Raw genomic sequence first — 72,089 nt, forward strand, 5'->3', positions numbered from 1 at the left:
TCTGTTTTAATGACTTATATCTGCTCATGCAGCAAATCGGCTTGAATTTCCTATCCCGATTCAAATCCAAGTTTAATCGTAATGATGTAATAATTGCTATGTGATCACTGCAATCACACTTTCCATTCTAAAACACTCCACCCTTTCTGCTTAAACTGCAGGTTTCAATGCAAAAAAGTGCAAACAAAAACACCTCCTTTCTTTTTCTTTTCTCTTTTCCGCTATTCTGATGTGCGCACAAAGTGTGTAGCTTCATTGATGCCACACTGCTGCACAAAAATGCTCTTGCTCACAAGCCAGCGCTCAGCGTAGAATCACATCATGCTTTTAGAATCAATTGTTGCTTGACTGTGTTTTCAGTGTGGGAAAGGAACATTTTCAAAGTTATCTTTTATTTAGAACAAATGACATCTTAGAAATGCTTTTAGAGTCCCGAAAATAAAAACAAAGCACTTTTTTCAAGCGACATTTCACTGTGGCTGCAGTTATTTTTCAAATCCAATTTCATTTGTCTACACATTTCAGTGCGGATGACATGCCGCTCACATCAACATGAGCATATCCTGCTATGAAATCTTCTTTTATTTATTGTGGTGTAACACTTATCCAAGTAATACAATGATTTCCATTCATAGGGGAGTTGTGTGCAGATCACTCCCGTCATAAAATTGAGAATGTGGGAAGAATTTATGCCTATCTTCCACTTCCAAGCCAGACATGGATATTGCAAGCCACTCCCAGTTTTGGCATTCCTGTCTATGGTGGCCCCAGCCAACATTATCTTTAATCACATGGGAGCTTTTTCTGGGATGAGTCCAGAGAACACCACTCAGTAATGGCAGAAGTTTGAAATAACGTGGAACAAACTCACAGGAAAGCGTCTTTCTCTGCTATTGCAATGTGCCTCAAATCACACTTCTCTCCCACACTTCCAGGGGAAGGGATTTTCTGCTCAAGTCTTCAGGCTATATTCAGCCCACCCTTTAGGAAAGCAGTATCGGCATGCCTATTAAAGGCAGATGTGCCTTCCTTTAGTGGATTACTGTAGCAACCCACCCTCCCATCTATATTTTAAGCAGCATAAGATTAGCCAGTGGCCCTAGGGATCCACTAGCAATGGTTGGGCTCGTATTCCTATCAGAATGGATGGGCTTAGATGTCAGGTTTGTTGTTGTTTAGTCGTTTAGTCGTGTCCGACTCTTCGTGACCCCATGGACCAGAGCACGCCAGGCACTGTTTTCCACTGCCTCCCACAGTTTGGTCAAACTCATGTTGGTAGCTTCGTGAACACTATCCAACCATCTCGTCCTCTGTCGTCCCCTTCTCCTTGTGCCCTCCATCTTTCCCAACATCAGGGTCTTTTCCAGGGAGTCTTCTCTTCTCATGAGGTGGCCAAAGTATTGGAGCCTCAGCTTCAGGATCTGTCCTTCCAGTGAGCACTCAGGGCTGATTTCCTTCAGAATGGATAGGTTTGATCTTCTTGCAGTCCATGGGACTCTCAAGAGTCTCCTCCAGCACCATAATTCAAAAGCATCAATTCTTCGGTGATCAGCCTTCTTTATGGTCCAGCTCTCAAGTTTAATTGGTCAAGGCTGGAGGGGACATGAGAGGCAGTGGCTGCCCTTCCAGGGTTCCCTACCCTTGCATTAGAACAACCAGAGCTGTTTCAGTCCCAAATATAGGCTGGGAACCAGCATGGAATGTAGGAGTAGCCAACGAGAACCATGTACACCACCTTGAACTCAGTGGAAGATAAAGGTGGTATATAAATAAAATGAAATAAATAAATAAATAAACAACCTGCCCTCAAAATGTTCTGAACTACAGTTCCCATCATCCCCAGACTGCAGGACCAAGAAGAAGGGAGTTATAGTCCATAACAACTGGAGGACACCATGTTGTTCACCCCTGGACTAGATAATCGATGCCATACAAAAGTGATAGCACAGACTGAACTACCAAATACCAAATTCAGAGTGAAAAGCAGCCCATGTCTTCAGCGGTACAAAACAGCAAACAGGGTTCTGGCTGCTCAGGCAGCAATTCCTCCCATGCACATGCCATGGCCGTCATCATTAAAAGCCTGGCTAATAGCTTCATTTCCTCACCCTTACTATGCCAGTGCTACTGAAGAGGCCAGAGGCCATCTTGGCTGTGAGTCTTAGAAGACCTGCTCCCTGCCTTGCAGGTCTTTCCCACCTGGCCTGGGAGGGCAGGTCCCTGGCAGGCTCCAGCTAGAAAAGCTAAGGCTGCTGAGCAAACTCTTGGGCGGAGCTCCTGTTTAGATGGGGTTGTTTGTCAGGGAGCATTGTTGCTGTTATTGATTTTACATTTTTTGTATCTTTATTTTAGATGCCATTATGATTTATGTGGAAATTGTTTCAATTCAGTTGTACACTTTTGGCTGTTTTATTTATTGTTCATGACTGCTTTGGTTGTGTATGTAATTTTTGTATTTTTTCATGTTGTAAGCTGCCTTGAGCCCAGAAAGGCAGCATTCAATAAAATTATGTCTGTCTGTCTGGACTCACTGGTCTCCGGATATAGTCTGAAGGCATATGAGGGAACTGCCTTGCTTAAGCTAAAGTAGCTCTGGGTCTGGGAATCACATGTACATTGCTTGGGATCCATGATGGAAGAAAGGTGTAGAAAATAAATAAGAAAATAAAGAAATAAATCTGTGAAATGTCTCTCATATGATTTCCCTGTGTTACATAACGGAGGCAGTAAAACCTTGTGAATCAGGCTCTTTCTGATTTGGAGTTAAAATGATTCTGTTGCCATTGTTCATTGGCATTCAAGCAAATGCCACAACATGATATTCAAATCTCCATGTGTTTATTTCACTCAGCACTAATTGCCTTGCTGACAGCCACAACACTACCTCTGCAAAGAGCAGTGTGCATTGTTGCGGACACCCTGCATACTCAGCGCTCCTGCCTGCTCTGGGTGCTCTAACCTTCCCAGCAGAACAACAAATCTTTTGATTTTCTTTTTTTCCTTTTTAACCAGCTTTGCTTGAATATAAAAAAACAATTCACTCAACACTTTCCTACATGATTAAAAGAACACAATTTAGTCCTTTCAACAGAATGTGGTGTGTGGAGTCCCCCGAATGCTTCAAAGTCCCTTGACGCATGACTCACCACATCCTGATTCAGCCCAAGATACACGTCAAACCATTCACAATATCATTTAAAAGCACACCAGCATAATAAAGAAGGCAGTTTGTGTTTGTTTCACTGCATGGCTCTTTGAATTGGCACCAACGTTGCCCCTTCAACGTTGGTGTTATGTACTGAAGTTCTCACCCTAGGCCAGCATGGGGGATACTGTAGATAGTTTTCACTCAGGTCCACATATGCAAATAAGGGAATGAAAGTGACATTCAGTGATTGGATAGTTACAGAAAATGGTTACTGTTGCGTTCTAGTGGAGCTCTATATAAGCAGGCTGGCTGAACCCTTCAGTTCAGTTCAGTTCTGGCCTGTGAATAAACAAGCGCTGTTTGAAGAATCGCTGTGTCGTCTGATATGTTCACCCACAACCTAACAGTTGGTGCCCCAACTGCACCCATTTGGAGGAAGATCAGAACTTGCCGTGGTGACACAAGTCTTGAGTGCATTAAGATGGGCTAATGCAATGCACTCTACATGGCGCTGCCTTTGAAGAGTCTCCAGAAAATCCACTTGGTTCAGAATCTAGCAATGGTGCTCTCAGGAACATGGATACATAGCATATTATGCCAGGTTTAGAACAGCTGCATTGTTTACCAATATGTTTCCAGGCCCAATACAAGGTACTGGTTATAAAGCCCTAAGAGGCTTGACTTCTGGGTTCCTAAAGAGCTGTGTCCTCTCATACCATCCTGCCCACAACCTAATATCTGGTGGAGAGACGCATCTCTACTTCCTAACACAGGCTATGGCAATTCTGGTCAGGCGGCATGAGGGGTTCATTGGCTGCACCACAGGTGTGGAATTCTCTCTCTCTTTTTTTTTTAAATAATCTTTATTAGATTTTCAAAAAATTACAAATAACAAAGCAAATAAGAAAAAATAGAAAAGAAAAAAGTAAGAAAACCAAAAGAAAACATAAAAAAAAAACAACATAGGAAATTTCCACCTTTTACCACTCATTTTCAGTAACTTCTTTTCAGGACTTCCCCACGTCTCCCCTTATTGTATTCCAACTCCAATTGTTTATTCAAGCAAGTTCTTCCCTTAATGTCCTAAACATAGTTTATTAAAATCACTTAACCTTAGTTTAATTAAAATAATTTTTGTAGTAGTTTTTAACTTTAATTCGTTGTTGTTCCTTGGCAATTTTTAAAATATATACCTTAATCCTATATAAAAAGAAGAAACAGAAATGTAAAAATAAAATTAAAAAAGGTACCTTTCCTAAGGTTGCCACTATTTCCCCTCCACAGATTCCCCATTCTTATAATAATAAAAAACCTATAGTTACACTGCAAAAACGAAAAACAAACCCCCTTTGGACTTCTAGATCCCACCCTTCTCTCCCCGGTTTCAATCCCTAACCAAAGTCCAATTAGTCCATCTTTCTAGCCTGGTGATCTTATGTCCGAGGCTCGCAAATCTCTCTCAGTCCCTTTCAGCCGGTTTTTTCGAAAGTCTCTCATGCTCAACACCCAGAATCGATAAAGTAGTTTCCCAATGCTGGCCCTGGTTCTTCCAACGAGGCCTACTTGTTTAAAGGTAGTGCTCCAGCTCTGTTTCTTAAATCTGTATATCCCAAATAATCCAACTTTCGCCTTGGTCAGTTTAAGCTTCTTCTTGGTAGGTCTCCAGCTCTCTTTTTTCTTCTGTGACGTTTCAGCCATCCCTTCTTTCAGCTCCTCCTGTTTGGCAAATGTCTTTTCCTCCTCAATCTTTGGTTCTTTTTCTTGTCCAGCTGCCTGTGTTTTGATCATCGAGCCCCTTTCCAACTCAATGGGTATATTTTCAGTTAACTTCGGGTTTGAAGAGCTCGTAGACAAAACATGGCCTTTTTCATTCCTCTCACGCAACTTTCCCACGAGAAAGATCAGATTTTTCAAGCCATCGCGTATTTCCTGTATTCCCTGTTTTAGCTCCATTCTTGTAATGTCCAAGAATCCCCTCTAGAGGGATTCTGATTACTTAGTGTTCTTTCCCCTTCCAATCCAAAAGTCAAATTTATTTGTATCAATTTGTATCAATTTTTCTTAGCTTTCAATATTTTGTAGCAATATAACCGGTTAGAGTTTCAGCTTTCAGTTTTTCCAACTTTGACAGCTAGTTTGACAGCTGTCAAAAGTTCCTGTAGATCCTCAGCAGGCTCTTTACACGGGTTACTCCCGGGCTTGAGAAAGGTCGTGCTTAATCCAAACAAAGTAAACTCTAGTCCTCCAGCACATTAACTTAGTCCTTTGAATCTGTGAAATTTATATCCTTATCCAATCACGACAATTCTTCCCGCAACCTTAGTTGACAGGTCCTTGCTTTGAACTGTTTACAATAGGGGGGAGACGGACTTCCTCTTTTTTTTTTTCAACTCCCCCGCTCGTGCCAAATCCAAATTTATAATCCAATTTTCAAGTTACTCACGGGCTGTTGTTCTTGCTTTTAAGTCCCGATTTGATAGGAAGAAGTCAGCGCTGTCCGGCAAATGGCTTGCGGCTTCGCTCGGCAGGGGAAGCGAAGGACTCACAGCACCACGCCTCTCCCCGGCACCCGTTCCGTAGCCTTTAAAAAGGCTCCTTCACGGGTCGGGAGGGCGCTTACGGTGCCCGCCGAGTCACCATGTCCACGGGCTCTTATGCCCGTGGTTTTTGAGGGTCCCCGTGTCGCCGGCACGGCAAGACCCAACCCCCTGCTAAGCCGATTCCCTCCGGAGCTCGGAGGGAATCCGCCATTAGCTGGTCGCGCCAACCCGGAAGTCCACAGGTGTGGAATTCTCTTCCATGCCTCATTTCCTTTGTGATTACTACCGCCTGGTTCTGATGGGTTTGCTTAGCTTAATGTGGCTGGTCTTTCATACTTTCTACATTCTCTGTTAGCTTATATAGAGACTCTGGTTTTCAACATGCTGCACTGTCTCTTTTATAGCTTTCCTGATTTTATGTTGCTCTTTGTATTTTTAATTGTTTTTTTTATAGGAATGGAACTGTTGGCCATCTTTGTATCTCTATCTCTCCATATTAAAATGTGGTGTGTACTGTATCTTAAATGACCGGATTGTATCTGAGCATTTCTGGTGAAAGCACTTTGCCTTTGGCTCTTTGCCCTCTTGTGTGTATTTATGAGTCTGCACCCTGATGACTTGTGTGTGCCCCACAGGTACCCCATAGCAGGCAGTATACTGCCACTGGCAAAAGCAGAGAAAGCACACAGCACCATAACTTCACAATTCAACCGTGCTTTCCCCCCTAAAATAAATATGTTTAGGGGTACTATCATCCTCAGTGTTGTTTTCATGGGATTGTTTCATTCTGTGTTTTAATTATGGGTGTTTTTAGTTAAATGTTTGTGTAACTGGTTTCTAAGGGATGCGGGTGGCGCTGTGGGTTAAACCACAGAGTCTAGGACTTGCCGATCAGAAGGTCAGCAGTTCAAATCCCCGCGACGGGGTGAGCGCCCGTTGCTCGGTCCCTGCTCCTGCCAACCTAGCAGTTCGAAAGCACATCAAAGTGCAAGTAGATAAATAGGTACTGCTCCAGCGGGAAGGTAAACGGCGTTTCCGTGCGCTGCTCTGGTTCTCCAGAAGCGGCTTAGTCATGCTGGCCACATGACCCGGAAGCTGTATGCCGGCTCCCTCGTCCAATAAAGAGAGATGAGCGCCGCAACCCCAGAGTCGGTCACGACTGGACCTAATGGTCAGGGGTCCCTTTACCTTTTACTTAACTGGTTTCTACACCTTGTAAACCTATTTTGGCAATAAGTAGAATATAAAGTCAACTAAAGACAACTTAACATGCCCTGCCCCCCAACCTCTCTCACTGCCAAGGAAAAGCAATAAATGAATAGAAAGAGAACCTACCCAAGTGATGCTGACACAAAACCTCCAGACATACACTATGTAGAATAATTTTATCACCCCCACCCCTCACCCTTCCCTTCCCTTCCAACCTTATACTGTATACAATATAAATGTCTCCCACTAAACGTAACAGATCAGTAGAAATGATTCTATGACCTGAAAAAGAGACAAGGCATGTACTTTTGTAACCCCCCCAAAATCCTTAATAAATATTATTTTTAAAAGATTCTCCCATGTGATTATTTGTCAAAAAAGGAAAGGAAGGAAGAAGTTTGTTCCATTTTCCAAGAACAGCTATCAGAGCTGTACCCAGTGGCGTAGCGTGGGTTGTCAGCACCCGGGGCAAGGCAAGTAATTTGCGCCCCCTAACCCGTGGATTTGCGCCCCCTAACCCTAACCCCCAGATGTTGCGCCCGGTGCGGCCGGCCCCCCCTGCACCCCCACGCTACGCCACTGGCTGTACCCCACTCCCCATATTAGTCCTGAATGATATTACATTTTATATCCCGACCTTCTTCTACAAAGGATTTCAAGACACTATACCCACAGGGCTATACCCAGTAATCTCCCCTTCCAAGCACTGACAAACTACAGACCAGTACAGCTTGAGCACAGTTGTGGCATCAAGTTCTTCTAGACAATGCATGCACAAACGCTTCTGCTGGTAAGATTGAGATCAAGGGAAGAAAATCACTCCAATTGGTCAAAAGGGCAGTGACTGTACAAGACAAGACTGTACAAGGCAAGTTGTACACCTGTACAACTCCTCCTACCAATAGTGCCTTGAATGTATTTCAGCAGAACCTGATGCTACACTGGTAGTGGTTCACAGGGCAGTAGCTTCAAATGTAAATGACAGCCTGAGACTATGGATGTCCCATTTCCTGCTTTGTATCTCATAAACCTGCCTGGGTGATTTAGTGAAGCTTTGCTGGTATAAATGGTTATTAATAACCCATGCACAACAGTGACAGCTGGTTGTAGTTGCCAAACCAGACAAAAGCAAGCAAGATTTGTGGTCAGCATTCCTCAAACATTTAATGAGAGACAGCTTCCATCCCATAGAGTTTGGCTGCAAGCTGACTCACCCAAAGCTGACTCTCGAGTTTCATCTCTTTCCAAGGGACTCCAATCCCAGTCCCTTAATTTATGATGGGCTTCAGTCTAAGAGCAAAAGTGGTGGCAATATGTAAAAGGAGACAGGAAAGGGGGGAGTATTTTTACTCTTCATACTCCATGGTTGTTGTTTTTTGTTTTTTTAAAGGAATTTCCTGTTGCTCCATGTGGGTCCATTAACATTTCAGTTAGGAAGCAATGGAATGGCTTATTTGAAAAAGATGTATTTATTTTCCTTCACCACCTGGGGATTTCCAACGTGGAAATGCAGTGCAATTCATGACAGCTGTCATTCCGTTTCACTTCCACTTTTCCTTTTGCTCATTTTGCTTATGTGAGCTACAAATAAAAGGTTTTAGAAACAAAACAACTAGTTGCCTGTAAATGTCTGGTGTGTGTGTGTGTGTGTGTGTGTGTGTGTGTGTGTCTGAGTGGAGGAAATTCCAGACTTGCTTGGACATAGTTTCTCACAGAAATTTCCTTGAAATGCAAAATTTCCTAATACTGAGGCCCATCAGCAAGACTCAGTCCCAGAGCCAACCCTACAAGAAGGAAGAGCAACCACAACACTGTGACATTTTAAAAGCTTAAGGTTGTTGGCTGTGACATTTCAGAGATTGTCACAAATGGTTACTAAGGATCTATTTTACTCTAAAAGTGTCACGTCTGAATATTGTGAATGAAACGTCTGAATGGAGAGGTGGGGTATCTATTTTGAAATCGAATGTACATTTTTATAAATGTGGCTTTTGCATTTGAACCCAACCTCACTCGTGTCACTGGTGTTAGCATCTCGCTTGTGATAAACAGCCTTCAATGCTTAAGGGTGGCTGATTGAAATGTGTCAGTGAAAACGCAAGAAGAGCCCTGCTGGATCAGGCCAATGGCTCATCTACTGTAGCATCCTGTTCTCACAGTGGCCAACCAGATGCCTATGTGATACCTGCAAGCAGGACCCAAGCCCAAGGGAAAACCATCCAGAACAATGTGCGCTGGAGAGACATAAGCATGGCCAAAGGGAACTGCTGAGTATCAAGTTAAGCCGTAGCCATAAAGTGTTTTATACAAAGTCAGAGAGTTAATCCATCTAGATCAGTATTGGCTACACTGCCAGGCAGCAGTTCTTCAGACAGAAGACTTTTCCAGGTCTTCACGGTAAGGGGCGGAGCAGTAAAATTCTGAACTGTACCATTCAGATTGCAGGTGAGCTGGAGGCTGTATTTCTGAATTCTCTCCATGCAAGAAGCTCCTTTCATATGGTTAACTAGCTGTGTGTGTGTGTGGTTAGCTATATGGTTAACTATCACATCATAGAAAAAGGCTTAGCCTTCTCCATAATATGTTTGTGTAACTGCATGAAATGTGCATTTTAGGTAGATAAATATTACAAAACATGAGGCCCTTAGCCTCAGAGTCTGATGTGGCACAGTCAAGAATTCAGTTGCTTCAGTCCAACCTATTTTGTATAAAATATAGATCAACTCTGAGTGTTATGGTCCCCATAGGGTGGGCTCTGCAGCTGATTGCAACCCCCACCCCCCACCTTTCCTCTTGCCCAAACGCCATTCATATTCATATAGATCATTTCAAAGTATGGCCATTTCAAGTCCTATAAAAACTCAGTGTGAATGCGAATGCACCGTTTGACAGCAAATTGAGTGGTCATCAGAACTTTCCCGCAATGTCTTAAATATTCATAGAGCATGAGGAGGTGCTGTGCAGCCATAAACTCCTTTTGATGTTTACATAAGAGATTGTAAAAGAACTATATATCTCAGAGTCACATAGCAAATACCACAGTGCCCAAAGGGCTTCAGGCAAGCTGCTGTCCCTTGAATCTAAGGAAAAGTCTGCTAGGACCCAAGAGAAGCAAAAACATTCACAAATGCTCGCACAGGAAGTTCATCCTAACTTGTACAGAGAGACCCCCAGCAAACTCTTCACAAAGGAGCATGAAAACATTCTCACAGACTAAATAGCAGTGCAACTCTATACATGACTACTCAGAGGGGCGTCCCACTGAGTTCAATGGTGCATGCTTCCGGGTAAGTGTGTTTCTGGGATGTGCATATAGGATGTCAGTCTTAGTCAAAGGCTGTGCCTTTCCATATACATAGCCTGAGATTTCTATTATGAATGAACAATGAAGACAGATAACAGCATTTAGAACAGTCACAGTAGATTTATTCAGCCTCTTCTGCCTTCATGAGTTAGGAGGGCTATTTCATGGTACACATATGTTCATTTATGTAAATGTTTGTTCATCACCTTAACAATATGTGTGTGTGTCTCGCACACACACATATATAACTGTTCCAGGCATTGTTAGAAGAGGAGTTGGTAATGTCACAGACACTAGCCAGTCTGCACCTGCCACAGCTGGATTTGCTTCATTCAAACTGTATCTACATCTGTGGGAGACAGACAGAGAGAGAGGGAGAGAATGGATAATTGAGTGAGATATGTTAGGTAAATGAGGAAAGAAGAGTACTTGCATACAATCATTTTAACTCCCAATTTGCTGCAGCTCCCTCCTGTGGTTGGCTTGCTTTGGGTGTCCTGTATGGCAAGCACCCAGGAGGCAGTGGCCATCTGCCTTGCTGGCCTGGCCTCAGAAGATTCCCTGGGCATTCCCCAACTATAAAAGGTGGTCCTGGCAGCAAGGCCAAGCTTGCTTAGAACATGGCGTCCCCACCCACCCTCTCTCAAGATGAGGTATTCTGATGAGAACATGGGTTGCTGCTGCCTGACAGAGTCTGAAACAATTTTAGCTCACACCTAATTGGCCCTTGGTGGTGAGGATTTTGCCTTCCACCCAATAAAAGCTGTCCCAATAAAGGCTGCTTGCATTGTTAGGCATATTAAATACATATTTCTGTCACAGCTCCAATAGGAAAAGCCCTAGGCAAGATCTGGACCTTAAGTGAGAGCCTCACATGGGGTCTTGGTGACAATGTGTTAGTCCTTGGTCTTTGCCTTGGTTTGGGTGGGGCATCTTTTGCCGCACAGCCCACATTTCCAGCTGGAACCATGATGCATGGCCTGCACCACAGTGGGATTTGTTAGGCTGGCAACACCCAGAAAGGGGCCCCAGCAAACAGGTTGTGCGTAGGATCAGACAGTAGGCAGGCTGCACAACCATTGAACCTTGCCCCATGCTGAGCTAACCTCATGTACTTCTGAAAGCAATGGAACCATGGCCTATTTTTGTCTATATTTGGTCTGATTTACTCTCATTCTGCTCTTGGAGGCAAGGCATCAGTGCATATGGTGCACAATAGTAAGCATTCACAACATACTATTCAAGACCTCGATATCATTTCCCATCTACTATTGTTGTTGTTTAGTCATTTAGTCGTGTCTGACTCTCCGTGACCCCATGGACCAGAGTACGCCAGGCCCTCCTGTCTTCCACTGCCTCCCGCAGTTTGGTCAAACTCATGCTGGTAGCTTCGAGAACACTGTCCAACCATCTCGTCCTCTGCCGTCCCCTTCTTCTTGTGCCCTCAATCTTTCCCAACATCAGGGTCTTTTCCAGGGAGTCTTCTCTTCTCATGATGTGGCCAAAGTATTGGAGCCTCAGCTTCACGATCTGTCCTTCCAGTGAGCACTCAGGGCTGGGCACCCATTTACTATGGGTGCACTCAAAGAGCCCCTGAATATAATGGTCCTGTTCACTGGTCCTGTTCACTGGCTGCAAATTTGGGGGCCCATATCTCTGATTTGCAGGAGAGTGGAATGTGTGCCCCTTGCCTTTAGCACAAGATGGCATGTGTGGCTTCTTCTACTTTTATCTTAACTTTATTTCACTATCAGGACTTCCAGGTACCCATTGGCTCATGCCATCTTTGTGCTGCTGTGTCCTGGATGACAGGCAGGCGATGGGAGAGGAAGAAGAGCTCATTGTATAAAGTGCTTCTACCACTGCTGAAGTTTTCAAACAAGGAAATAAATTTTGTCTTCGCTTACCTGACCTGACTATTTCTCTTTTCAGCTTCGTGGCAAGCTACAGAAGAATGATGGTGGCAGGTTAAGACTGGCCCATGATCCTCACTTGCACACTTTTCTGTAATTCTCCCCTCACTATGGTGGCTAATGCTCATTGGGAGTGGTAGAATAGAAGGGAGAGGGGCCAACAATAGGTGGAGACAGAGTCAATGCCAAGTGGAGACAATTTATTTTAGTTTTGCTCCCATTGTCCTCCTTGTTGAGTCCTACCAAGGCAATGCTGAGATGGAGGAGGAATAAGCTGACATCCAGTCCCAGTGCCTGGAGTGGACTTAAGTAAGAAAACAGGTGGGTGGGGACTCTGAAGACATACTGAGGTTGGTGGAACAGTGCCCCATTTGCTGTACTGGACCAACCTCCACTATCCCCTCAGGGGTTGGATGCTGGAGGAAGAAGAAGGCCAACATTTGCCGAGTGATTCTCTGAACGCTCTGAAGAACTGGCCAAGCTGTTCCATCTTGGCTGGCTACACAAGTGTATTATTAAAGGATACTGGGATATGTTCTCTGGCACACACTTTCAATTTGCTAAGGGAGCTGGCCAAGGGAGGAGCGGATTTGCCAATCCCCTGAGCACATTGATATTGTAGCATTAACAACATCTAGTTTGAGAAAGGAGGAGTGGAAGAAGGATAGGTCCTCTCGAATCTTGTTTCACCCCAGGGGCTTTTGGTCACTGATTGTTTCATTTTATAACTAAATAAAATAAAAAGTGAAACTTCCTTCCATAGTAGAGAGAACCTGGCTTGCTTCAATCTATAACAAAAGTAAATAAAATACATTACAAGAGGTTGGTATGCTAATACTTTATTGACGGGCATGCCAGTTAGTTTGAGCTAAAAAAAAACCCCACCCCTGTTCCTAATAAGAAGTTACAGCAGTTTCCCCCACTGGGTTAAAACAGCTAAAACCTTCAGGATTTCCCTTGTGTTTTGAAGCAATTTACTTCTTGAAAACAAATCCCTCACTTCCTCTTCTAGCAAGGGAAAAATGTTTTATTGCTGCACTGCTTGGTTTTGCAATGGCATGCTGCCACACACACACACACACACACACGCAGAGAGAGTTTCAATAAACACAAAACAAACTGTCAGCATGGTCATATCTGTAAAGTTAAAATGAAAAGCAGAACTTTAGCAGTGACCATTAGCTTTCACCAAGACAGTTTTTTCAAGATCTTTGTTCATGTTGAGACCACCACTGGTTCTTCACACTAGTCTTTATGGTGAATATTCACCCATTTCTATTTTCAATTAAAAAACAAACTGTTTGGGGGCAAAATATTGCCTGGAGTATTTGTGGAATGCCTCAGTGGGTCATCTTTCCCCACTCTCTCCACTACTGTGTGTTTGCAGTGCCTCCTCCTCCTTTTTTCTGGTTAGGGCTTCTTTCTCCTTCCCTAGAGTAATCCTTGCCATTCTGAGTCCACACAGTGAAGTGGCGACATCAGGTTTGGCCATATGATGATGTCACTAAGGGGGACTGATGCAAATTTAAATGGAAAGCAATGTTTCCAGAACCGGTCACAAAGATGTTTCCAGACAACTGGATTGCAGATTTTCTTCATTTTGAATAAATGAACACATTTGTTTTCTTTCACTGTAGTCTCTGAAAAATCCCTGAAAGGTGGTTGTCTGAAAATATCCCCATTCAGCAAGCAGCAGTGATTCACCTGCCAGGCGGTCAGGTAAACACCTCTGCCCCAACATGATGTCTACAACTGTGTTTTAGTCTGTAATTCTCTGTTAAATTTTTGTTCTTATTTGTTTATTTTTATTTTTATTTATACAATTTATACACTTTCTTAGTTATATCTAAGCCATGTACAAAAAACTCAATGAAAAGAAAAACCAGTTAAAATTATAAAATTAGAATTCAGTTAAAATGCCTGCTAGAATAATAATAATAATAAAGCCTTCAGTAGATGCCTGTTGTTTAACTGAAAGGGGGGCTTTTTGACCTCAGCTGGAAGAGAGTTCCATAAAACTGGGCCACATGGCTCCTGGTGGATACAAACCATACATCTGAGCTATGGGGGACCACTGACAGTCACACTGCCCCCAGATACCTCTGTGATCAAGCAGGGGATGGATGGTATTCTGGACCCAAGTCATTATAAAGGTAAAGGGACCCCTGACCATTAGGTCCAGTCATGGCTGACTCTGGGGTTGCGGCACTCATCTCACTTTATTGGCCGAGGGAGCTGGCGTACAGCTTCTGGGTTATGTGGCCAGCATGACTAAGCCACTTCTGGCGAACCAGAGCAGTACACGGAAACGCCGTTTACCTTCCCACTGGAGCGGTACCTATTTATCTACTTGCACTTTGAGGTGCTTTCAAACTGCTAGGTTGGCAGGAGCAGGGACCGAGCAACAGGAGCTCACCCCGTCGCGGGGATTCGAACCGCCGACCTTCTGATCGGTGAGTCCTAGGCTCTGTGGTTTAACCCACAAGAACCTATGCTGTTATCCACTTCAAGAATTACTTTCCAAACTGAAAAGTGGGCTCAAATATATCTTAAGGAAATTAATAACCACATCCAGGAAGGCTTAGCTCATATAAAAGATGAAAGGGAAAATTACGTATTTCAAAAAACAAAATACAGGTCTGCTGATAAAACTTAGTCCCATTTTTTGTGGCAACCCTGTGTTTTTCGTAATATTCTATATGCATGGATTTTGCTACTTTATTTTTTCCTTTAAGAACATATTGTATGTTACCGAAGCCTCTAAACGCCAAAGCCAACTTCACCAAATTACTGTGCAAAAATATTAGAGATTAATAGAGCTGATGTCTTAAATTTCCACCAAATTGTTTTTGCTCAAATGACATAATTTAACATTATATTTTCAAAACTGCATATTACATAAAAGTCCGAGATATACCTCTGAGAGTAGTTCGGAGTTGCTCAGCACTAACTGAGGTGGAATTTAATGCATTGTGTTTTCAGTTCAGAGCGGGGCTAGTTCTTTTACCGTTCTAGTTTGTCTGCTCCTAAAAATCACCAGTGAAGAGTTTCACTAACCAAATATTTGTTTGCAGAAAAAAGCGATTTGCTGGCGTTCGCATAATTGACCACAGTAATTATAGAGAAAGCTATTTGTGTGTTATTTATAATTCTGCTGGATAGCTTGTTTTGGCAATATATAAAATCTAAGTCTTTAATCCACAAGAAACATGTTTTCCAAAGCCTATTTTGAAAATTATGGGGGTTTTTTGGGGGGAGAGGGGAGGAACTTGCAGTTCCTCATATATTCCATAAACTATACAGTTCTTACTTAGTACTTTGAATTTTAAGGAACTAGATAGCTGTGGGTGTTGAATGGCAATTTATTGAGGCAGCCTATAAACAGGTAATGTGAGCTACCATCACTGCCCAATCAATGTGTCTTAGCAATGACCTGGATGGGCTATATCCAAAGGTGAGAAGGTCATTCAAAATGTCAACAAGGCCAGCTGGAAAGCTTGGATGTAGACAACATCAACTCATTAATAGACTTAAGGCTATATTCAACAGTCATATGGTAAGAATTTTGGTTACCATACCAACCTAGACCAAATTCAAACCAGTGACCTAGGGCTGAAAGACTCCATATCATATTGCCACCCCCCTGGGCCATTCAGACTTTGCAATTGTAGCTTTTAATGCTTGGTTAGGAATTCATGCAAGAGACTAAGAAAATTAAAGCTGTCTACTTCCCTGGTAGTAAGGAAGCAGACCCCCTCCCCAAAGTAGACTCATTTAGAAAGACATATGGAACTTGTCAAGTTTTTGATATTTCTTTTGCATTTTGCTCTTGAAGATACCTTAAACTCCACTGATCGGAGAGAAGAATAGTATTCTCTCTCTACACCAGTCATTTTGGGAATGGATTTCATTCTTTCTTTCTGAATTAAAATGAATTACTAATGTTTCAGTAGCCGTGTTGGTCCCATAAATTAAGACACATAAACCAAAAAGTGCACTCTTATTGAGTAAGTTCCATTGTGTTAAAAGATGCTTACTCCAAGGGAAGGGTGCATAGTTTCAGAAGTCCAAATATGGCAGCTAAGATTCCAAAACACATGGTCCTTTCTTCATAATGTAGTTTGCAGCAGGTTTACTCAGATGTCCCATTAACTTCAATGAGCCTCACTCACTAGTAAGTGTGTATAGGAATGCAGCCATAGTCTCTCAGTGGAATCAATATCTTATTTTAATTCCTTCCTGCTCCATGTAGATGCCATTTTATAGCATTTGACAGATGTAAAAGATAGAATATATATATGCTTCCTCTCTATTTTTATTGTTGTTCTTGTCATTTCCAATTTTTACTTGGGGAAGTTGGTCTGAATGGAATTTTATTCTGTTATAATTATTGTTTATTGAATTTATATACTGCCCTATACCCCGAAGTCTCAGGGAAGTCTCACAGCATAAAATCAAAATATAAAACCACCAAATACATAATCAAATTTAAATGTAAAAACGTGAGCAAATCCTGAATTAAGCTCGGGTTGGCTGATATATCACAATCCACTAACCCACCTTTGAAAAGTGACAGTGTCCCACCATTTCTTCTGAAAGCCACCGCCACCATTGCCCTCTGTTGCAGGATGTTCCTCTTTGTTGAAGCCCCCTAAGCTTGCTGGCTACCCCCATGTGAGGTGCAGAACACCAGGTAGTTTCTAGTGTAGGACTTCTGCTTGTGCAATGGAATGTTCTCCCCTTCTCCTTCCCCTGTGCACCCCCAAAATCATCTCTAGGGGTTCCCCCAACCCTCTAGAGCAGATTTGGAGAGTGTGCAAGGTACAGAGAAGTGGAGAAAGTCTTGTTGCACAAGTGAAAATCCTTGTATGTCATGATGCATTCACTGCATATTGCCCACTGTCCCATTCCCAGTACTGAAGTATGGTCCAACTGCTAGTATGTTTGGCTTCTGAACATGGAATGAGTGGGTGTCATCTTTTCCTTCATCTCAAGCAGCAAAATGTCTTGGAACAACTCTGGGAAATTCAGGGAGAATCCTGTGTGTTGTATTTTGCCCGTTGCACCAATTCCATCCCCACAGTTCTGTAAGGCAGCGGCGTAGCGTGGGTTGTCAGCACCCGGGGCAAGGCAAGTAATTTGCGCCCCCTAACCCGGGGCAAGGCAAGTAATTTGCGCCCCCTAACCCGGGGCAAGGCAAGTAATTTGCGCCCCCTAACCCCTAACCTGCCGCCGCTGCCAGCTTCTTCTTGCTGCTGCCTGGTCTGGTCTGGTGTGGTTCTCTCCCGCGCTCAGCGCTGCGCTGGGCGGCCGCTGCACTGTCCCTCCCCCAGATAGTCCCTCGCTCTCTCTCCGCACCGCACGCCTGGCACCCACCCCCTCCACAGTGGGCGGCGACCCAGCGGCTCGGATCGGATTCGCACAGCCAGCACTGCAGTGAGAGAGAGTGAGTGAGCCAGGTAGGGGCAGAGAGCTGCGAGTGCAAGCGCGCCCCCCCAGATGTTGCGCCCGGTGCGGCCGGCACCCCCTGCACCCCCCACGCTACGCCACTGCTGCAAGGTGAAGATGGGAAATCGGCATAGCTCATGCAAGTCACCTTGTCCACAGGCCATCGTGATGCTAAGGGTTCAGAAGCATTATGTGTGTACAAGGTCACAACAAACACCTCAGTAGTTCCAATGTGAGATAAACTGCAGAACTTTCCATTTCTTTGTAGGACAGAAAGGCTTGGCTTCAGGTTGTTTGTTTTAATTTGTTTGTCAGTTAATCTAATTTGCTGATTATTTAAACAGGAATTTAATTCTTACTGATGCATGGGAGCTTGTCTGTTGCAAGAGAAAGTATTTGCAGCTGTCATGCCTGCCAGCTTCTGTTTGGACACTAAAGCAGACTTAACTAATTAGGAGAGCTTTCCATCTGGTAAACTCTGTGTGAGCACAGCTCAGAGCCAAGTTCTGAACCACGGCTGGTACTGGTCAACTGACATAGGCCAAAAAGATGCAGAATGGAAGCTCCTGTCATTTCTCTCTGATATAAGACCACATGAAGAAATGTGGGCGTTAAATATCGTAAACAGTATACATCCGCAGGATAATAAGTGCTATATCACTTTCACCATATGCAAATCATGCAAAGGATCACATCCAGGTTCATTTGATATTACATGAATCACTATTCTCTCCCTCTAATAGAAAGCTAATGTGCTGTTGACAGGATTGTAACCAAAGCAGGACCACTGAGGAACAAGAGAGAGTTAACAGTGTTCTTGGGTGAACACCATTTTGGAAGTACTTTTTTAAAAGACACTCAATAGAACAAAGAAGATAAAACAACAGCAGCCCAGTGAGGTCTGAGGATACTCAATAGTCACAGACTATCAGCTGGAAAAGAAACAGCTCCCTGTTTGTGGAATGCTCTCCTCAGGGAGGTTTGCCTGGCGCCTTCATTATACACCTTTAGGCGCCCGGCAAAAATGTTCCTCTTTCTCAAATTTCCAAATGGGGCTGAAGCTAAGTGATAATGATGTATACAAGACCACGTAGTGCTCAGAGAAAGCACAGGTAGAACTGCACTGAGCCAGGGCTACATTAGCAGTCCAGGTTAGTGCCTGCATGGTTGATTATTCCTGCATATACAAAAATAAAATAAAAATCCTTGCTGTAGAAACGTAGCATGTGGGATGCAGAGCAACCTATTCTAGATGTCTTCCTGACATACTAGATTTCCACATACAAGGAATTTCCCACAGGGGAAGCATTTCTTTAAACAAACAAACCTTCTTTGCATGCTGAAGCGGTTTAGTCTCAGGGTGGGGATTTTACTAGTAGTATAGATCAACTCAAATGCTATAATAGTGGACTTCCAGTTTGAAATCTATTTATAGAGCAAACATTAATATGCACTGCCTTCTGTGTTTAGAAAACCAGTATGTCAACGCCAAAACATTTTATTTTAGAATCAGAAGATAAAAGTGCTGATAAACAGTATGCTAATCATATTTGTGGAGAAGTAAACAAGTCAGCTAAAGGGTGACCTCACTCAAAGGGATGTGGTTTGGATACTATATGTAACACACTACATTGAGTAAATAAAAAAGCCCTAATAGCAGGAGTAAAAAATGCCTAACCGCAATTTGCATGTTACCAACAAACTTGATTACACTTGCTGCTTGATCCCGTTCGGAAGAAAGTCCTGATGTGATCAGTTGGATTTAAGGGCAAATAAGAGTAATTAGAAAATAAATAAACTAGTATATAAATAAATCAAAAGACAAGAGGCTTAAAGCTAGAGTTTATTGAAGGTCCCCAGTTCTCCAAATTCAACATCTAATTTCAAATGCATTTTGCCCTAACTGAAAAGTTTCAAGTCACAACTGAAGGTTTGTCAGGTGAATAATAAGCCATGATGTAGTCATAGAACAGTGGTATCTCTTAGGGATGGGCATTTGTGGCCTTAGTATTGAGACAAATCAAAGTCAAAGTGTGATGTCAAACTCAGGGCCCCTAAAAAGCCACAGTGTTATGTTGTTCTGTTTCTGTGACCCATATGTTAACATAGCTGTATGCCTTCCTATATCTCTTGACTTTAACCAACTAAGTTTTACTCAAAGTTGGTTCACTGAAATTAATCGACCTAAATTAGTCATCTCCATTCATTTCATTGAGGGTATTCTGAGTATGATTAACAATAGATAGAACACACACTGTTTCCCTAGATCACATCTTATTAGGCAACCAGTGGACATCTTTTAAGTGACTGTCATTAACAGCAGAACAGACTATGCTGTGTGTTGTATTATTTTCTATTCTTATCTCTCATTCATGGGATACAGTTAATCTATTTTCTGTGCAATATTTTCATCTACCTCTGGCTACCCATAAAACCATTGTTAAAAAAACCCAATAGGCTTCATTTCCTTGCAAAAATTTATTGTAGGAAGAGGAAGACTAATTTATTTTACTAGTGGAAATGGTCACCCTTGTGTCTCCAAAACAACAAAAATCTCATAGAACCATTCCCCTTAAGTAAACGAATAAGGCTGCAATCCTATCCACTCTTTCCCAGGAATAAGTCCCATTGAATTCATTGGTCTTACTTCTGAGTAGACATACATACATAGGATTGTGCTGTTAAACTATTAGTGATGATGTGCCACTTAATGGTGATATTTTATCCCACTTCAGTGTAATTCCCCAAGGCAACTTTGATATATCTCATCATTCATGGCAATTTGTAAGTGGGAGCTCATTCTCAAGATGAAGGATTTCTCCCACTAGTTTATTCATGGTTGTCTTCATTTTTCCGGTATTCTAATTTTTCCATTGATTAATTAAAATCATTCTCGCTCCACAAACTTAGCTAAAAGAGAGAAAGAGAAAGGAAAGGAAGGGTAAGCATAAATGCCAAAACATATTTTTTCCCAGGGTTTTCACACAGCTCTAATTCACACTGCAGTCACACACCAGGATGTGTCTGAAAGAAGTTTGGCGTTTCCTGCTTATGCGTGCTTGGAATGCCTAACCTCTGAGATGTCAAGAAGTCAAGTGGGTCATGGGTACAAGGCCTGATCCACAGGTTATGTTTTTGTGGTTTGCAGATATGAAGCACGTAAACAGCCCTTTGATGGTTTAGGTTTGATAGATTACACAGTTTAAGGAAACCACCAGATTAGCTTGTGGGTGTTTCTGAAAACGAATGGCGTATTTTGCGTTCCTGACTTCAAGGGAATATTGTAGTTCGTAATGAAAACAAAACAAAAGGCATAAAATAAAAAGGGAGGCATATTGGAGCAGGCATTAGATAACGGAGCAATACCTCATCACAACTACAGTTGAAGAATGGGGTTCTGTTAATCCTTTCACATTTTTATGTGTATTTGAATTCCCCTCTTGTAAAGGTGGCCATCAAAACAGATTCAACATTGCAATGAGACATGTCTCAGATATTGTTACACCCAACTGAGACCTTAGGAGCACCCCAGGTGCCTGTGTGTAACTAGCTCTCAATTCATTTCCCTGGGGAAGGAATAAAGCTTGCACATATGAAGGCGAAACAAGAAAGGAGATGCGCACAGGACTGCACCTTCCATTGAAATAAATGAAGAAGCCTCGTTTTGGGAGATTTCATATGCACATTGGAGTTTCTGCACTCTCAAGAGATTGCTGAATCTGAATAGAGATGTTTGATGCAACCATGTGGTTGCATACTGTGGTTTTGGAATTTTTTTTGCCTTAAAACGGTGCTCATACATAAAACACCGTGGGAATGAATCTTCAGGGCACTGCCTTTGCTGGATACACACCCACTTCAAGCACTTCTGTCCCATGTCAGTCAGATGATATTTTTCTCATACATCAACTACTGAGAAGTTTGCTTTTTAAAAAAATATTCCATAAAGAACACTGGGCTGCAGATTACCAGCCTCTATCAAATGCCCATTGCTATTTGTGTGCCATGCACAGTTCTTTCACATACAGACTAAGGGCACATACCATGGGTTGAAGTTGTAAGGACTTTATTGTACTCAATATAACTATCTAATCACAACAAGCAATATATTGATTTGACTGCCTCTGTATTGATCTCCTTTAGGTTATAGATGGAGGAAGGAAAGAGAGGGAGACTGCATACACACTCCCTTTTATGCTTCATCCAGCACATTCCCACCATGGTTTGGGAAATGGTGAACATACTGTTATCCACAATTAATATCTATTTTGTCATTTCTTGTGCTATATGTGTTTTGATGCATTTTTATTTTGAGGATTAACTAAGAGGGACAACCATGAGGTGTTGTTGTTGTTGTTGTTTGGGGAAAAGGTGGGATATAAATGCAATAAAAAAATGATAAATAGAGAGTAAATAAGTCCCAATGAAAATCATGCACAAGGCTGGAATGTGAAGGTCTTAGGAGGCCAATGCTTCTTCTGGTTCAGTAATCAGCACTGCTAGGAGCGAAAAGTATTCACTCCAGCCTAGAAATTGTCCATCCTTTACCTCATGCTAAATAGGCCTTATCTCATACCAAAAAACCATGGGAACAAGATGGAGCTCTGACAAAAACATCCATGATAGATGGCAAATTTATGAGCCTCTTCTAAAATTACCCCATTACCTGGCCTGTGTTCTGGCTTGCCAAGAAAGGAAAAGCAGCTCTAGCTTTGTGCTCTGAGGTAAGTTCAGCCAGACAACTCATTTCTTGCCTTTTCTGTCAGTCATTGAAGGCCATTCTATACCAGCAGATATCTAAAGCTTTCACTTTAGATAGGGGCATGTTGAGGGCTGGGTTTTTCTTATTCTGAAACACCTGCCTAACTTTATGCTATGAATTTATTTTATTGTGATTTTAATTTATGTCAGCCACACTGAGTGGGGCATAAGCCTCAGAAAAACAGGGTAGAAATCTTGGGAACAAATAAATAAAATTTACTTCAAGGCTTCAAATACACTCAAGAGCCTCCTGTTTTCTCCCCCAGAAGAGCATAATCAAGTGTCGTTCTTGTTGTTTTTCACATGACTTTTCATGACCTTCTTCACTCTTTCCTGGAACTTGAATAATACTTCTAAATGTTACTTCTCAACATGGTAATTATGATGTCTTATTTGCCTTTGCCTTCGTTTTAATAATACCAATGCTTCATCTTTGTGGGAAGTGCCTTCACATAGCAAAATCTTCACCACTCCTTCAACATACAGAAATCTAATAAGCCTATATAATTTTTTTTACCATTGAGAACCGAGCTACTCATGATACTAATCAAAGGGAGCTGGTAGAAATGTGCAGGAGGTGTATTTTGTTCCCCGGGGAGTTAAAAAAACAAACAAACCCTCCATCTTCATCCTATCACAGAGATCTTCCAGCTGAAGTCAATGGGAGTTTCATCACTTTATCACTTGACCAATAACAGGATTAGACCCCTGGGCAGTATGTGGCATAAAAAGGGTTTTGGTCATAGAACTCAAAGTTAGAATAGCATTAGAAACTGTCCTACTGTGTCCATCACATCAATACTACACACAAGTCTTTAGTTCCTAAGTAAACATTACTTTTTATCCAGTCAGGTCATATAGATAGTTCCTTTATTTATAGGAGAGCACAGAAGTGTTATTATAGGTCCTTATAAATATTTTAATTATTTATCTTTCATTTTAAAAAGACTTAGGACTTTGAAATTTCAAATACAGTGGAATCTTGGTTCTTGAACACCTTGGTACTTGAACATTTCAGCTCCTGGATGCCAAAATCCAGATGTAAGTGTTCCAGTTTTTGAACATTTTTCAGAAGCCAAATGTCTGATGTGGTTGTCGGCTATTGTTTCCAGGGCGCCTGCGCCAATCAGAATCTGCGCCTTGGTTTTCAAACATTTTGGAAGTCAAACGGACTTCCGGAACAGATTATGTTTGAGAACCAAGGTACCACTGCATACAATATACTATGGCAGTCACACTATATGCTCAGTTAGAAAGCAGTGGCTTGCTTTGTACACATTAGAAGTGGATTATGCAACATATTTTTACGGGGGGATGTCACTGCAAGGTGGAGTCCCCCCCTTTCTTTATTCATGATTATAAATGTATAAATGTCACACAGTGGGAAATGGTATATGTGCACTGAACACTGGTATATGTGCCCCTGGATGCAATAATGCTATTTTATTGCAATACACACAAAAGGGAAACAGAAAGGTCCATGGCTATTACTAGCTCAACTCTTTCCCATATCAGCATTTTATATAATAATGACTTGCAGCCTGAAAATCCCACAGAATATAAAAATAACACATGGGTTTGGATCCTAAGCCTTGATTCAATGAATGGAAGGGCTCCTTACATTCAAGGAAGGCTTTCAGTCCATGGTGGATCCAACTGGCAGAAGGATAGAGATAATTTCCACTCATTCCCCTCTTCCTCTGAAGCATCTCTCCTCCGTTGTTGGTAGAGAGATACTCCCACTGGTGGAAAGAAATCTGAACTCCAAGTGTCGTATTCAACTAAGTTGAGTAGACCCATTGAAATTACCAGACTTAACTTCATCATTTATCATTAATTAAAATGGGACTACTCTGAGTTAAACTTAGTGGAACCTTCCATGTACTTTAGGAGAAAGCTCCCAAGAGGCATCACCCTAAACATCAGTGCCTTTGTGAAATCAAATACTAATTTTCACTCTTATAATTACATGCCCAGCATTTTTCATGCCTCGTGCTACAAAAAGGGTGAACACGGCCATTCTTGACAGCCTTGGAAGCAAAGGATCAAGAAGCAAATATGGACACGAAGAGGTGAGCAACAGCCAGCACAGCCATTTCAATGTACAGGTATGTATCACTTCACACTGCCGTAAATAGCCCTGAAGCTATTTACAGGGACAACAGCACACAATAATCAATGAAAGTCCATTTACAGTGAAACAAATATACTAAAAGTATTTGTCTGCAAAAATCACCCAACAACATAAATAATCACCCCATCCACATAAGGATGAAAATAACAAAATACGTAATGAAAAGATTGATCACTGACACTGTCCAAATGATTTGGAGAATAGAAATATCTTTGCCTGGTGCTGGAAGGATGACAAAGTCAACCTTTGAAATATAATTTTCTTTCAATGGTCTTATATCCTTCTCTTCCTCCTCCTATTATTGTTAGTAATAGTATATTACTAGTGAGCCAGTGTGGTGTAGTGGTTAAGAGCGGTAGTCTCGTAATCTGGGGAACCGGGTTTGAGTCTCCGCTCCTCCACATGCAGCTGCTGGGTGACCTTGGGCGAGTCACACTTCTTTGAAGTCTCTCAGCCCCACTCACCTCACAGAGTGTTTGTTGTGGGGGAGGAAGGGAAAGGAGAATGTTAGCCGCTTTGAGACTCCTTAAAGGGAGTGAAAGGCGGGATATCAAATCCAAACTCTTCTTCTTCTTCTTCTATATTAAACAAGTTATTGGTTTATTATACAAAAAGTTCTTCAAGTGATTTACAACATATTTAAATACAAAAGCATAAGTAACAGTAAGTTATGATATGAACACATTTACACAAAAGCATGTGCAATTCAGTAAAAGCAATAATACCCCCCTCGCCCATTGCAGGAGCAGAAAGCTTTAGCAGCACACAAGCTAGGAATGTCATCATTGTCCATCAAAAACCTGAGGGGAAATGTTAAGTTTTTACCTGATGAATATCAGTGGGAGCAGTGAACGGCTAACAATATAAATGAATAAGATGATCATAAATTACAATTAAAATAAATAAAAACATCATTCACACAACCAGAGGAGCCAACTCTTAGGGGCTGTGGGGGCTTTCACCACCACAATAAAATATTTGATGGGGCTGGCCCCCCACAAAGTTGATGGGAGTCTCCATCAAATGGTGTTTGTGCACTGCATCATGTGATCGATTATGCAGGGCGGGGCTTACCTGGGCCCCCACAATATTTTATTCAAGTTGGCACCACTGCACAAAATTGCAACAAAACTGCCACAGAGGTGGAAGATTTAGGGTTCATCTATATGCCCACTTGTCTCATACCTAGAAAGCACGGTTTTATACTTGACCCCCCTGATTCTTTCCCAAGGAAAACCTGCTCTTTAGTTCTAAATCGGAGCAAACATCAATCCAGAGAAAACCCAGAGCGATTTTCCCCAGGAGAAAGCAGCTGGACAAAAGGAAGTATGGATGAGCCCTTAATAATTACATTCCAAAGGCCTGGAAAGGTTTTTTAACTATGCCTATGTATTGCTAACATGTGGGGTAGCCAAACTTGCAATTCCACACCCACAGCGCCTAGTGTAAAGGGTGCCACCGCCACGTTGACCAAAAAGGTTATTTGGGCAACTTCTATTTGTAATGGGAAATCAAATTATTTAGTTTGTTTGTGAGATAGACAACTGGCTGGATCTTGTTTTTCATTCAGGCTGATGGGAAAGTTTGTGTCACAAAATTAAATTGCAAGAGGCACATGAGGCTTTGGCCTTGAAAAATGTGCTGTCTCCCCAATTGCTTTCCTGAATGTGGCCAAGTATCAAAGAGCAACATCTGCCCTCATTTTAGCTTTAACAGCAAGATGTTGCTTTAGGGTGGTTCTTTAAGATGATCGCTGCCTTCAGGCTTAGTTAAGGCTTTGAACTATGTAGATGCTTGCTGTTCAAAGCCTTTCTTCTCTGCTTCCCCACCCCCTCAGAAAAAGCAGAAGCTAACAGTTGCCATATTTTTCACTTTTACATCCAGATGCACTGCCCCACCTTTCATATCCTCTCTCTCTTCTCTCCTCTTCTCTCTCACCTACCCACCCGGCTTCTGCAACCAGTCTCGTAAAACTATCAACCAAACACAACTGAATGTCACATACACACACACTTAAAAATAACATTGTCATCTTGGCTTCTTTCTTGTTATCTGGTTGACAGGAAGCAGTTAATAGAAACAATGTGCTCTGCCACTTAAAAAGAATTGGGAATTTTAAAAAAAGAAATCTATCAGACGCAAAAATATTTCGTGCTTAACAGAGACATGCATCACACACAGAGAAAGACACACACAGAGAGAGAGAGAGGGAGGGGGAGAGAGAGAGAGAGAGAGAGAGAGAGAGAGAGAGAGAGAGAGAGAGAGACATAAAGAGTTTAGATCTGAGTTTTAAGTAGGTGGAAAAGTATATGACATTGTTGCAATAATTTTGCTCCATGCCAGTGGCAGGGGAATGTGATCCACCACTAGGTATGTTTTCACAAAGGGCTTGGAAAATATTTGAGCAGGGCCTCTTGTACAGTATGCCATTTTTACAATCTAAGTTTTTCTTGGAGGCTACTTTCCGTGTTGGTGCTACTTAAAATTTTGAGATGTGAAGGTTGGATACAGGAAGTGGGGGTGGTGGGGGCTCTATATTTTCCAAGGCTCAAAAAAGAAAGAAAGAAAGCAAGAAAGCAAGAAAGAAAGAAAGAGAGAGAGAGAGAGAGAAAGAAAGAAAGAAAGAAAAGGAAGTGGAGACTTATTTTTTAATGGTAGAAAAATTGAAATTATTCTTTTGCAGGCAGGGAAATACAGAAGTAAAATAATTTTAAAGACTATATAAAATAATGCTCCTTCCCCTAATAATATGGTTCAGGCTCCCATTCCTGCCAGAACACAGTTGAGTGGGGCCCTGTCAGTGTGCCAGCCAACCTGCAAACTCTTCTACACTCCAAGCCTACTTCTCTCATCCCTAGGTATGGACTGGATGGATCTTGATGCCTCCCCACCCCCCAGTTACATGCCATGTTTGGACTTCCCCTGAAGACACGGGGTGTAAACACAGGGCCTAGGTACATTGTCTGCTTTTCAGATCTTTGCATGATTAGTGTCAAGGTCTGGAAAGAGTTTTTGGGAATTTGGTTGAATAAAATTAGAAACTCCATGACTGAGAATTCTGAGAGAGGTTTTCAAGTGTGTTCTCCTGAAGGTGCTTTAAAACCTTATTCAGAGCTTTTCCTAATTACACACAGGTCTCAAAAGCAGTCAATAAGCCTAGGGATGTTGTGTGGGGGACTTGCATGCTTGCTTCCACCACCTCATCTATTTCTTTTACGCGTTGTGCATTCTGCTGAATGCCTCAACATAGCTCCTTTCCATGCTGCCTTTAAGTTTTGAGATGAGGTCTTTGCAAGGTGTCCTCAGTGGGACCCAGTCCACACCACCTTTCAGGGGGAGAGGACAAAGTGGGCAAAGAGTGGTGCTCCATAAGTTTTGATTTCACTTTGGAAACCAAAGTGAGTGCTGCTGTTGAGTGCAGACCATTTTCCTTCCCCTCTGCTTTTGCCTTGTCTTACCCTCCACTGCATAGGAATCAGGTGTGATAGGTGAGGAACAGCTGGTTTGCACTGCAGACATGCCAGGGTGGCCCATTGCTTCTCATGAAAAAGAACAGATGCTCATTAAGGTGTGGAAAGGCAACCACTGCTCTGCTTTCCTATGGAAGACACCATTGCCTTCTGATTTCAGCTATAGATACACAGTTTCCCCAGTGCTTCCATTTACAGAACTATTTGAAAGCATGTTTTTTTTTAAAAAAACATGAGTGTCTCTAGATCCCCTGCACTCTTTACAAGCTGTAAGTTACATTAGCATGAGAATCGGTCATGCTGGGAATTTATGTAGAAAACACAGATCTTGGGCCATACTGACCTGCCAAGTTAAACCTTCATTTGTTTGCAATAACCATGTTGTGTAATTCCAGAAGCATGGAAGAAATATTACCCAGCCTCCAAACCATTAGCAAATGTGCTAACAGGAAGACTTTTCCACTGGGTTTAACACCTTGCTCCCAACAGTTTTAAACAAGGAAAGTGAGAAGGTGACACACAAAATGACTTACTGGACAAAGGTTAAGATTTGAATGTTCTAGGTTTTGATTACTGAAAGACTATTTCAGCACCTTATCCTTTCAACTAGCCATCTTCAAATATCTAATGGGCTGTAACATGGCAGACGGAGCAGGCTTGTTTTCTCCTGCTCCGGAGGGTAGGACCCAAACCAATGGATTCAAGTTACAAGAAAGAACATTCCAACTAACCATCAGGAAGAGCTTTCTGACAGTAAGAGCTGTTCAACAGTGGAACAGATTCCCACAAGAGGTGGTAGAATCTCCTTCCTTGGAGGTTTTCAAGCAGAGGTTGGATGGCCATCAGTCATGTGTGATCTAGTTGACATTCCTTCATTGCAGGAGGCTGGACTCGATGACCCTTGGGGTCCCTTCCAACTGTACAATTCTGTGATTCTATGATGATTGACCTATTCAAAAATCCAGTTCCCACACAGAATTAGAATATCATGGGAATGGCTGGCCCTCCCCGTCCAACATGCCCTTCCAGCCAACCTGCTTTCCTCCCCACATTAGAGAGCAAACATCTGCTCTGGACAGCCTGGTTTACTTCTGGAGGTTTCTCGTAATTTTAAACTCTGCTCATGTGGTATAGTTATGGACAATGGGGATGGGTGGTTGGAGCAAGGTGGCTGGATAAATAGACAACTACTTGATCCTCTGCTTGTCCTGTTCTAGAATATACTAGAAGAGTCTATCCATGGCTTCAGTTTGTTTTGGAGGGAATAAGGTCTACTTCCAATGTAATATATTCTTCCTCAGGTATTCTTCTGACACACAAAAAATGGCCCTCGGTTTTCTGTTTATGGTTATAGTTGCCTCACTATACCTAGTTCACTATACCTGCATAGAATTTCAGACTGACTTTTGTGAGAAAGAATGTTGAATGCCATTTTATTATTCCTCAATAATACTTATACCCTACTTAATATGCAAAACCTTAATCTGTCTTGAGGAAAACAAAATAAGATCACTTTAAAAAAATCTATAAGCAATACAAAGAAATACATCAATAAAAAGTTCAATAAACATTCAGCAAAGCATCAAAAAATAATAAAACAAAGCAGTTTGATGAACCTTTAGAAGACACATTTTATAGGTAAATCTAGAGTGGGCCACAAAGAAGCAAAAGAACAGCCAATAATTTATTGGTGGCTTTTTGAAGAAAAGAGAGCAAATATGGTATTCCCATGACTGCAACGGTCCTTGTAAACAGGAACAAGATTTTCATACACTATCTCAGGGAACATATAAATCCATTCCTTTAGAGAACATTAACACGTAAATCACAGTCACGCTCATTTGAGGGTGGAGGTTACTATTTAACCAGAACTCTGTGTGCATCATCGTGAACAAGACAGAATGCTGTTTTGGCAAGCAGAAACGCTGCACATGTTGTTTTGAGTCCACAGTGGCTTCCAAAGTGAAGCACAATTCTTTCAATTTTCTGTGGTGGCCGAGACTGTATTACTAACAGGAGGGCTCATGAAAGGGAGAGGAAACGAAAAGAACAGAAAGAGCTTAACATGACCCAGGCTGGAATTTTAACAGGATGGCCAAACGGTGGGTCTTGTTAGTCAGTGCACAATGTGTTCTATTAATAATGATACACAAACTATCATTTTGGAATGGTGTTAAGTTAGTACTAATAGAGTGAAAAGGATACCTGGCCTGGAATCATAGAATCACAGAATTGAAGAGTTGGAAGGGACCCTGAGGGTCTCTTGTGGACCTCCAAGGAAGCGGAAGATTCAGGAGCCGAAAGAAAATACTTATTCACACAGCAGATAATTAAACTTTTGAATTTGCTCCAGCAGGCAGTGATGGCCACCAACCTGGATAGCCATAAAATACATATTCACTAGCCATGATTGTTATGCTTCTCCTCCACAGACGGTGGCAATTGGCTTCTTAATACCATTGGTGGAAATCATAGGAAGCCACACTCAGGTCCTGCTTGGAGGCTTTCTATAAGCATCTGGTTGATCACCACAAGAACAAGTTGCTAGACTAAATGGGCCATTGGTCTGATCCGGCATGATCTTATTTTGAAGCCTTAGAACTTATCATCATCATCATCACCATCATCATCAATATAAGATATTTTCTTCTGATGTTTGAAATGTGAGTCCACATTTTTATAAAGCCTTCAGTGAACAGCCAGGAAAGTGGTTCTTCCCAAGAGATATATAGAAGAAAACAAGGGAAAGAAATTGATGGCAACTCACTAACACCTAACACAATGCTGTTTATTTTTATACATTGTTTTTTCATACAAAAGTCTCACAAAATGGTTCAAGTTAATCTATACCCATGCCTGTAGACTATAAGCAAACTATTTCATATGCAGGAAGCATCTGTCGATGCTGGAGGGCAGGGGGTGAAGTGAGAAACAATGGTGCAGTTTAAGGGGGAATGATTGACTGCAGGGAAATCAGGAAGTTCAGGCTGGAGGTGAGATCCACAAGTCCCACTTTAAACATTAATTGCAGGGAATCAGAAGTGTAAGGTACTAGTGCTAATGCAAACTCTACAATTCAAGTAATGTATGAAAAGGCTTTGATTATTTTTTTAAGAAAAACGAAGAAGCCATGTCTTATTCAATAGTGCTTGCCGTCAGATGGAATTAAGCTTGGTTAGAAAAGCAGGCTGAAGAGGGTATTTCAGCACTGATGAGAGCAGAGAATAAGCATCAGTCTTGGATCATTACAGCAGGCAACCCACTGGTGGTGCAACGGCCAAACTACACGTGATGCTTATCTGCACGTACTTTGAGAACAAACTTTTTCTTTCACACAATGTCAGGTCAGGATGCAGGAGTGGGGGGTGAGATCTATGTGAAGACCCTGGAATGGGGTGGGAGGGATTCACTCCTTCCTGCAATGCAAACTGCATGTGGAGGGACTGTTGCAGATTGGTACTATAGCCGGGGACAAGAGTTAAAGCCCCCCACAATCCCCCCCATACCAGTTTCCCAGTCTGGATCCGGGTCCCCATGCTGCCAATTTGTGATAAACGTGACGTGCAGTTTGGCCCTTAGCAAGAGAAGTAGCAGCAGCAGTACAATATTTGCAGAGCTAAAATATTATGTGATTTGACTGCTACTTTGAGAGCCAACAGGCATTTGCATTAATAAGCAACTATGTGCGTTCTACAGCTAAGAATTTAGCTATCATTCCTTTCTGCCTGGATTAAAAGTTATGCGAAACCTGGAGGGACTTCCGGGTTAGCGCGATCGGCTAATGGCGGATTCCCTCCGAGCTCCGGAGGGAATCGGCTTGACAGGGGCTGGGTCTTGCCGTGCCGGCGACACGGGGACCCTCAAAAACCACGGGCATAGGAGCCCGTGGACATGGTGACTCGGCGGGCATCGTTAAGCGCCCTCCCGACTCGCGAAGGAGCCTTTTTAAAGGCTACGGAACGGGTGCCGGGGAGCGGCGTGGTGCTGTGAGTCTTCTGCTTCCCCTGCCGAGCGAAGCCGCATGCCATTTGTCGGAGAGCGCTGACTTCTTCCTATTAAAATTTGGACTTAAAATCAAGAACAACAACCCGTGAGTAATTGGAAATTGGATTACAAATAATTTGATTTTGAATTTGGCACGAGCGGGGGAGGTGAAAAAAAGGGAAGTCCGCCCCCCCCTTATTGTAAACAGTCTGAAGCAAGGAGCTGTCAACTAAGGTTGCGTGAAGAATTGGGGCAATTCGATAAAAGATATAAATTCCACAGATTTAAAGGACTAAGTTAATGTGCCGGAGGACAAAAGTTTAATTATTTGGACTAAGTACCACCTTTCTCAAGCCCGGGAGTAACCCGTGAAAAGAGCCTGCAGAGGATTTATAGAAAACTTTTGACAGCTGTCAAATTAGCTGTCAAAGCCGGAAAAATCAAAGCTTAAATTCTAACCGGCTATACTGCTACAAAATATTGAAAGTAAAGAAAGACTGATACAAATAAACTTGATTTTTGGATCGGAAGGGAAAAGAAATACTAAGTAACTAGAATCCCTCTAGAGGGGATTCTTGGATATTACAAGAATGGAACTAGGTCGGGAAATACGAGCTGACTTGCAAGAGCTTATTTTTCTCATGGGAAAGCTGCAAGAGAGGATAGAGCAAGGCCATGTTTTGTCTACAAGTCCTACGAAACCGAAGTTAACAGAAAATATACCTACTGAGTTGGAAAGGGACTTGATGCTCAAAACACAGGCAGCTGGACAAGAAAAGAAACCAAAGACTAAGACATCAGCTGAACAGGAGGAGCAGAAAGAAGGGGTGGCTGAAAAGTTACAGAAGATAAAAGAGAGCCGGAGACCTGCCAAGAAGAACTCCAATTCGACTAAGATGAAAACTGGATTATTTGGGACATATAGACTTAAGAAACAGAGTTGGAGCTCTACCTCTAAACAAGTAGGCCTTGCTGGAAGAAATATGGTTAACATGGAGAAGGTACTTTCCCGACCTGGGGCGTTCAATATGAAAGATTTTCGAAGAAGCCGGCGGAAAGGGACTGAGAGAGATCCGAGAGCCTCGGACGTAAGGTCACCAGGCTAAAAAGATGGACTAATTGGACTTTGGTTTGGGATTGAAACCGGGAAGAGAAGGGTGGGGTTTAGAAGTCCAAAGGGGGTCTGATTTTTATTTTGCAGTGTAAAACTATATGCTCTTTATTATTATAAGAATGGGGAATCTGTGGATGGGAATTAGGGACAATCTTAGGGAAGGTATTTTATTATTTGTTTTTATATCTCTTTTTTTTTTATCTCTTTTTATGTATGATTAAGGTATATATTCTAAAAATTGCTAAATAATCTAAATTAATGGATAATAATGAATTAAGGTTGAAAATTATTATAAAGAATCACATTAACAATTTATGGTTAAGTAAATTAATAAATTATGATTAGGACATTAAGGATAAAAACTTGCTTGAATAAACAATCGGAGTTGGAATACAATAAGGGGAGGCGTGGGGAAGTCATGAAAAGAAGTTATTGAAAATGAGACCTAAAAGGTGGAATTTTTTTTTTTTTTTATGTCGTGTTTTTGTGTTATTTTTGTGTGTGTTTTTGTTTTTGTTTTTTTTTTGTAACCTTTTGAAACTTTAATAAAGATTATTTAAAAAAATAAAAATAAAAGTTATGCGAAACCTGACAGGCTGCAGAGGCTTTAATTTAAAATAGTTCCGTAAAGGACCATATTATTCCACAAATCTGAATTTTTGCTATACAAAAGCATCGCTAAGGGTTTTCACCAGTGAGGCCTAATGAAGTGTGATGTCACAACAGCAGCCTTACTAAAACTTAGGATGAGACATAGTCTCATGCTTTTTGTTCATGAAAACCTCCTATCTCTTCTCAAAACTATTTTAAGAGAAGAAGAAGAAGCAGAAAAAGCCAGCGAACGCAGAGCCTGTAGGGCTCCAAAGGGGGGGGGGGGCATGGCTTACTGACATGGCCCATTTCCTTGGAGATAGCTGTGAAGAGTTATTTTATTTTGGAAAGTCAGAAGGGCGAGGGCTCTCTGTCAACATGGGACAGGCAATGAGGCAATTTACCGCCTCGTGAAGCCTGTGTAGAATAATGCACTGAAGTCAGAGTCAGTTTTTTTATGGAATGTATGACTGGAACAAGAGGCCAGACTATATACGACCCATTAATTTCCCCGCCATCAGTGATATGATGCAATTAGGAATACACCCACAGCACCTGCGTGCATTGTAGCACAGCAGGGCACCTCTGTCAATGACCTTTTCATAGCTCTACACTGTATTTACACAGTCACTAACCAGATTAGGGTTGCTGTGCAGCTGTTTTCGTTCTATTGTTCATGGGTGGCTTTCAAATACTAGCCTTGCCAGGATCCTTGAAACAACAGGATGAATCTCCTTCAGGGATACTTCCAGCCACATTCTTTCAGTGAAAGGAAGCGGTGTTTTCTGTCTTGCCGTCCTTGAACTCTCAGGCTTTTTATGTCCCCGACTTACTGTAAAATGAAACAGATCAATCATATATAATAATATAATATAATATAATATAATATAATATAATATAATATATTGGTCTGCCCCCTCCCTTTAATGCACCCACCTTAAGATACAACATAGACATTTCAGATCACCAAGAAAACTGGCAAATCTAGAAACAAGCAAAGCCTCATTTACTTAAAAGCTGAAAGTTTGGGCCAGTGTAATGCCTGCACTCTCTTGGGAACAAAAAATTGTTGTGCCCCGAATGGAAAACAAAAGTTTTGCCCATGCAGTTTCCCAACAAAGAGGGGATATAGTGAGCTAAGCTGTGCAGATGTCATCAGTCATGAACCCGTCTGAGAATGACTGCTGCTGAAGCAACATCTGAGGTTGGATCTCACAAAGTATGCAATCTGGGCCCTACATGGCCCTGTCCAGGGTACCCTGGCCTTGCCTCTGCTGAAGTCAGTGATCACAAGAGAACACACAGAGAGACCTTCATCCTCCATCTAGGCAAGCAAGAGGCATGGCCTCATACAAGGACACATTCCAGCCAGGTGAAGGTACTCAAGGAGAGTGCAGAGCAGGGCCAGTGAGGAATGCCACCTGGAGGGTTGGACAAAGAGAACTGAAAGGCTACATTTGGACCCTAGAACTGAGGGTCTTTACCTCTGCTGTATATGTTTCCCACTATGTTCAATGGTGCTGACTCCAAGGTAAGCGCCATAGGATTTCGGCCTTGATAAATCAATATGACATAACAGGCATCACTGAAACCTGGTGGGATAAGTCCCACGATTGGAATGTAATAATGGAGGGATACAATCTATTTCAGAGAAACAGACCAGACAAGAAAGGAGGAGGAGTGGGGTTATATGTCAGGGATGTGTATACCTGTGAAGAGATCCAAGATTTAGAACCTCAAAGCCAAAGTGAGAGCATTTGGGTCAAAATTAAGGGAGAGAAGAATAACAGTGAGGAGAGAAGAATAACAGTGACCTCATTGTGGGAGTTTACTATAGATCCCCAAGCCAAACAGAGGACATAGATGATGCCTTCCTGGAACAGATGGCCAAGCATGCAAAAGGAAGGGAGATAGTAGTAATGGGGGACTTCAATTACCCAGATATTTGTTGGATGTCAAACTCAGCCAAGAGCATAAGGTCAAACAGATTCCTCACAGGCCTTGCAGACAACTTCATTGTCCAGAAAGTGGGAGAAGCAACAAGAGGAACAGCCATTTTAGATCTGGTCCTAACCAATGTTGATGACCTGGTTAGTGGGGTAGAAGTGGAAGGATCATTAGGCGCGAGTGATCATGCTCTTCTGAAGTTTACTATACAGCGGAAAGGAGCAGCCAAGCATACTAGGACTCAATTTCTTGACTTTAAGAAAGCCAACTTCATAAAACTTAGGGAAGTGCTGGGTGAGATTCCATGGACAGTGATACTAAAAGGAAAGGGAGTTCAAGATGGCTGGGAGTTTGTTAAGAGGGAGATAGTAAAAGCACAACTTCAGGCAATACCAATGAGATGGAAACATGGAAGGTGCCTAAAGAAGCCAGGGTGGCTATCTAAAGAACTTTTAACTGAGTTAAGATTAAAAAAGGATGTGTACAAAAAATGGAAAAGGGGGAAAACCACCAAAGAGGAATTCAAACAAATAGCCACCATGTGTAGTCAGAAAAGCTAAAGCACAGAATGAACTCAGGCTTGCTAGAGAGGTTAAAAGCAACAAAAAAGGCTTTTATGGGTATGTTCGTAGCAAAAGGAAGAACAAAGAAACAGTGGGGTCACTCAGAGGAGAAGATGGTGAAATGCAAACAGGGGACACAGAAAGGGCTGAACTCCTCAATGCCTTCTTTGCCTCAGTCTTCTCCGATAAAGAAAACAATACCCGACCTGAAGAATTTGGAGCAAATGATTCAGCAGAGGAAACACAGCCCAGAATAACTAAGGAGATAGTACAAGAATACTTGGCTAGTTTAGATGTATTCAAGTCTCCAGGGCCAGATGAACTGCATCCAAGAGTATTAAAAGAACTTGCAGATGTGATCTCAGAACCACTGGCAGTCATCTTTGAGAATTCCTGGAGAACAGGCGAAGTCCCGGCAGACTGGAGGAGGGCAAATGTTGTCCCTATTTTCAAAAAGGGGGAAAGAGAGGACCCAAATAATTACCGCCCAGTCAGTCTGACATCAATACCAGGGAAGATTCTGGAGCAGATCATTAAGCAAACAGTCTGTGAGCACCTAGAAAGGAATGCTGTGATCACCAATAGTCAGCATGGATTTCTGAAAAATAAGTCATGTCAGACTAATCTGATCTCGTTTTTTGACAGAATTACAAGCCTGGTAGATGAAGGGAACGCAGTGGATGTAGCCTACCTTGATTTCAGCAAGGCATTTGACAAGGTGCCCCATGATATTCTTGTAAAGAAGCTGGTAAAATGCGGTCTTGACTATGCTACCACACAGTGGATTTGTAACTGGCTGACTGACCGAACCCAAAGGGTGCTCATCAATGGTTCCTCTTCATCCTGGAGAAGAGTGACTAGTGGGGTGCCACAGGGTTCTGTCTTGGGCCGGGTCTTATTCAACATCTTTATCAACGACTTGGATGATGGACTCAAGGGCATCCTGATCAAATTTGCAGATGACACCAAACTGGGAGGCGTGGCTAACACCCCAGAGGACAGGATCACACTTCAAAACGACCTTGACAGATTAGAGAACTGGGCCAAAACAAACAAGATGAATTTTAACAGGGAGAAATGTAAAGTATTGCACTTGGGCAAAAAAAATGAGAGGCACAAATACAAGATGGGGGACACCTGGCTTGAGAGCAGTACATGTGAAAAGGATCTAGGAGTCTTGGTTGACCACAAACTTGACATGAGCCAACAGTGTGACACGGCAGCTAAAAAGGCCAATGCAATTCTGGGCCTCATCAATAGGAGTATAGCATCTAGATCAAGGGAAGTAATAGTGCCACTGTATTCTACTCTGGTCAGACCTCACCTGGAGTACTGTGTCCAGTTCTGGGCACCACAGTTCAAGAGGGACACTGACAAACTGGAACGTGTCCAGAGGAGGGCAACCAAAATGGTCAAAGGCCTGGAAACGATGCCTTATGAGGAACGGCTAAGGGAGCTGGGCATGTTTAGCCTGGAGAAGAGGAGGTTAGGGGGTGATATGATAGCCATGTTCAAATATATAAAAGGATGTCACATAGAGGAGGGAGAAAGGTTGTTTTCTGCTGCTCCAGAGAAGCGGACATGGAGCAATAGATCCAAACTACAAGAAAGAAGAGTCCACCTAAACATTAGGAAGAACTTCCTGACAGTAAGAGCTGTTTGACAGTGGAATTTGCTGCCAAGGAGTGTGGTGGAGTCTCCTTCTTTGGAAGTCTTTAAGCAGAGGCTTGACAACCATATGTCAGGAGTGCTCTGATGGTGTTTCCTGCTTGGCAGGGGGTTGGACTCGATGGCCCTTGTGGTCTCTTCCAACTCTATGATTCTATGAATAGGATTGATTAATTGGTTAATCCTGCCTATCAAAATGCTGCCCTCACATTTCCTGGCTGGCGTGGCTAATTTACTTCTATTCTTCCTTGCCTTCATAGTTTTTCTTACAGTATCTGACTTTTCTGACATAGGAAATAAAACTGCACAGAAGAAATATACTGTATATTATTTCAAGATGTCAGTTCTGCTCCTTGCGAATGATCCAGCATTCCAGGCCACATAATGGCTGGCATTGTTATGACTTCATATTCATATTGTTGGGGTGTTAATGCATTGTTGTACGTTTGGCCATCTTGATTACTAGGAACAAGGCCAGAGGGGGAAACATGGCAGAGCAGATCCCTGACAGCCAAAAGTTTTACATCAAATAATTTACTAAGAAGCCATGTACCTTTTACAAATTATTCTGAATAATATAAGAAAACTGTAATACTGGGTTTTAATTTTTGGGAAAAAGAAAAAGAAAAAGAAAAAGAAAAAGAAAGAAAGAAAGAAAGAAAGAAAGAAAGAAAGAAAGAAAGAAAGAAATGATTTTTACCTCTGAAATGATTAGAGGCACTCTCTAATGACTGTACTTAAAAACATGCAACACAAGACTTTTTTTTTAAAAAAAAGATTCCCCTGCAATAGGATCTCTGAGCCAGAAAATCTTGGGCTAGATTCCCATGCTGAGAGTACACATTTCCTCTTTGGCAACAGGCAGTGCATCTTAACCTGTCTTGATTGCTTTAATGTCCTGAGGGAGCGCTTCTTATTTAATTAAGAATTAATTTCCTCTATTTAGCCATTTTGGGGCCAGTTCATATGCAATCAAATAGCATAAGATCTACAGTCTGATAAATCATTGCTCTCAGGTAAGGCCCCAAGAGTTCAGATGTTTATCAATACATTGCAACCCTGTAAAATATGACTGGAAACCAGGCCAAAATCAGACTTGCTGATGAAATTTCCAGTGTTTCCTATTTTGGTTAAGAATCTTAAATGTCATTCAGACTGTTCCCTATTCTTCCAAGGACATGGCAATTTGTTTTTTCAACTGACACCCTGATTGTAACACTTGATTGAAAACAAAGACTCATTGACTTCTATGAAACATATTGCCAGTTTGCCATATAGGCAAATGGAGGACTACATATGGAGAAGTGAAAGCGGATTATCAGGTATTGATGTCTCAGGGAGATCAAATTATTCTTCAAATTTTATCTTAGTCATCAATTATTTGGTGGTAGCAGGATATGTGTACAGAAAGTTGCTGACTTTCCAACTCAGTGTGCGCAAATGAAGGGTTTTATCTAAAGTAGATCAGCAGTGAAGAGCTGGTTGAAGATAATTGGTATATCTGGTATAATAATCAGAAAAGACTTTGAAGCAATGTGCAAGGCAAAAGTAACATGCCTTAGGCATGGGGTGAATGAATCCATACTGTAGGAGTTCACAAAATGTTTATCGGGCAGCTTCAAGGCAGTGGCGGAGCTTCATCCTCTGGCACCAGTGGCAGAGAGCAGGCAGGGGAGGGACTGGTGTGTGTACCAGGGGCTGGGCGCGCTGCCCGCAGGGGTGTAGCACGCATCCTGGGGATGAGGGGAGGCGCCGCCTGCAGGGGTGGGGGGGCAGCTGCGATGGCACTCTGGGGATCACACTGCTGGGGGTGGGGCGCTCCCCCCCACTCCTCTTCCTCTGCCAGTGCTTCAAGGTAACTCCAGCTCAAAACTCAACCTCCATTTCACACACCAGTGCCTCTCCTTTCCTAAGCTTGTGGAATAGGAGCCGCTGTAATGCTTTGAACCCCTCCATTGTAGGCTGAGGTATAAATGTGTAAATAACCATATATCGTAAAGACACCACAGTCTCCACTGTGCCTCATTTCCAAGGGAAACACAAACCCTGGTTAAGTGCCTGGAACCCCTAGAATCTTGTACTGCTCAGAGATTGGGATAGCGTGCAACAATATGTTGTGCTCCAAACTCCCATGAGCCCCAGCCAGCATGGCAAATAGTCAGAAGTGATGGGAGTCAAAGTCCAACACCATCCAGAGACCTCCGTGTTGGCTATGAATGATTTTAAAAGACTCACAAAAAGAAAGGGCACTCAACTGTTAAACCACACTCAACTGATTTTGTGAAGAGACTAACTCAGAGGAGGTATTCTCAGCTGAAATAAGTGCCTGCTGTACAAAGGGGGGGGGTTTACCTTCCCATTGGCTCATCTTCTCCATTCCCAGCATTGTGCTGACCTCCGCACTGTGTCACAAATCCGTCCCACAAGGCACAACACAGCTGCAACAGCAGCAACAGCTTAAAGGTTTGCAAGGCAGGAGGCAAACATCTAATTGAGTTTTCTAAAGCTTTGGAGTGAAGCTCCCACTGTACACATCCAATGGTCATTGTTATCCAGGTGTTATTCATATAACCAAAACCATTCCAAGTATTGATTTCTAAAAGACTCACTATGCCAATGAAGGGCGGGGAGAGGAATCACATCATGATCAACCTAAATTCAATAATATTCCATATTTATGTTGAAAGTCATAATTAGGCCCCTTTTCTCCATCCTTATTTGTTCAGCTGTCACAGGGGTCAAGAGGCATTTGATGCCATCAGGAAAATAACAGAAAGAGGAATCTTGGAGTTACAGATGTAATGCAGCCCCTAGCTACTAAAGAAAATAAATGAAGGCTGGAATTTAACATCCTCTTTGTTGGCTTGAAGTAATTGTAGAAGGTTCTTGGAAAGGTCATTTCACTTAAAGGAAAAAAACCCCATTTCAGAACCATTTTTCCCTCCAGAAATTCCAGTTATCTTTGTAAACACCATCAGTCTTCTCCCACAAAGGGTTCATTCCCAGTTTTGGCTTATCTCTGCAATCCACCACTCAGGAGAAGTGTGTATACTCTACAGGCACTCAGGAGTAATTGATTCTTGCGCCTTTTCAATCCAGACATCTTAAATGGGAGTAAAACTCAACCATTACAAGAACCCATGTTTTTTGTAGTATGGCTATAAAAATGCTGCTGATTGCTTTTGCTCCCCCTGTATTTTAAAGATCAAGCTGAAAGTGTGATTTTTGTACACCTAGGCTATAAAACCTTATCACATCAGAGACAAAGGTTCAGCATAGTCCTCTCCTTGCTATTTTAGTTGCTACCTGGAGAGAATTCTCCATGCATAGGAGCATTCAAAATTGTTTTCAAAGTGGTACATTTAATTTTAGTAACTCCAAACACTTCCACCTCAATCTGATGCATGTGTAAATTCAGCTGAACTGTTGAAAAGGCTACTCTGATAAAGATCAGCAAAATGCATTGGGAAATAGTAAATAAATATGGAACCTTATTAGTTTTGCTATTGCATTTTTATTTTCTGGTTTTCTTTTGGAGGGTGGTTCATTCCCCTCTTTGTCTGGTCACCTGTATGCAATCCCAGCACATTATTGCTCGTGCTGTGATATTACACATCCTTAAATTGTCTCTTGAAACATGTCATGAAGGAGTAACTTTGATCCAATGCCGTGGCAACAACCTAAATCATTAAACTTGGCCAGATCACAAAATCTAGACCTGTTTGACTACTTGGCCTACAAAGTGGAATTTTTATTCAAAGGCCACTTTGATGAAGTGAGCTCCATCAGCAATGTTCCCATGACACGGAATGTCTGATATAATGAAATACAGTTGAATACAAAGTTCAGTTGAGCCTGCCTCTAGCATCCCATGGTTTGGCTTTGTAGAAAGCAGTAAGTAGGTGGCATTCCACTAAGCTTTACTCAGAGTAGCCTAAGGTTAATTAATTTCAGTAGGTCTACCTTAAGTCAAACTTAGCTTAGTACAACCCAGAATGTCTGGTAGCCTAGAAAGCTCAGTTCTGCTGCCTCTGGAAACCCCTCTCTTTGCCTGCTTGGCACCACGATGTTCAAAATGCAGGGAAAGGAGGATAATTCACTCACCTTCCTAGCAGTTCTGCTAGGAAGAAAGGGTAGAGTGCAAGGACACACTCTAAAACGTATATACCCAAGCACAGTGCACACATCAAAACACTTCCATTCCCAAGCTTTTTTTATGCCTGTATGGTTTGTGGTGAAGTTTTACAGCTGCAAATGCAGTACAGTGTAGATGGTCTGTTCCTCTTTGTAATGTGGGTTTTCATCTCACCTTCCAGCCCACCTGGGTCCTCCTGATGACTAACAGCATAAGAACGTAAAAGATGACAGTCACATTGAAAAAAATAACACCAAATAAAATAGTATGAAACTTTTCTTAAAGAATACTAATATACATATAAAACTCTCTGAATCCCAATGATAAAACACATTTTGAAAAATGAAGCTACAATGAGAAGTTATCTGAAGAAAACTTCAGCGCTCACTGAAACACATTGCCAGCCCAAGAGATGCAAAGCAAATCAAGTTATCAAGAGCACTAAATAAAACCTGACAATCCATCAAGGGACTGGGAAGTAAACCTTCAGCTGACATATTTCCTCTGCTTTTCTGCTTTGAGAGAGACCAAATGAAGTTCCTTCCAGTCCATTAAACTCTGCTTGCTAAGAACATTGTCTTGGTTGGTTTGTTGAATCTATTGATTGGCTTCCTACAACTCATCAGGAAAAAAACAACTCTCTGACCTAAAATAACTTTGCATTTTAGGATCTTCTTTGCTAGAGACACTGCTAGCTGTAGCTCTATCACCAGTGTCATCTTCCTTCTGGTAGCAGTGCTGGACCTCAAAGGAAAGGGTGTTGCGGAACACCAAAGACTCACATGAAAAGTAACTGAGGACAGTCAGAAAGAAAAGAAGCCTGAAAGTGGCCATAGTTGTCATACAGTAATTTTGACATAGTGTTTCTAAGGTGGTTCCACCATACTCTCAGAAGGCTTGAGGGGGATTTTGAGGCTCCATACATTGGCCTTGCTGGAATTACCTGCAGTTCAGCTCTTCCCCTTACAGACCAGACTCCACACGACTTGCTTTTCCAACTTGCAGCTGTCAGAAGATGGAGACAGACAGCAAGGCTCTCACTCCTTCTCTGACCAGCCTGCACGCCTATATGCTGACATACATTTCATGTTTCATCATCTTTATTCTAATTTATGCAATGTGATGATGGAAATGTTTCTCTCCTTCCTTTTGTTTTCACAGCTTTCGTTCAAATTGGAAGACATTCTGACAGGGATATAGTTTATCCTTTGTATGGTTTTAGGCAATTAATAGGATGGCCATATGTCCTACTTTACAGTGGATATAAGTGTAAAATAAACCATATATATTAAAACACTGCAGTCTCTGACATGCCTGAATTCTCAACAGAAACATGCCTGGAAACCCATGGAATCTTGCTACCACTCAGCAGAGATTTGGGGTGGTGCACAACCACTGTTGCAATACTTACACCAACTGCTTTTCTTCCAGGCAGCCTGAAAATGCATGCAGGGCTCTCTGGCTCAGGCCTAGATCAGTTCATAATTCAGGAAGGGGGGTGACATGGTGCCATCTAAACATTTTGGACTACAAATCCCACCAGCTCTTGTCAGCATGGACAATGGTCAGGGATGATGGGAGCTGTAGTCCAGCAACATCCAGCTGTAGGCACACTAGCTACTCTTGTACATAAGTGACCACATCAAAACATATAATCAACTTAAAATTTCTCACAGAATGTACCTTTTCTTCTTCTTAGAAACACTCTGCAAATGAGATTACGCATGGTGTGGAATGCTTTAACTTAACTCTTTCATTAACTGGCCTAAAATCTATAAGGCTTTCCTGCGCTTCTGAATATCACATGAGAAAGAGCTTTCCCTTTTTGTTTTGTTTTAGTAGGAGAATGTTATTTGCGTACCTTTCCAACAGTGTCCCTGTAGCTTATTCTTCTTGCATGCCAAGAAGCTTTTGTTTTTTTACATTTAACAACAGCCCAAGAAGCAACAGCACAAATTGCTTCTGAAACTCTCCTGAGTTTTATTTTTTAAGTTTGCCATGTAGCATGGGGAGCTGCCTTTCAACAACACAAGGGAAAACTCCTTTTGGAAGCATAGAATTACTTTCACAGTTTTTTGGTTCTGGACAATGGAGGAGGTCACTGTTCCCCACCCCTGGTGTCTTAAGAAGAATATTTTGGTAGAAAGCTATCAAAATACCATTGCATATGACCATCCACATTCAGTGCCTGCAGGCCCTGCTCCAGATGTTGGGGTGGTAGATGCTGGGGGTCCTGCCAGGGTGCATTTACCCCAGCAAATGTCCCAGGATGCCAGGGGCTTATGCTAGACTTGGGTGCCAGCTTCCCTGCAATGAATGAGAGCTATGTAAGAGCACTGCACCGATATTAATCTAACTGATTTGCAAGATTTTCTATGCTGCCAACATAAGAAAAAAAATACAATGTTGGTAAATAAGCAACAGAGCACACCGTCTCCACCAAGGAGGAGACAGGGGACTCCCCTGAGAAGGAGGCTAGTTCACCAACACAGGAGCCAGATATATGGAGAAACGTGACTCAAAGAAGTAGGAGGCCCAGGGTTCGCTCTGATTGTTTAGAAATACACAATCGCTTTGAGGTTCTCTCCCCTAGCATGGAAGATGAAGAGCAGACTCCATTTGAGGATCTCTCCCTCATTACAGTCGATCAGGTATATTAAGATGAGCAGCAAAGTCAGTCCTCAGGGAATGTGCAGGCGACCTTGGAACGGACAGCTCACGGAAGAACCCCGACCAAACCTAAGAGGAGGCGTGTAGTGGTGATAGGGGATTCCCTACTGAGGGGAACAGAAGCAGTGATCTGTGGGCCTGACAAGATGTCTCGGGAAGTGTGCTGTCTCCCCGGGGCTAAGATCCAAGATGTAACTGAACGACTGCAAGGAATCATAAAACCCACTGACAAATACCCCTTCCTCTTGGTTCATGTGGGAACCAATGACACTGCAAGCAATAGCCTCCAGAAGATCAAAAGAGACTACGAGGCTCTGGGCAGGAAATTGAAGCAATTAAATGCACAAATTGTCATCTCATCTGTCCTCCCAGTTGAACGACGTGGCCCAGGGAGAGAGGGAAAAATAGCGGAAGTGAACAGCTGGCTTCGCAAATGGTGTAAACAGGAACGGTTTGGATTCTTAGATCACGGACTGCAGTTTCTTGAAGATGGACTTCTGGCAAGCGATGGGCTGCACCTCACAACGGATGGGAGAAATGTTTTTGCCAAAAATCTCAGAAACCTCATCAGGAGGGCTTTAAACTGACTAATGTGGGGGAGGGAGACAGTGCTCCTGAAGGTAGGAGTCTATCAATTGATGAAGATGATCATCCAAATGTCATAGACCAAATGGAGCAAATAGCACACAGACCTAGTGGTGGGAGGAAAAAATCCTTAAATAAGAGACACGGGGGAATGATTAATGGACTTCAATGTCTGTACACTAATGCGCAAAGCATGGGAAATAAACAAGATGAGCTTGAGCTCTTAGTATAGCAAACTAAATATGACATAATAGGCATCACTGAAACCTGGTGGGATAAGTCCCACAACTGGAATGTAATAATGGGGGGATACAATCTATTTCAGAGAAACAGACCAGACAAGAAAGGAGGAGGAGTGGCGTTATATGTCAGGGATGTGTATACCTGTGAAGAGATCCAAGATTTAGAACCTCAAAGCCAAAGTGAGAGCATTTGGGTCAAAATTAAGGGAGAGAAGAAGAACAGTGACCTCATTGTGGGAGTTTACTATAGTTCCCCAAGCCAAACAGAGGACATAGATGATGCCTTCCTGGAACAGATGGCCAAGCATGCAAAAGGAAGGGAGATAGTAGTAATGGGGGACTTCAATTACCCGGATATTTGTTGGATGTCAAACTCAGCCAAGAGGATAAGGTCAAACAGATTCCTCACAGGCCTTGCAGACAACTTCATTGTCCAGAAAGTGGGAGAAGCAACAAGAGGAACAGCCATTTTAGATCTGGTCCTAACCAATGTTGATGACCTGGTTAGTGGGGTAGAAGTGGAAGGATCATTAGGCGCGAGTGATCATGCTCTTCTGAAGTTTACTATACAGCGGAAAGGAGCAGCCAAGCATACTAGGACTCAATTTCTTGACTTTAAGAAAGCCGACTTCATAAAACTTAGGGAAGTGCTGGGTGAGATCCCATGGACAGTAATACTAAAAGGAAAGGGAGTTCATGATGGCTGGGAGTTTGTTAAGAGGGAGATAGTAAAAGCACAAAGTCAGGCAATACCAATGAGACGGAAACATGGAAGGTGCCTAAAGAAGCCAGGGTGGCTATCTAAAGAACTTTTAACTGAGTTAAGATTAAAAAAGGATGTGTACAAAAAATGGAAAAGGGGGAAAACCACCAAAGAGGAATTCAAACAAATAGCCAGCACGTGTAGACACAAAGTCAGAAAAACTAAAGCACAGAATGAACTCAGGCTTGCTGGAGAGCTTAAAAGCAACAAAAAAGGCTTTTATGGGTATGTTTGTAGCAAAAGGAAGAACAAAGAAACAGTGGGGTCACTCAGAGGAGAAGATGGTGAAATGCAAACAGGGGACACAGAAAGGGCTGAACTCCTCAATGCCTTATTTGCCTCAGTCTTCTCCGATAAAGAAAACAATGCCCGACCTGAAGAATTTGAAGCAAATGATTCAGCAAAGGAAACACAGCCCAGAATAACTAAGGAGATAGTACAAGAATACTTGGCTAGTTTAGATGTATTCAAGTCTCCAGGGCCAGATGAACTGCATCCAAGAGTATTAAAAGAACTGGCAGATGTGATCTCAGAACCACTGGCAGTCATCTTTGAGAATTCCTGGAGAACAGGCGAAGTCCCAGCAGACTGGAGGAGGGCAAATGTTGTCCCTATTTTCAAAAAGGGGAAAAGAGAGGACCCAAATAATTACCGCCCAGTCAGTCTGACATCAATACCAGGGAAGATTCTGGAGCAGATCATTAAGCAAACAGTCTGTGAGCACCTAGAACACCTGGCTTGAGAGCAGTACATGTGAAAAGGATCTAGGATCTAGGAGTCTTGGTTGACCACAAACTTGACATGAGCCAACAGTGTGATGCGGCAGCTAAAAAAGCCAATGCAATTCTGGGCTGCATCAATAGGAGTATAGCATCTAGATCAAGGGAAGTAATGGTGCCACTGTATTCTGCTCTGGTCAGACCTCACCTGGAGTACTGTGTCCAGTTCTGGGCACCACAGTTCAAGAAGGACACTGACAAACTGGAACGTGTCCAGAGGAGGGCAACCAAAATGGTCAAAGGCCTGGAAACGATGCCTTATGAGGAACGGCTAAGGGAGCTGGGCATGTTTAGCCTGGAGAAGAGGAGGTTAAGGGGTGATATGATAGCCATGTTCAAATATATAAAAGGATGTCACATAGAGGAGGGAGAAAGGTTGTTTTCTGCTGCTCCAGAGAAGCGGACACGGAGCAATGGATCCAAACTACAAGAAAGAAGATTCCACCTAAACATTAGGAAGAACTTCCTGACAGTAAGATCTGTCCGACAGTGGAATTTGCTGCCAAGCAGTGTGGTGGAGTCTCCTTCTTTGGAAGTCTTTAAGCAGAGGCTTGACAACCATATGTCAGGAGTGCTCTGATGGTGTTTCCTGCTTGGCAGGGGGTTGGACTCAATGGCCCTTGTGGTCTCTTCCAACTCTATGATTCTATTCTATTCTATAAATATCAACCGTGAAATCACATTTATAAAACAAGTACAAATGAGTACACCATGAACCAGTGAAGACATCATCATAGCTGGATCATCCCTCAAGGAAAGCCTCGTCAGTCAGCGAAGACTTTAAAAGGAAATGAAAGAGATTTTCAATTCTGTACAAAGCTTATCTGTAGTTTTGAAGCCTCCACAAAGTTGCCTGGGCTTATGCAATGGCAAAGGGAGAGAGGGAGATGTTTGTATTGTTGCTTCTGGAAGAGGCAGGGGAGTTGTCAGTTCTGCTTTGATTAAAACTCACAGGGGGCACAGCTGAAGGCTAGGAAGAGGTTTTTAGGAGATGGGGAATTTCCTTTCCCCACTCCCTGCACTACAATGCAATAGACCAGGGGTGTTCAACTTCCAAGAGACTGCGATCTACTCCCACTATAAATAAACTGGCAGTGATCTACCCATTGGATTGACCAGAAATGTTGAGCTTTGGGGGGGGTAGGTCACTGGAGATCACACGATCAACCGGGATCGACCAGGGACAGCCCACAATTGACCGGTAGATCTCAATTGACTGGCAAATCTAAAAAAATGCAGTATAAGGATGTAAAATTGGGAAACACTGGCCTGCGAGTGCTCCAATTGGAGAACAGCCTTTGCCAAAGGTGCCCTGGACTTTGAAGAAGCACGAACTCAGAATGAAAGGCAGAAACGAGTGAAGAGGAAAGCACGTTTGGCAAATCCTCACCATGATCAACTCCTGGCCGAAAACCTATGTCCCCACTGTGGAAAGATGTGTGGATCCAGAATTGGCTTCCACAGTCACTTACGGACACACCATTAAGACTGTGTTCATGGAAGACAATCTTACTCGGCCACAAGTGATCACCAAAGAAGAAGATTATCAGCAATTGGAAGACTGAATTGTAAGTCTTGCACAGTTCTCCAGGGGTGTTTGTCTGCCTTTTTTAAATTAAAAATGTCATGTGGCTATTTAGGATTGTATCCAATGTCATCATATCATTAGCAGATTTTACTGCAGGCTTCCAACTGCACAACATGAGCTCCTAAGAAGAGCCTGCACAATCAGTGGCCCATCTCGTCTAGCACCCTATTCTCACAGTAGTCAATGAGATGCAGTAAGACTTATCCTCCCTCTCTCTCCACACACCCCTACAGTCAGTACTTTTTTTCCTGAGGGTTCGCAGGTGTACGCATACCCCTAAACATTTTGTGAATCTAAGTTTGGCCTCATTGAGGGGCAGTATTTCGATACGAGTAGGAAAATAAGAGTACCCCAAAACATTGTTTTTAGGGAAAAAAGCACTGCCTATAGCACCCACTAAAATATGCTCCAGAGAGTTGGGGAAACCTCCAGAGCAGATCTGAGTGGGACACATGCTGGGGAATGCCAGGCAGAAGTCCTGCAAAGTCATGGGCATGTTGCCTCCTTACAAAACTTTTGAAAGTGAGTTTTAAAAGATTTTGAGGTGACTGAAAAGATGTTGAGGGAAAAGAGAGGTGGTGGAGAAGTTGCTCAGAACAAAGTGTGGCTAAAGTGAGTGGGCCAAAATCATCAGTAATTTGAAAAACAGGAACATGAGGTAACAATCATGGCCGGAAAAGTGTAGAGTAAGGATGAGCAAAAGCAATGCATAGAACCTGAAGACAGAAACTATTGCGTGCTTGGCAGAAAAGGAGGCAACAGGTAAGGAAGGGTTAGAACAGAGTCTGACTGCAGAATCCTGCCAACTGCTGCACAGCAAGCCAAAAAGATTAAGCCAGAGCAATAAAGGTGACTGGACTTCACAAATTAATTTGAATTACCAACTACATAACCAATCTGGCTGCAAACTTCTAGCACTCATTGTTGTCATTAGCATATCTTTGCATGACAAATAATATTAATAACTTTAACTTTTTTGTTTATGCTTTCTTCTATAGTTTGTCTTTTCAAATGTAAAGTGTGTTGTTGTTATAACAAATGGATAATTGAGCAGTTCAATTAATAGTAAAATCCCAATTGTACAATGGATGTCTAGAGTTGTTTTGCTCTGTAAATTCACACAAGCAAATTGATATATGTTTAAGTGGCCAAGGCTACAAATATGATTTAAAATATCATTATAATTCTCCAGTTTCTGAATTTGAAGCTCCCAAAACCCAGTGAAAATGGAATATACCCAGTTTTGCACATTGGACTGTTTTCATGTTTACCAGTATAGATTCTATACATTGCTTAGGGAAACACAATGTATAGCGGTGTTTGGTCTCATTTCATGTCAGAATTGTCAACAATCTTGAAAATATGGGTAGTAAAGCTAATAAATAATTAGAATGAATTTGCTACTATGAAAGCACAAAATATGTTGTTTATATGCTTGTGAAAAACTAGAAATGTGTTTTTATTGACAGAATGAATTATATCAATATTAGAACTTCCAAAGCTTCTGCTGTACCACATGCTTGTTTGTGCTTGATAGAAAGAGAAAAATAATTTGCTAGTTATCACACTGTTAAATACATGAGCATAGTTAGCAGCTCATGATGTACATTGCAACATTTAGTAAGACAGTAGGATTGTGTTGGCATATTTTTTATATATAAATATGTGCAGCTTGAGGATACTGTATGGGCAAGATTTCTGGAGATGTGTGGCCCACCACATGCATTCTCAATCCTTGCCCTTTCTGGCTTATTTTGTCAGATCTAAACTGAGGTGCTTGGTCACTGAGGTAATAAGGAAAGGTGAAGTCTTGGCAACTTTGAAACAGGTCACAGGAAAACTTCTTCTTTAATGAACCCTAGTGTCATACTTCATTTGTGTGCTGGAGCCTACAATGTCTAGCTTTTAAAAACAGGGGATATAGAAGTGCAGCAGGTATATAGAACACAGCCAGTCTTGGCTCATTAGAGAGACTGGATATCATATTATTTGCCTTTTGGAAAATTAGCATAAATGGATGGAGTGCAGTAAAGCCACTTCAGACAGATTGTTTGGGAAAGCCACCAGAAAAGAAAGCAAACATTTTGAATTCGCACAATCTAACTTTAAAATACGGCTTTTAAGGAGATAGCAGTCTATAAATTTTCACTTGTGCTTAAATTATGATACTTTTTTACCCTGTGCAGAAGAGAAGAGACACGACAGAAACACAGCAATTCACATTACCAAAAAATATCCAATTGGCACCAACGAGAGGTTCCCCACCCCCTTATTAATTGCTATGTGTGGAAGCAGGTGATTTTACTTGAGATCACGTCTGGTGTGGGAAGGGTTAAACCTCATCTCCTCACACATCATGGTGCCAATGATAATTGCTCCCTTGCCCCGAATGCACCTAGTGTTTAAATAATAATAATAGTAGCACAACCTGGGTTGCCATATGTCCTCTTTTTCCAGGACATGTCCTCTTTTTCATGGGTATGTAAAATGAGAGTTGTCTTAGTGATCCCTAGTTAAAAGTAGAAGTCAGCAAATTGTCCTCTGTTTTGCTCTTCAAAATATGGCAATTAGACCTTCAATGGTCTTATGGGAGGCCCTCTTTAGATGGCAACAGCAATTATTGAAATTATAGTGATACCTTGGGTTACATATGCTTCAGGTTACATACGCTTCAGGTTACAGACTCCGCTAACCCAGAAATAGTACCTCGGGTTAAGAACTTTGCATCAGGATGAGAACAGAAATCGTGCAGCGGCTGTGCAGCGGCCGCGCAGTGGCAGCAGGAGGCCCCATTAGCTAAAGTGGTGCTTCAGGTTAAGAACAGTTTCAGGTTAAGAACGTACCTCCAGAACGAATTAAGTACTTAACCCGAGGTACCACTGTACTTCAAAATATGGTAGGCCATATTTTGGTGCCTGTATGATCACTACAGATGGTGACAGCAGCCACAAAATTAAAAGATGCCTGCTTCTTGGGAGAAAAGCAATGACAAACCTAGACAGCATCTTAAAAAGCAGAGACATCACCTTGCCAACAAAGGTCCGTATAGTTAAAGCTATGCTTTTACCAGTAGTGATGTATGGAAGTGAGAGCTGGACCATAAAGAAGGCTGATCACCGAAGAATTGATGCTTTTGAATTATGGTGCTGGAGGAGACTCTTGAGAGTCCCATGGACTGCAAGAAGATCAAACCTATCCATTCTTAAGGAAATCAGCCCTGAGTGCTCACTGGAAGGACAGATTGTGAAGCTGAGGCTCCAATACTTTGGCCACCTCATGAGAAGAGAAGACTCCCTGGAAAAGACCCTGATGTTGGGAAAGATTGATGCTGGGAAAGATGGAGGGCACAAGGAGAAGGGGACGACAGAGGACGAGATGGTTGGATAGTGTTCTCGAAGCTACCAGCATGAGTTTGACCAAATTGTGGGAGGCAGTGGAAAACAGGAGTGCCTGGCGTGCTCTGGTCCATGGGGTCATGAAGAGTCGGACACGACTAAACAACAAAAATGGCACCACTTGATAAAAGATGAAATTAAGGAAGTCTATGGGCCTATTCAGGCATTCAAACCTCTTGCATTGTGAATTTTGTGAGGAGAAAAGTGGGGCCATGCTGATTGCAGCCCACCTGCATCTGTGTGCCGCAGCTGAGTGGGAGATCTGAAGCAAGGTGCCTTCTCCACTTGTGTGCAGAACTCTAAACCAGGCAGTGAGCTTCAGACCTTTCCTCACCAGGCATGTGGATAGTGCAGCAGGTGCGGGGGGGGGGGGAGCAGAACCATCAGGGATATGTCTGTGGGGATGAGGGCAGTGAGCCTGGCCCCTCTGCTCCCTTCATAGGGATCGTAACTTATTGCTATAAAATATTAGCACATAATTGTGCTTTAAAAAGGCTATGTAAGCAGCTGTCTTCAGTCTATTGTTTTCAACACCTCCTGAAACAAACCAACCCAGACTTGAATGCAAGTTTGTTCATATTTTCCAAACAGTTGATTTCATCTATATTTTGATAATTTGATTGTCTGCCCTTTTATCATCATTTTGAACAACTGTTTTGCACTATTATGTAAACTCCTTAGATATTGTTTTGTTAAATGGTATATAAATCTTGCTGAATAAATCTGTATGACACATTGTGGTGGTGGTGTTCTTACCAGCAATTTAAAAATACAATATTAAATCAGTTTAAAACAAACAATTGTATTCTTTACATAACTCACCTTGATTTATGTCACCATCACTGAGTCTTGAAAGGCTTCCCTCCATAATTTTCTGTACCATGTTTGAATGCCTGATTCTAAGAAATGAGGGGTAAAATTTGGGATCAAAGTTAAATTGGTTTTGTGAATTAGTTCACTTTTACTGGTAAATAGGCATTTTACTGGTAAACAGGAGATTTTGCCCTGCAGACTTTCAGCAACTAATTTCTGTTTCATTTCTTTTTTCTTTTAGGGCAGCTGGCAAATAATATGCCAAAAAAGAGCAGTGTTCCCAAGACTTCAGAAAGGGAATTTCCATCCCGTGGTAACAAAAATGATGTAAACTGCAGTTCTTAAGAAATATATTAAGACTAATGCTTTCAAAAATGGGGACACGTCATTTTTAATCATTTGGGCATTATTGCAGTTCAGCTTTCTATCTTGACTTATGGGCAAGTTCTCAGGGTGAAAAGCCTCATAGTATGCAATTCCATTGGAATCCTGTTTAATGAAAGCTTCAGTGTTCATTCAAACAGAGGAACACTGATACAGTCATCATGACACCATTTTTAGCAGAGCCACTCATTTATTAAAAGAGGTTATTTTTAAGAAAATGTACCAAATGTACCAAAATGCTTATAGGAAGAGAGAGCAGTTTGTTGTTTGAAACTGACTTAGAAATACAATGTTAAAAAAATTAAAATTAAAATGGTGTCTAAAAGCAATAAAATCCAGTAGCAATAAAAGAAAAGAAAACAGTAAAAAAAATCAAATCAATGTGCAGTCAAGAATCTATCCCAACATCTTGCTGGAAAAAGATTACCTTGGCCAGGCACCTGAAGGTCATCAAGAAATGAACAAAGGCATCCCTTGGGAGGACGTTCCATTGCTATTGTACCATCACAGAGGAAGAAGCCTTTTCCTGCTTCACTTAACATTGTGACTTCAAATGCAGAGTGGGCACCATTTACTTCAATGAGGAAAGAACTAAGCATGAGCATAGCTCTGCCACCTAAATAAATTTGGTTGAAAATTACCGTATTTTTTGCTCTATAAGACTCACTTTTCCCCTCCTAAAAAGTAAGGGGAAATGTGTGTGCATCTTATGGAGCAAATGCAGGCTGCGCGGCTATCACAGAAGCCAGAACAACAAGAGGGATTGCTGCTTTCACTGCACAGTGATCCCTCTTGCTGTTCTGGCTTCTGAGATTCAGAATATTTTTTTTCTTGTTTTCCTCCTCCAAAAAACTAGGTGCGTCTTGTGGTCTGGTGCGTCTTATAGAGCGAAAAATACAGTGTACTTCGCTTGGGATGGATGGATCATGCATGCCTATACTTTGTATTGCCTTGAAACTGGTTATATACAAAACAAGAGAATGAGGAATTGTTACAGTATGGCCTCCTACAAAAAAAAAAGTCTAGTGGTTCTGTTCTTTAGAAGTCCGGAATTTCCCCTTCTCCCCCTCTTGTTTTCTAGGAATCATAAGACTTTGGGTTGTGGTTTTTAGGAGGAGGAAGCAATCCTAGCAAGACAGCTGCCTGTTTCATGACTCTGATGCACGCCACTAGATCATGTGCTGCTTGAACCTATTTCTACAGTGCCCCGCATTAAAATTTTAATATCCTGTGCCAAAAATTAAAAATGCTTGAAAATGAATAGTATTTAGGTCAATTAGAAACAACTTTTCCCCAAAACCAAAACAAACCACAAACAAAGAAACAGTGTATGTACACTGTACTCCAAATGCATTGATGTGAATTCATTTTCCTCGGCCAACCACATATTAAAGCCTGCTGAATAAGCAGTAGACTTTTATCATTGCCTTCTATGGATGGAACTAAGCATTACACTTAAATGCATAGAACAAAATCTGCATGGCAACGTTTGTTCAAGAAAGGGAGGCTAGGGAAGATACCTCACTTTGAGGGACTTTTCGATTAAAAGGTGGTCTGGAAGTGACCTAAGTAAAGAAATAAGATTTGGAACTGGGAATGTGTGTATATGTTTCTCCATCTGCTACTTCTGTCTTCCCCACCCCGTGCTATATCAACAAACAGGTCACAGCCAGAAGTTTGTGAACTGAAACATCTCTCTAGAATTCTATGGGAAGTTGGAGAAGACTTGATGGGTGGGGAAGGGTTAAGTACCCCCCCCACATGCACACTTATTTTCTCCAAAATTAAGAAGGAGGGAGAAAACAGCCTTTTTCTAACAAAAGCGGTGATTCAAGTTTTGATACTTACCTTTGCAAGTAATGTTTAGTTCTGACTCAAGCAAAGCTCAAAAAACTGTTACTGCTTTTTGCCTAGAACGAGCAACTGTTTACATTCTGGAGCATGCTGAAGAGAAGGAAGCATAGTCTGTCCATGTGACCAAGAGCCTTAGAGCCAAATCATATATTTCTAATTATACCCTCCGAGATGAATTTAATAATGAGGAAGGCTGGAGGTCATTTTGGCTACAAACTACTCAGAGTTAGACATACTTAAGCTCATTGAACTCAGAATAGGGCATGCTTAACTATGTGAAGGATGGTGGCCATGACATTGTTTTTCCAGCTTTGGATGATTTCCACAAATGACAAACTGCCTGCCTTCAGAGAATGTGTCTTGTGTAGCATGTACAAATACGAAGATGAAGCAGAAGCGGAAGAAGCAGTTCCTGAGACTGAAGGCCACCACCTCCCCACAGCTGCCTAAATCCTTCCTCTCCAGGGTTTCCCCCCAAAAATCCACCAATCTCTTCTCCTCCCTTTTCAAGCCTCTTATGGATCTGGGAGACAACCAGGAGGAGAGCTTGTCACAAAAGGAGGGGGAGCCACCCATGACTTCACCAGCTTCATCCCATTCTCCTGCTTCAGCTTCTGCCTCTGATTCTAGACTTCTCTCTGCCACAAACTCTCCCAGCTCACTATGCTCTGTTACCTTTTCTGCTTCCAACACCTCCGCCTCCCAGTCTGCTCCCTCCTCCCTCTTCATTGTCCCACCACCAATCTGCGGGGTCTGAGCCTTCTTCCCTTGGGGGTTCCCTACCTGGTTCTTCCCACCATTCTGCTTCCGACCATTCCATGGTGCAGTCCTATCCTTTCCCCTTTTCCACATCAAACATACAATTCCTTCCCTTTAAAACTCTCCATGGCCTTGTCCCTCTTAGCCTTTCTGCCCTTGGCTTCCAATATATTCATTTCTGTGATTCGGGTATCCTTCAGCATTAACTGTCCTCAGACCCACTGCTCTCAAAATCTCCCCTGCTGTTCTCTAGTCACAACCCAACTTCAGATTGTAAGCACATTGGGGCAGAGACCTTACAAATTGTAAGCACTTTGGAACCAGGGGTCTTTGAGACAGAAACATTTCCATAATGGACTGCTAGTGGATTGATGGTACTATTTAAATAAACAGTGCTATCGTATGCCGTAATAATTGCTCCAACAGGGCATCCTGGTGTAATCTGTCCCTATGGTGCAGGACGCATTTAAATGGATGGTACAGAAGAGCATAGCTGGGCAGATTTGAAAGCTAAAGCTGGGAACTGCATTAATTACATACTGTCTCTGCTTGAGTTAAATCAGTGCCTTTGCTAGCCTATCATCAGGCACTTTTTACATCTAGAAGGCGAGACTTGCCGTTATTCCTGCAGATGCTCTGAATGTGCACTGATCCTCTTCTGCTACAGCTTTTGTTTTCAGGACCCCCCCCCCTTTTCTTTTTCAATGGTTGCCATAGAATCTCTCAATTATCATATGAAAGGCACGCGCACGCACACACACACACACAATCCCACAAAAGCCTGTTGCCAAAGCCTCGGACAATTTTATTGTATTATTTTCATGTAGAAAGAGGAGGGGCCCCTGAAGGAAAATAATTGGTGAGGCTGCTGCTAATTCTCCACCTAACTTAGAAGATTGTGATGATGTTGATTACTATTATTTATTCTTTTAAATGTGTGAATTCAATTCTTACTTGATTCCTCCTGATCAGCTGTGTCATAGCTATTATGGGAAATTAATTCACTGAAATACATTTTAATTGCTCTGTGAGTCATGGGACAGACATGCATTTTTCTCACGTTAATGCATTATGCACACAGCTCTAGTTAGAGCTTGCCTGATTTTCACTGAATGTTTCAATTATCAGTTCCCATACCCTCTTGGCAATTGGGGAGGGGGGCACACAGCCAGGAAATGGTTAATAAAAGTCTTCTTTGGTATTATTGTTTCAGGACAACTGGCTGCTATTATTTAGGAGTAGTGGCTGTACAATATTTGGGGGGGGGGGGGGGAAGAATATTCAGAGAGTCCAAACAGCAATTGAACTTTCTTTTTCCTATATAAGTAAGAGGAGTTCCTGTGCCCAGTAAGTTGTTTTGTTTTTTTTAATGGATTGGCTCTTGATGTTTCTTTTGAAATAACACATAATCGTCAACATCATCATTGCTGGTCAAGCACTTTTAAGTTGAATCTATCCATCCATTTTAAAGGCTACCTTTCAGGCAACGTATGCAACAGGGTAATGCTGTAAGAAAATCAAACTATTGTAAAGCCACTATAAAACAGCAACCGGAACTTTTCCATCAAACTTCACATGAAACATTTTCAAACAGCTCTGAAATCTGAAAACAAAAAGTCAAGCAGAAACCTCACTAGCTGCATGGGACCAAGGAAAGGTCCAGAAAGGCGAGTTCTAAGACTCACTTAAAAGCTTGTATCATAAAGGCCATTTGTCATTGGGTTTGAAGGGTGCTTCTTAACTGGGAGGCCACCTCGTTATTTTAATAATATCCTTTTATATTGTCACTACTGAGACTTGCAATAGGAGAAGATTCTAACCATGCAAAGGTTGAAAGAGGAGCCTGTGCTTCTGGGGACATTGGATTTATAGACATGTCCTTGCCCTTATCCTCAGCTTAATTCCACATGTGCTCAGGCAAGCTCCTTAACAGGGCTATACTTGTTGCTTGTTTGTTGTGCAGAAAGCACCTCATCACATTGTGGGTCTTTCCAGCTATCCCCACCGCCAGTCCTTGCCTTTGGAAGCCTTCTAAGAAGCAGCTGCAGCAGAGAAACTGTGAGCAACATGGGACAGCTGTTTCTAGGACTAAGAGTGGCTGGGGCAACTCAGCCAGATGGGCAGGGTATGTATGTATGTATGTATGTATAAATAAATAAATAAATAAATGAGTGAAACAGTGAGGCTCCCTTGTTATTTTTGCTACATGATGCGGCATGTTGTTTAAGTACCGTATTTTTCGCTCCATAAGACACACTTTTTTCCTCTTAAAATCTAAGGGGAAATGTCTGTGCGTCTTATGGAGCGAATGTGTGGTCCCTGGGGTTGGGGGGGGGGACCCGGGCTTCCCTCGCCAGCCCCGACAAGCTCTGGGAGCAGCGGGAAGGCTGCACACAGCCTTTCCGCTGCTCCCTGACCTGGTGTTTGGGGCTGGGGGTGGCTTTCCCCAAAGAGCAGATCGGGGAGCAGCGGAAAGGCTGCTCCCCGAGCTTGTGGGGCTGGCGGTGGGGGAAAGCCACGCTTCCCCCACCACTGCTCCCCGACCTGCTCTTTGGGTTGAGCAGCTCTGGGGTAGCCTGCGAAGCCTCCGCAGGGCAGCAGGGAGCCTTCATCCAGCTGCCCTGGGGAGGCTTCACGCGGCTATCCCTGGCTTTTGCGGGAGGTGGGGGAAGGGACAGAGCAAGGCTCTCTCACTTCCCCCACCTCCTGCAAAAGCCCCCAAGAGCCGCATATTTTTTTCCCTTGAATTCCCCCCACCCACCCCAAAAAAGTAGGTGCGCTTTATGGGGTGAAAAATATGGTAATATTGTTATATTTATAGTATTGAAATGTGATGATTTGTATGTTATTATATTTTTATTTTACTACATTATTGTTGTTTTGTAGTGCTTGCTATGAATGCATCCCTATTTTTTTGTCATAAGCTGCTTACAGCATGCTTTTTTGTGCAAAAGCCGCTTACAAATTAAATGAATGAATGAATGCTAGGGGTATCTGATTTTCTCAATAACTCATTCTTCAGGTATTCCAGCTCCCATGTGAAGCACCAAGGGAGTGGCAGCACCACACCTGATATTTAATGTATTAATAAATTCCTTCCTCCAACATCCACACATCCAGCCCTGCTCCCATGTTGCTCTATATGTGAGTTAGAAGTTTTTAGTAGAATACTCATTGAGATTCAGGGTGACACGTCTACCAGTCTATTGATTGGATCTAACGGACTCTCACTCATTGTAGCGCCAAATCTGAAGCCAGTGAATTAACCTGAATATTTTCCCTCTCCTGCAAATGGTGACAGCAGCCATCGTGTATACTTGAAGCTTTCATTGTCTATCTAGCGTAGCCCTGTATGAACCTGTATCTCAGCACGTGCAAACGTAAACATCACTTGAGAACTTCTTTATGAAGATATGAACAAGAGTGAGTGACACATGGCAAATGTCCAGGGTATGGACATTTCTTTTGTTGCCCTGATTGTGTGCATCCATAGGAAATCTGACTGGGTGCTGTGGATACAAAATGCTGGACTAGATGGGCCTGGCAGCAAGACAAAAATGTATGTGTTTATGAACCAAATGAAGCCTGGAGAGGCTGAATGCTCTTAACTGCTGGAATGGCAAGCAGCCCTTAAAGCAGCTATGACTGGTGGCATTTATGACCTAGGCTACAAAAGCAGGAAAGGAGTTGCATTCTTTGATTAATGAGTGGACTGCCAAAGTTAAGCATTCATAGGTCCCATTGGTTTGAACAGTGAACTTACGCAGGCTGAATATGCTCTGCTTTGGCTGGATTGTGTTTCTGTAGTCACTATATTCCATTTTTACTGTGATGTTAGGAATTATCTATGTAGGAAAGAAAGCATGCCTTGAATTTTCCATGGAGATAGGGAGACAAAAACATGGACAGGCAGAGTGACTTCAGATAAGAAATCTTTACCAGACCAAGGCTGTTAAATGGTTTCTGTCATAAACATGGCCATCAAAGAAACGAAACCAGCTGAATTTCTCATTATTCATTCCAAGTGCCTCATCTATGGTCCACCCTTACAGAATATGTACATTTTTCCATATATTGTGAAATATCTTGGCTGCTTCTTAAGCATGACACTAATGCCAGCAATGCAGCTGGCGAATCACATCAAGTGATTGTGTTTGAGAGTTAATCCTATGCATCTCTACTCAGAGTCTTTTTTTAGTTTTAAATTGTTTCCCATTCTTCTTCGTTATGTGAAGAAACATTTGTTTTTACTGAGCCTGAAGAGTTCTACTTTCCTTCCCTCTATGTATCATCCCACCTCATCTGAACACAAATGACAAACAATGGCATGGAGGAAATATTACACTCTCCCCACCAGTGTGGACCTCAGGCCAGGTGTGCTGGAATGTACTTATCCATCCCAAGTAGGCTGAGGCGCTTCTGCACCCCACGCCTCAGGTGTGCATGCTATTCCTAGCAGAAGCAAAGGTGATGCACAAGGAGGTTCAGAGAACAATGGACTTCAGGATGAATATGAATGTGTCACTGGCATATCTAGAATGGCTAGACCAGAGGTAGCCAAAATGGGGGCCTCTAGATGTTTTGGGTTTCAACTCTTATCACCCCTGGATATTAGCAATGCTGGCCAGGTCTGATGAGAGCAGTAATCTACAGTGTCTGGAGGACACCAGGTTGGCTAAAATTAAGAAAAAATGGCCACTTGAAACATTCAAGAAGCCAGACAACTATATCAACATTCAGATTGTTTTGTCCATCTGTCAAATGCAAATGAAGGCAGGGAATACAAATCTAATCTGAGTCCTCTTTAAAGATATATCTTCCCTATCTCCCAGGACTTCTTTCAAGTCTTCTGTAGTGATAATGGAAAATTTTGGAATGGAAGGGGGAATCAGGAACAATCTCCTGCAGTTGAGAATTCCTGGGCTGCGTCTAAATTGCTTCCAAAATTCCATAATAGCCCATTAGGGATTCAACCCCAGTGCTCCTCTTTAGCAGCCCTCCCTTTTCCCAAGGAAATGTATCATTGCAAAGGGAAAACCCCCCAGCAAAAAGTGTCAACTAATGCTTTTGAATTATGGTGCTGGAGGAGACTCTTGAGAGTCCCATGGACTGCAAGAAGATCAAACCTCTCCATTCTTAAGGAAATCAGCCCTGAGTGCTCACTGGAAGGACAGATCGTGAAGCTGAGGCTCCAATACTTTGGCCACCTCATGAGAAGAAAAGACTCCCTGGAAAAGACCCTGATGCTGGGAAAGATGGAGGGCACAAGGAGAAGGGGACGACAGAGGACAAGATGGTTGGACAGTGTTCTCGAGGCTACCAGCATGAGTTTGACCAGGCTGCGGGGGGCGGTGGAGGGCAGGGGTGCCTGGCGTGCTCTGGTCCATGGGGTCACGAAGAGTCAGACACGACTAAACGACTAAACAACAACAACAACAAGGAATAAAGAAGACTTGTAGGGGCAACATCCCTAAGGCCCAGATACACCATAGCCTGTTCATCAGTGTTTCTTGCTATGTGGATGCATGAGAATTGTAGTTTCCAATGTTAACAGGGGTGGGAGAGAAATCCACTCAGTTCACATTTTAATGTCTACCTAGTTAGCAATTCCAGAACCAGTATGTGAACTGAAACACAGCTACCAGCTGAAATTTGCACTTCTCTGAATTTGGTGATACATTTCTCCAACCGAAAAGCATAATTGTGGGAAAGTGTGCACAAAAATCCATATACCGGTATTAAAATGCAGTACTTTAGGGGACGTTGTTTGCAAAAAGGTGTATATTAGGAGAAACTCACATGAAATGCTGAATTTTCATGTTCATTTGATATTTTTTTTTGCAAACTGATGTGCAAGTAGGGTTAATTGAATTTAAGACTGGGGGGAAATCAGAAATGAATTAAACTGAGATTGACATATTGATCCATCCCTACCTCCAACTTTAATAAATTGAGCTAGGAGGCATTTAAAATTATAGTTCCTATGCATCACAGCAGCAAAGGATGCTCCTGAGAATTGCAGGCCTTAAAGATGACGTTCATGAAACCTCTGCTGCCTCCGTCCAGCACTCCTTAGTCACCATTGCCCCCCCCCATACAAACTTTGTGAGCATAAGGACATAGGCAGAGCCTTTTGGATCAGACCAAAGGCCAACCAGATGTCTATGTGATGCCCTCAAGCAGACCTGAGCACAACAGTGCTTTCCCCAGCAACTGGCATTCAGAGGCATACTGCCTCCAAAACAGCATAGGTAGAACATACGGTAGTCATAGCGGTTATTATGAGCTTGCTTGGCTAACAAAAATAAACTTTGTGGTTAGTGAGAATAAGCTTGCTTGGAATGGGGATGGGGGTAGTCACTTGGAGACTTGATCTTTCAAAGCTTTTCAGAGAACCCTCAGAAAGACCCTGAGTATTTTCCAGGAATTTTTTGTGACATCTCAGAAATACCAAGCTAATTATGAGGAGAGCTAGAGGGAGCTTTCCTATCCACTGTGTGAGGTTTTAACCCCAGCCAAACCAATGAAAATTTCCCCTTCCTTTGCAGAAGCTGGTCTGCAAACTGCTTTGTTCCCGGAGCAACTGAACATTCCAAGCCATTACACTAGTTCAGCCAGTCAACCAATACAATACAGATGTCATCTTTTGGGTACATCAGTCAGCAGTATTTTTGTAAAGCCTGGAGTTTCTGTGATTGGGGAAGACAAGCATTTCATTGTGTCTTTGTGAGACATTTTTATTTTAAAAAAGGTCTTATCCATTGCCTGCCATTTAAGCATAACAGAAAGATGCTTGAAATTAAGCATGTTTGCCAAAATTGTTTTTAACCACACAGAAACATTTTGCAGCCTCCAAGAGTTTGGGGTTGTTCTTCCTGTGATGTGCAGCTGGAAATCAGAGTTTGCACGAAGGTGGCAAATCACATTGGAAATTCAACGCTGCAGAGAGGAATGCTTAAAGAGCAGGGAAATGGACTTGAAAACTGGTGATCTGTATGCCATGATCTTAGAACCGGCACTTCTGTGAGGTGAATGTGATAAAATGCAATAATGTTAGTCGCTTGCCTCACCTGTCACAGAATACCAAGCAACATCCCTCTTAAAGAGCACTGTCCAAGTGACAGGGCCAACCCAAGACATTTTGGCAACTGAGGCGAACCACAGAATGGTGCCCCCTTCCCTGCTAGGGAAGAAGGGGTGAGTGAAGATCTACATCAGGAACAAGTGGGACATCAGGAACTAGTACGCATGCATAAGATTGCACCGTTACTTTCAAGTAAGTATTTGTAGAATTTCAGACTAAGACTTGGCTAACTGAACTTCCATAGGGCACACCCATTGCTTGCATATGGCCACCAGAGAGTGAATGCATCCCTTGGGCCAAAATAAGTTACCCGCACCATCCCCAGTCTAAAAAGGTCAAGCACTGAACAGAGCACATAGTTCTAGGAGGAAAGGTGGGATAAGAATGTAACAGAACAAAAAGCCCTGAGTAACTAGACCTTCACTATGTTGTCTAAAATATTTTAGTTGACTTCTGGTCAGAGTGAAACAATACAAACTGAAAGCTTTTGCAGATGACTTGGTTTTAACATTACAGGAGCCAGAATCTAGTACAAAGAGAGCTTTAGAACTAATTCATGAGTTTGGTCGGGTGGCGGGATTTAAGTTGAATAAGCAAAAAACCAAGGTTTTGGGAAAAAATCTGACACCTTCAGAAATAGATGGGTTTCAGAAGGAGACAGAGTTAAATGTGGTTAAAAAAGTGAAATACCTAGGGGTCAATTTGTCTACTAAAAATTTGAACTTATTTAAAGATAATTATGAAAAATGTTGGTCAGAAATCAAAAAGGACTTAGAAACCTGGTCAAGACTAAAACTTTCCTTGTTGGGACGAATTGCAGCTGTAAAGATGAATGTATTGCCAAAGATGTTGTTTTTGTTTCAAACCCTACAGATCGTGGACAGAGTGGAATGTTTTGGAAAGTGGCAGAAAGATATCTCGAAGTTTGTCTGGCAGGGCAAAAAGCCCAGGATAAAATTTAAAATATTAACTGATGCAAAAGAAAGAGGGGGATTTGCCCTGCCGGACTTAAGGTTATATTATGAAGCTGCATCTTTCTGCTGGATGAAAGATTGGTTTTTACTAGAAAACGCTGATGTCCTAGATCTGGAAGGGTTCAACAATGCTTTTGGATGGCATGCATACTTGTGGTACGACAAGGCAAAAGTTCACAAAATGTTTAAAAACCATATTATCAGAAAAGCTTTATTTATTGTCTGGTCTAAATACAAGGACTTGTTAGAAAACAAGACCCCGAGGTGGTTATCACCAATAGAGGCTAAGGCCCGAAAAAGACTTAATATGGAGGTTGGTTGGCCAAAATACTGGGAGATAATAGATAAAATTGGAGATAATTGGAGGCTGCAGAGCCTAGATAAATTAAAAAACAAGGTGCAAGACTGGTTACATTATGCTCAAATTCAAGAGGTCTTTAAAATGGATAAAAAAATAGGTTTCCAGGTGGAAAAATCGAAGTTAGAGACAGAATTACTTGAACCAAAGACCAAGGTTCTCTCAAGAATGTATAACTTGCTGCTTAAATGGAATACCCAGGATGAGACAGTTAAATCAGCCATGATAAAATGGGCGCAGGATATCGGGTATAACATCATGTTTGAGGACTGGGAAAGGTTATGGACCACCGGTATGAAATTCACGGCATGTAATGCCCTGAAAGAAAATATTATGAAAATGATATATAGGTGGTACATGACCCCAGTCAAGCTTGCAAAGATATATCACCTGTCTGATAACAAATGTTGGAAATGTAAGGAGGCTGAAGGGACATTCTTTCACCTCTGGTGGACTTGCCCGAAAGTGAAGGCCTTCTGGGAGATGATTCACAATGAGATAAAAAAGGTATTTAAGTATACCTTTCCCAAGAAACCAGAGGCCTTTCTTCTGGGCATTGTTGGCCAGAAAGTGTTAAAGAAGGATAGAACTTTCTTTATGTATGCAACTACAGCAGCAAGAATTCTTATCGCCAAATATTGGAAGACACAAGATTTACCCACGCTGGAAGAGTGGCAGATGCAATTGATGGACTATATGGAACTGGCTGAAATGACTGGCAGAATCCGGGATCTGGGAGAAGAAACAATGGAGGAGGACTGGAAAAAATTTAAGGACTATCTACAAAAACATCATAAGCTATATGAATGTTAAGAATTTGCATGGCTAGGAAAGTCTAGCTTCAGCAATAAAATTTGATGATTTGGGAAACTAAGTTATAACTATGAAAGGACCAAAATTTAAAGTAATTTTTATGCCTATTTTAGGATAAAAGTAATTTGATAATAAGTATTTTAAATTTAAAGTATAATTATTTGAAATTACAAAAAGCGCATGAAACAAGGTAACAATTTGCTGATATCTTTATTGTAAAGAATGCAGGGTGAGGGAGATGTGGGGAAGTCCGGTTGGTTATGAAAAAATGCTCTGGAAAGATGAATTTTTTATTATTATTATTTTCTTTTTCCCTTTTTTGTTTTGCTGTTTCTGTTATTTATCTGACTATATATCTGTACCTGGAAAAAAGCAATAAAAAATATTATTAAAAAAATAAAAAAAATAAAATATTTTAGTTGACTTCTGAGTCTCTTGGGCTTGCCAATCAAAAAGTCGGTGGTTTGAATCAGGACAATGGGGTGAGCTCCCGTTGCTCTGTCCCAGCTTCTGCAGTTTGAAAGCATACCAGTGCAAGTAGATTAATAGGTACTGCTGTGGCAGGAAGGTAAACGGCAATTCTGTGTGCTCTGGTTTCCATCAGGGTGTTCAGTTGCTTCTGTTTAGTCATGCTGGCCACATGACCTGGAAAGCTGTCTATGGACAAATGCTGGTTCCCTTGGCCTGAAGCAAGATGAGTGCTACAACTCATAGTCGCCTTGACTGGACTTAACTGTCCAGGATTCCCTTTACCTTCCTTACTCCTAGAACATAACATTTTCCCCTTCCCGAAAGCCAAAGATGACTTAACACAAAGTGGACTAAACTGGCCCATGTTTAAAAGGCCATCTGCTGAAGCTGTGTAATTGCAGCAAGCACAACTCCACATTTACTATATAATACTAGAAGCATACAAAATTTGGAACACTATAGACTGCACATGTGGGTTCAAATTCAGATATTGTGTGTGTTTTCATAGTCATGGGGAAGCTAACTGGTCTCTCCTAAGTTTTCATTTTGCACTCTCATGGATTTTACACTCTCCAGGCTATGTTGCCCAGCTCTGTAACCCTATTTCATTCCTGCACTCATTGCCATTTAGAAGAGATGGACATTAATTCAGCCCATTTGGTGAGGGAGGGTGGTCAGCTGACCCTGCTCCCCCCTTTTCTACTGCAACTCCTCTTCAGGCACTAGTTTCCCATTTTGTCCCCATTAACATTTTGCAGCTGCCTGTCCTTTTTCTTTTAATGGCAATAAATTTTAGACATTTCAGTGCCAAATCCTGGCTCATTACAGGTGATCGATCTGCATTAAGTGAGTGCGAAAAGAGAAATGAATCCTAAATACATGTGAAACTGCTATCAAGGGAAGAGACTTTTGTCACTAGTTAGGCAATGAACACAGAAACACTCTGAGGCCTCTGAGTGTGTACATGCATCCACTTTGTAAGCAGGTTGTCTGCATCAGCCTGCCAAAAGGCAATGAGGGTTTGATGCAAGAATTTGTTGTAATGAGTAGCCATTAATTTGTCCTACACTGCACTGCTTTTGCAGGTATTTGGAGATGAAACATTTGATCTCACTGCCAGCATGTGAGGTTAATTCCAATTATGGTAGGTGGGCGTGAAATGACAGTAAAATTACAGTGGTACCTGGGGTTACAGACACTTCAGGTTACAGACTCCGCTAACCCAGAAATAGTACCTCGGGTTAAGAACTTTGCTTCAGGATGAGCACAGAAATCATGCAGCGGCGGCACAGCAGCAGCAGGAGGCCCCATTAGCTAAAGTGGTACCTCAAGTTAAGAACAGTTTCAGGTTAAGAACGGACCTCCAGAACGAATTAAGTTCTTAACCCGAGGTACCACTGTACTTTCATCACTTGCAGGATGAATAGTTTTCCATGTGTCTGGTTACATCTACACCATAATAAGTGGCCACTTGGTCAGTTATTGCCTGTATCTACCCACTGTCAAGAGCCCATGTGGTGTAGCAGTTAGAGTGTTGGACTAGGTCCTAGGAGACCAGGGTTCAAATCCCCACTCAGCCATGAAGCTCACTAGGTGACCTTGGGCCAGTCACCACCTCTCCACCCAACCCACCTCAAGGGGTTGTTGTGAGGAGAAAAGAGGGAGAAGGATAATAATCTATGCCACCTTGAGCTCCTGGGAGGAAAGATGGGATATAATAATAATAATAATAATAATAATAATAATGCAGAAAAACATCAATTGACTAGTCACCGAAGCTAATTCAGAAGATATTTTTAGGTCAATTGCAAGTATGTCCAATGGCCAGGGATTGTGGGAGCTGTAGTTCAGAAATATCTGCTAAAAGTTCCCTGAACCTGGTTTAAATTATAGTAATTATTTCTAAATTTGCATCCACCTACAATTTAGCATGTACTAATTTTATGAAAACTTGTGTTCTCTGATTTGGCAATGCATTCCCATTTTTTGGCCATGCCTGAGTAGCCACTCTACCACAAACACCACATCAAAAAAAGGAATCTCAGACAGACATATGACAATATTAATACTGAGGCGGGTTTGGTGAGGAGAATGCAATTCTGGAAGCACTCCAATCTCAAGCCATTCAGGGCTTTTAAGGTAAGGACCAACACCTTAGATAGTGCTCTTAAACAGATGGTAGCCAATGAAGCTTTTAAAGACTGCCATGATGTGATCCATTTGAGCAGTACCAGTTAAGTTGATCAGGTGCAAAAGCAAGCAGGGCTCCTGCGCCTTTAAGGTTGCACAGAAGGGGGAAATTTTAGTGAGCACTGTTTGCATGATAAGCTACATCTGCAGAAATGACCTCCTCTACATTACTATGAAAGGTTCAATAGCCCTGCCCCACATTCGCACCGGACCACCCTAGTTCCAATGAGTAATTGTGCCACTGTACTTTCTCCTAATTGAAGCTTATGAACAATCTTCAAGGGCAGCCCTGTACAGCAACACATTACAGTAGTCCACAGTTGCCACAGCATACCATCTGATGCCTTGATGTAGCTTGAGCTTTCGTAGACAAGATGCTTGAAGTAGATACTGACTGCGATAAAGATATGGACACACTTGCAAGATATGTGTCATTTGGGAGTGGGAATCTGTTCGATGAGTTGACATTAAAAGAAAGGGACACGTCCAGAAAGCAAAGCCTGTGTGGCATTTGTCCTTAGAGAGAACTGGACTCAGAATTGCTTCCTCCTGTTTCTAATCCTCCACCACCACCCTTCTGTTATAGTGTAACAGAGACAGACTGTAGCTAATGTGTGAAGGCAGAAATGATTTTCCATCTGAGCGCCTCCCCTCACATGTGATGGGGAAAGCAGCGATCGACGCGTTGTAATGTATATTTATGAAGTTGTGTTGAGTTGACGAGGGAAGTGGAGATGAGGGGGCTGGCAGAAGGAAAACCAATTGTCAAATTTACCAAAGCCAATGTGCAAAAAGGATTTTTTATATAGATATATAAAAAAAGAGCAAACACAGAAACATTGATTTAAAGGTACATTTGTATACCTGGGCTAAATATATTCCCGACTTCCGTATCTATTAGATAGTGTCATGTCTGCGCTGAATGTCTGCTAAGTATATTGCAGAGAGGGGGGAGGGCTTCCTATAAAAAGCAGCAAGTGTGCTTAATCTTGGAATCCTCTAGGAGTGCTTCTTCTTGGGCTCTGGCACAGCAAATCGGGTTGCCATGGTAAAATGGGTCAGCACAGCGAGCAAGTCAGTATGAGCAACTGAAATCAGGCTCACAATGCTGAGATAGCAGCACAGGCCCGAGCAGACAGTAATCTAGTGGAGAATCTAGGTCACTGGGATTCTTTGAAGCTGCAGCTGTCCGTGTCGGACCACTCGCTCTCAGTCAGGGCTCACAAAAGAGTCAGGGCGGCTGGGCTTCTGATTAACGGTTACAATGCACGGGTTACAACGCACGGCCCCGGTTGCACGCTTTGTCTTCGGCGGGAACAATTCGCTATTTCAGATTTCGTTTTACGATTGCGTATGTGTGGCGTGTGTGCGCGCACATACACATCCAGAAAGGGTATGCAGAGGTGACACATCTCCGTTCCCACAGATACACACCTCTTTATTATGCATTTGCATGACAGTACAAATTAGAGCTTTCTTTTCTTAAGGATAATACATTGAATTGTTTACTTCACTCCAAAGCAGAGACAAACATTCATCTGCAAGCAAGATACCACGTTCTTCCATCCTTCCCTTTCCAGACTACATGCAGCCACATTGCTAAGCCAAACACTTATCAAAATGGAGGCAGGGGGAATTAAGTTGCTTCACAAAATTGACAGACCTCTGTATGTTGCCACACATCTTCATTTCCATCCCTAACTTCTCCATCACCATCTCCAGTACTATACACACATAAATCCACTGGCATCTAATCAGAGGAAGAACCTTTTTCTTAAAAACCTGTTCAATAATTACATTGGATAAATTGTGGACTAATTTGGACTTAATTTTACTCCAAATATACCCACTGAAATTAGCAGGCCTAACTTAGTCATATTCATTCATTCCAGTAGGTCTACACTAGGTGAAACTTGGTTGAATACCACCCATCATCGGGGGGGGGGGGGGTCAAACCCTGGTCTGTTCAGCAAACCCTTTTACACATTTTGAGAGTGTTTCCCATGCATAGCTAACTTTTACATTTTTAATTGTTGTTATTTATCCATCATATCCTATTATTTAGAAGTGGCCTCTTTTAAACAACAGTTTCACAGAAGTATGCTGGAAACTGCTTGTGAAAGTAAGAATCATCTTGCTTGCTTCTCTGGATGGTGGCCAATGTGGAGAAGACTCGTGTATTAGCAGACGAACAGCCCGCCTTGTAACATCGTTATTACACAATAAAATACATATGGATGTTAACAAGGATGAAATTGTGGGAAGGATTTAATGAAGTTTCTCAAGCATCAATAACACAAAGGAAACAGTTATTGTTTTTAAAAAATCATTGCTATATTAATATATGCATACACAGAGATTGAACACAATTTTGGAGCTCTTTCAAAGCTCCAAACTTGGTTCCAAACTATTCAAACATCTACATTTTAAAGTTAGGATTAAGGAATGCATTAATTGCACTAATTAAACAATTAACATTTTGTGGTTCAAGTGCTATGGAATATTTATGAGAGACCAAAAATGGACTAGAGCACAGAACGTTAGTGGGTAAAAACAAACAAAAACAAACAAACAAACAAAGCTGGGCACTGCCCTGTCCCCCAGCTTGCCTCCTGGCATTCGGTGCCATTTCCAGCTGCATCTGAGCCAGGTCAGGCAGGTGGGTGGGTGGGCAAGCAGGCTGGTAGCAGGCGGCAGTTGGAGGCAGGGGCAGGAAGTGGGTGAGCGGGCAGAAACTTATCATGCACGGGGGGGGATGAGAGGCGAGGGATAAAGGTGCACTCTGGAGAAGTGCAAGGAGGAGGGAGAAGTGTGGAGAGGGGCAACAAGGGCAAGCAGATATATGCCTACCTCTCACTTGCTTGCTTTTAAAGATGATTAAGGACTTAAACCACAGAGCCTAGGACTTGCCGATCAGAAGGTTGGCAGTTCGAATCCCCGCGACGGGGTGAGCTCCAGTTGCTCAGTCCCTGCTCCTGCCAACCTAGCAGTTCAAAAGCACGTCAAAGTGCAAGTAGATAAATAGGTACCGCCCCGGCGGGAAGGTAAACGGCGTTTCCATGCACTGCTCTGGTTCGCCAGAAGTGGCTTAGTCATACTTGCCAAATGACCTGGAAGCTGTACGCCGGCTCCCTCGGCCAGTAGAGCGAGATGAGCGCCGCAACCCCAGAGTCGGTCATGACTGGACCTAATGGTCAGGGGTCCCTTTACCTTTAAGGACTTACCTGGATTACTTTGTAAGAGATACCCCAACAGTAATTCTGTCTCAAGTCTACCTTCTCAGAAATTAGCACCCTTACAACCCCGTCCACAATGTCCTATGCCACTAGCCATGTCCCAAACACCTGTCTATTGACCACAGGCATCTAAAAAAGGAATCCCATGTGCCTTCAGCTCTCTCTCTCTCTCTGTGTGTGTGTGTGTGTGTGTGTGTGTGTGTAGGCTTCCACGCAACTTGAGGAATCCCAATCTTGCAATGCTCCCAGTTGCACTGAAGCCTATACTCATACAGTTAGGCTTCCCTTTTTTGGTTGTTTGTGTTCAATGTGTGACTCAATGTTGAAGTGGGCCAAGTGGTTGTGATGTCCTGCTCTGCCTCCGCACATTTTGCCGTCATGTTGAGGTTTGAACTCCCTGCTCAACTAGTATCATGAGAAAGTAAATCAAAGTGGAAAGACATGGAGAGAAACCCGAAAGGACGCTTCTCAGAAGTAGGTATCAGTGTGTTGAATAGGATTTACACCCTATAAGAATAGTTTAGCCTAAAGATTACTACTTTATAAATCAAGTTCTATGTAAATTGCAGCACTGTTGTGGGTAATTCACCTTCCATAAACAAATATAACAAGTTTCAGTCCAGATGTCTAAGGAGAACCTGCAGTGTATGGTACCAAATTACTGTTACCATTCTACGGAAAGTGTGATTATCATTACATACAATTGAATGGACCAGTATTTTAGGTAATCGTGCCAAAGGCACAAATCCATTCCCTTAAAAATAAAGGGTGGTGGCTTGACTTGTATAAATAACACTGCTGTTGTTAGTGACCAGAATTAACTGTAGTTTAACAAACCAAAAAGTCATCTGGTTGCACAAAGAGTATATGGAAGTATACATACAAATATAAGACCGGAATATATCGGCTGGTCTTGTGTGCGCATTTGAATGTGCACACGCACATATAGATATATTTGATTCTCATCATTCTTGTGTTTCAACAATGAGAAAAATACAAGAGTATTCCTTTCTGTAGACTTTATCTTCAACATGTTTTCGTAAGATAAGATCCATATACTTTGGGCTTAAGTCCCTCAATTATTTTGTCATTCTAAATGGCCTTTAGAATCAATATGAAGCAACATAAATGACTGAAATATTTGCTCAGGCAGGCTTCTTCTTGCAAAATCAACAAACTCTACTTGGTTCAAAAGAGTCTGC

The 72,089-nt window shown here is 42.2% G+C and overlaps 1 long non-coding RNA gene across 1 annotated transcript; it reads right to left on the minus strand.

The window, feature by feature from the left end:
* Positions 1-10,301: 10,301 nt before the first annotated feature.
* LOC308474320 lies at positions 10,302-53,783 on the minus strand. The gene is made up of 3 exons (XR_013984655.1): positions 53,576-53,783; positions 52,774-52,850; positions 10,302-10,550 (listed from the first exon to the last, which is right to left on the minus strand). It is a non-coding gene; the product is annotated as an uncharacterized lncRNA (long non-coding RNA).
* Positions 53,784-72,089: the final 18,306 nt, after the last annotated feature.

Source organism: Podarcis pityusensis (assembly GCF_964106645.2).
Source record: "Podarcis pityusensis genome assembly, chromosome: 3".
Classification (NCBI taxonomy): Eukaryota; Metazoa; Chordata; class Lepidosauria; order Squamata; family Lacertidae; genus Podarcis; species Podarcis pityusensis.